Raw genomic sequence first — 72,089 nt, 5'->3', positions numbered from 1 at the left:
GTGTCAATGGACATGGGTTCAGACCCCAGTTCTGCTACCTGCCAGCTCTGTGACCTTGTTCAAATGATTTCACTATTCCCCGCCTCAGTTTTCTCATCTGTTAGAGTAAAAACTTGATGTTCTTTAAAGACCCTTCTAGGACTAGGGTCCTTTGGCCTATTTCTGGGCCTTTGTGAATTCCATCAGTAATAAAGAGTAAGCAAAGCCATAACCCCAGGTTATCTCCCCATTTTGGTTCATTCCACTTACATTTTAAATCCCAGTAGTCATTGGACCCCTTGTTCTTTACCCACACATTTATCCTGCATTTATACTGAGTACTTTCTTTGACCAAGGCTATATGCCAGAAGCAGAGGAAGATATAAAGATAAATAAAACTCAGTCTCTGCCTTTATGGAGAATTTTACTCTTTTAGAGAGGATAAAATATATTCACAAAGACCCATAATATAAGGTAGAGCATGAGTTGTGTACTGGAGAAAGTACAACAAATCCTTGTGAGGTCAGGGGAAAGAGGGATCAATTCTGGACAAAGGGAAATCAGGGAAGACTTTCTGGAGGTGTTGGCATTTTAGTGTTCTGTTGATGTCCTCTGTATCTATAGTGCCACAGACCCCCAGAGCATAGCATTCAGGTTATTTTCATGCTCTGCCATCTCTCTGCACTCAGCCCCAGACCACGCACTCCAGCTCTGGAGTGTACATATACTGAGAAAATCGACACTATCATTCATGGAGATGGCAGCTCAATCAATCATTCTGTGGTGATATTCACCACTCCTATGACTTCTCAGACCAAAACACCTCTTCCTGGCCAACATTCTCTTGCACATGTGTTTTTTTCCTCCTATTAGAATGTAAACTCCTTCAAGTCAGGAATTGTTTTGCTTATATATTTGTATAGTGAGACAGTTAAGTGGTTGTAATGGCTAGAACCCTGGAGCTGGGGTAAAAAAGGTTCAACTTCAAATCCTTTCTCAGACACTTACTAGTTGTATGATCCTGGTTAAGTCACCTAACCTCTTAGAATCTCAGTTTCCTTATCCATAAAATGGAGATGATTCCTAAAGGATACAAGCATGTCTCCCCTTTACTCAGTAAACTCCAATTTATCACCTCCAGGATCAAATACAAAATCCTGTGCTTAGCATCCAAAGCCCTGCACAACCCAGGCCCCTTCTACCTTTCTAGTCTTCTGGAATCTTATCCCCGACACCTGCACTACAATCCAGTGACCCTGACTCCTGGATGTTCCATGAACAAGACCCTCCACCTCTCAACTTTGGCTATTTTCTCTCTGTTTCCTCCATGCCTGGAATGCTCTCCCTTTCCCCACTTCCTGGCTTCTCTGACTTCCTCCAAGTCCCAGATAAGATCCCATCTTCTACAAGAATCCTTTCCCAGCTCTTCCTAATTCTAGCGCTTTCCCTCTGTTAATTATGTCCCTTTTATCCTGCACCTTGCTGGTTTATATATGTTTGTTTGCATGTTGGCCGCCCTATTAGGTTGTGAGCTCCTTAAGGGAGGGCACTGTCTTTTACCTTTTTTTGTATCCCCAGTACTTAGTGCAGAGCTTGGCACACAGTAGGCACTGAATAAATCTTTAATGACCAATGAGGACACCTACCTTTACAGGGTGGTTGTATCAAATGAAATAACATCTTTAAAATTCTATACAATCACTAGATATTAATGCCTCTACTGCTTAGCAAAGTGCCTGGGATATAAGTGCTTAATAAATGCTTTTTTTATTCATTCATTCAAAGATGAATAGGACTTCGCTAGGCAGAGAAAGGAAGCAAAGACATAGGGGAAAAGCAAGGAGAAAGAATAGTATGGGCATGAGGAGAAATCTGTTTCAGCTGCAGTGTTTGGCACATAGTAGGCTCTTAATAAATGTCAACAACAATAAATATCTGCTTGATTGAATGAACTTGAATCCTTCAGAGTGTATGTGAAGGGGGAGCACTATATAATAAAGCTGGAAAGGTATATTAGAGGCAAATTGTGTGAGACCTTGAATGCCAAGCTGAGGAGATTGTGTTTTATTATACAACCAGCGGACGAGGAGACTCTGAAGGTTTTTGAATATGGAAGTTACATGATATGAGTTGCACATTAGGAAGATTTATCTGGCAGCTGTTTGTTGAATAGATTAAAGGAAAGTGAGAGAGATTGGAGGCAGGGAGACTGGTAGGAGGCTACTGAATTCATCCAGGCAAGAAGTAATGAGGACCTGAATTATGTTGGTGGCAATGGAACTAGGAAGGTGGGTGGTAGGTAAGATAGGAGAAATATTGTGGAGGGAGAATTGATGGGACTTGATGTCAGATCCACTCTCAGGGGTGAAGGAGATGGATGTGTCAAAGATGACTCTGAGGTTTTGAGCATGGGTACCTGGAAGAATGATGGTGTCATTAACAGAAATGGAGAAGTCAGAAGGAATAATGGGCTTTGGGGGATAACCAGGCCACGCTGCTGGCACAGGTACAACAAATCAACAGAAACCCTACTGGCTGGGCCAGTGGCAGTGACTGCCAGGGGGTTAGTTGTGCTCTGGGCATGTAAATCTAGCCACTAGCAGCAAAAGACCCTCTATCCAGATGCTACTAGGAAGTTAGCCAAACGCCTTGAGCTCTCTGACTCTCAGCTTCCTATCTATAAAATGAGAGAGAAGTCTAGATGGACACCGAGCTCTTTCCTATCTCTAGATCCATGAGCCCATGACTGACTCTTTGTCTTAAGGCCATTCTAGCCCTCTGGACCTCTCTTACTGAACACTGACTCTGTTTAGCCCCTCAGTCCCCACATTTTTCATCCTTATGGATCCCTGGGTATATTTCATATCCTGTAAAGACTCTCCTTTGACACTCAGCCAACACTCTCCAAGCTGTCACGCGACATTTTGGCAATTCTACTAGTCTGCCACAGAGAAAAAAGGAAGAGTTCCACTTGGGCCATGTTAGACTCAAAATGCCAACAATAAACTGATGAAAAGATCTAGTACTCAGCTGGAAGTATGCATCTAGATGTCCATGTAGAAATAGACTTGGGATTCATATCCATAGAAATTACAAACAGAAGAGAAGAGAATCCAAAGACAGAGACCATATAAAAGTAAATTTAGGGGAAAGCAGCAGAAATAGGAGACAGGAAAAAATATTAAAAAGAAGATATGGTGAGAGAAGGAGGAAAACCAGGATAATGAAATGCAATAGAAACCGAAGGAGAGGAATGTTTTCAGGATGAAGGAGTGGTCAACAATTTTGAGGATAAAAATAAGTGAAGGGTGCTAAATTCAGTGGCTGGGAATCATGTGTGTCCTTTAAGAGATCAAGACATTCAAAGTCCAGTCAATGTGGGAATTCGAAGCCAGACTACAACAAATAAAGGAGTGACTGGGGAGGAGGGTTGGAAAATGGAGGCATTTTATCACACAGGCCTTCTTGAAATGAAAATCTATCATTACATATTTTGAATCCTTTCATGTTCTTCTATGCATGACATGCTTTTTTTTCTTTTCTTACTTTGCATTGAAGTTACTGTATTTAAGTTTACATTTTTTTTCTTTTCTCTATTCTGTATTTGTGTTCTGATGTTTGAGTCTAAAATTAATTTAAAAAAAATAAGGAGAAAAGGGGGCAGCTAGGTGGCACAGTGGATAGATCACTGTTCAGATATGACCTCAGATACTTACTAGCTGTGTGACCTTGGGCAAATCATTTAACCTTTTCTAACCTCAGTTTCCTCAACTGTAAAAGAGATATGATAACAGCATCCACTCTTAGAGTTGTGAGAATCAAGTGAGATATATTTGTAAAGTGCTTAGCACAGAGTCTCGTATGGACGCTAAATAAATGTTTGTTACCTTTTCCACTTCCCCTTTCCAACCACAGTGTAGGAAGGGTGTTAATAAGGTAGAGAAAGCCAGAGGAGGGCAATGATAGGTGCTTGATAGGATCCTAGATCCTAGATCTACAGCTGGGCCATCAAGTACAATCTTATCTTACAGATGAGGAAACTGAGGCAGACAAGGGTTAAAAAACTTGTCCAGGGTTGCGCAGTTGCTGTCTGATCCAGGATCCAAATTGACATGTTTCCGATTCTAACTCCAGCCCTCTCTCCCACTACACCACCTGGATCCCTCTAATAAATCTTTGCTGAATGTTGAAGGAATGACTGGCCCTTAAACCATTCTAATACCTAATTGTGGGCTTTCTAGGCACAGGGCAGATAGGTATGGAGACGTGTGAGAAGGCAGGGTGAATTCTTGCCTTTCACTCCCCTCCAACCACCCTATGTGAGGGAATCTATTTTCCACCTACACTCCTGGCAAGCCCTTCAGGCTCCTCCTAAAGGTTTTTTTTTCCCTGGGTCTTTGCAGACACAGCATGGCTTCCAAGTTTCTTATGTGACAGTTCCCAAGTCTTCAGAGACTCTAAACTTAGCTGCTACATGTGGGAAGCCCAGCAGCTCCCAAAGATGCCCACCATGTACAGGACAGCTAATGAGGAGTAAAACAGCAAGAAACACAATGGAATTATTCCCAGTTTAAAAGGAGACATCTGAAGGGCCCAGAAAAAAGTTGGGCTTTTCAATAAGGATGATTATTCACATAAAAGCTTGTGCCTTAAAAAGAAGGGCTTCAGAATCAAAACTGGAAGAAGAGACAAAACCTGGTCTTCTAAAATGAATTCAGGCAAGTAGGCATTTTACAGGAGAATTGGAACCTCATGAAGGATTGGGAGCAACTCAGAGACCCAATGGGAAAAGAGGAAATGAGACAGCTTGGAAGAACCATTAAGCTGCAAACCTAGGCACTCTGCAGGAGCTCAGAGACCCTCTGGTGAGGAAAAAGAAAGCCTCCCATGGAGTCAGGATGAAGAGTTCTTCCTGCTTCAGCACACATTCCCAGCCAGGATAATGAGAGAGACAGGAGCTTCCTGCCAGCTCAATGACTCACAGTCCTTGCCCCTACCTTTGAGGGAAGCAATGAATGTGGAGAGAATGTCTGACCTGCAGCAGGAAGAGAGAAATTTGAATTCATTAATCAAGCAATCAGTAGGCACCTATTAAGGACCTACTATGTATGACAGACACTGTGTTGGATACTGAGGATACAAAGACAAATGAAACAGTCTTTACTCTCAGAAAGCTTACATTCTATAGGGACGGACAACATGTGCACATAAGAGTTTACCCCAAAATAAGTACATATGAAATATATTTTTATATTAATTTAGCTATATTTATGTATTTTAACATTTATTTTTTTTATTTCAAGTTCCAAATTCTCTCCTTCCAGCCCCTTTCCCACCCATCAAGAAAGCAAGCAATATGACACCCATTATACATATGAAGTCATGCAAAATATATTTCCACATTAGCCATGTTGCCAAAAGAAGGCAAGAAAAATAAGGAAAGTGGGGGAAAATGCTTCAGTCTTCACTCAGAGTTCATCAGTTCTCTCTCTTTCTGGAGGGGGATAGTATTTTTCATTATGAGGCCTTAAGAACTGTTATGCATCACTGTATTGATCAGAGTAGCTTAAGTCTTTTATAGTTGATTGTTGTTACAATAGTGCTGTTACTATGTACAATGTTCTCCTGGTTCTGCTCATTTCACTTTGCATCAGTTCATATGAGTCTTTCTAGATTTTTCAGAAGTCATCCCTTGTCATTTCTCATAGCACAATAGTATGTCATCCCAATCATTTACATATTTGTTTTAAGACCAGACTTGTCATTTCATTGGTATAGAAAACTCCCGATGAAGAAATCACATCTACAAACACAGGGCAGCAACTCTCTTATAAATTATCATCTTAGAAAGCTACCTGGAACACTGAGAGTTAAATGGCTTAATAGCCAGTCTGTGTCAGAGGTAGAACTCAATTCAATTTTTCTTGACTCTGAAGTCTTCCCACTATGGGACATTGCTTCCCATGCAAAACATGTACAAGATAAATGTAAGATAATTTTTGTAGGGAGACATTAGTATCTGGGAGGAAGGAGGTGGGATTAGCAAAGGCTTCACATAGGAATTGTGGCCTGAGCTGAACTTTGAAGGAAATGAGAAAATCTAAGAAAAGAGGCAGTAATGAGTTTCAGGCATAGTAGTGGGGGGTGAAGGGATAAGACTCTATTCACTTTTTAGCGATGACAACAGTAAAAGGGAAGCATATACCCCAACGATCCCCCACCCCTTCTCCTACCCTACCCCATCCTCAGGAGAACAGGTTGATTTTCTGTTTTTTTCTATATGTTCCTGGTACTTCCAAGGGGAAGGAAAACACTTTGGGCATTTCTGTTGACCCAAAATGTGGATAAGCAAACTAGAATGTAATTTAGTAACAGGAGATCATAGATTTTAAAGCTGAAATTACCTTCGAGATCATGTCATCTAACTCCCTGGTTTTATGGAAGAGAAAACTAAAGCAAGACTCAGACCATTAAATGATTTGTCCAAGGGCATATCATTAGTAAATGATGTAAGGGGGATTCAAATCCAAGTCTTCTGACTCCAATCTAACAGTTTTCCGACTGTACTATAAGCTAAGGCATTTAAAGGTCGATGTGACCTATGCTGTCAGATGTGGTCACTGAGGTGATTGGTTTTAACTTTTTTTCTTTGTTATAACGAAAGACCTTCTGGGTAGGGAGTAGAAGTGGATATGAGCTATATACAGAAATGTCAGTGACATAAAGCCAAATGCAACAAAAATTTGTATTGGAAAAGAGCCCATTCAACCAAATGGTCAATGGTGAATGATTTAAAGTGGCTCTGACCACCAGGTTCCATTAGCTTCATGTCCTCTGTGCATACAAAGGTGAATTTCCATTTTCATATGTTTTATTTACCTAGCAGAAGCCAGGTGATATCATTAATAGGCCATTGGGTTTAACATCAGGAAGACCTAAATGCAAATCCTCAGACACTTACCAGTTTTGTTATCCAGGGCAAGTCATGTAACCTCTGTCTGCCTCAGTTTCCCAGTTGTAACATGAAGATATTAATAGTATTTCTCTCATAGTGTTATTGTGAGGATCGAGTGATTTGGAAATCTTAAAAGTGTTAGATGATGCTCTATCCAGGATTCATGAGACAACATGGAAAACGAGAGTCACAGGAGCAGAAGAATCTTAGAATCACTGAATCTCATAGCTAGAAAACACTTTAGGGGCCATTAAGTCCAGCCTATTGCTGAAAACGAATCTCGTTTATAATAAGTTTGACAAGGGGGGATCCAATCCCAATCCAGTGAAGAGAAACGAACACCCCCCAGGGCAACTCATTCCATTGTTGAACAGCTATGATTGTGAGTGAGGAAGGGTCTCCTGATATTTAGCCTGGATGACCTTTGGGAGATTTGACACCTTATTCTTCCTTCTTCCCTCTGGGCTCAAGAAAAGCAAACCTCTTGCAAATGAGAGATAAGTCCAATACCCAAGGACAACCCCCAACTCTCCCCTCCACCACTGCCTGCATATATGAACCATATTTTTTTTCCTCTAAGCAAAACAACCCATTTCTTACATGGCATATTCTTACATGGCATGATTTCAAGGACATTCAGTAAGTCAATGGACATTTATTAAAAGGTGGGTGGGTTGCTGTTACCTGTAATGATAGGGGGGATGTAAAAGAAAGGAAAAGGGGGTAAAATAGCAAAAAAAAAAAAAAAAGGGGGAGGATAGTAAAACAAACCTAATAGCCCCTCTCCTCAGGAAGCTCACAGTTGGGGGGAGGGCAGGGAAGAACTTGCCAACAAATATATACAGACTCCATACAGAATAAATTGGAAAGCACAGATAGAAGAAAGGCACTAGAATAAAGGGGAATTGGGAAAGGCTTCCAATAGAAGATAAAATTTTAACAGGGACTTGAAGGGAGCCAGGTAGTGGAGATGAGGAAGGAGAATTGTTTAGTCATTTTCAGTGGCGTCCAACTCTTCATGAGCCCATTTGAGATTTTCTTGGCAAAGATACCGGAGTGGTTTGCCATTTCCTTCTACAGCTCATTTTACAGATGAGGAAATGGGATTAAGTGACTTGTCCATGGTCACACAGCTGGTATGTATCTGAGGCCAGATTTGAACACAGGAAGATGAGTCTTCCTGATTCCCAACCCAGTACTCTATCCCCTGAGCCACCTAGCTGCTCATAGGAAGGGTAGCATTCCATGCATGGAGGAAAGCCAGGAGATATGGCCAGAACTGAAAGATGGAGCATCTTATTCAAAGAATAGTAAAGAGGTTGTCTATTTCATCTTCTTCATGACCTGCTTTAGACTGTCAGTTAGAAGTCTTTCCTAAAACATGTACACAGACCTACATGGGATACTCCAGATGTGGTCTGACTAGGCTAGAAAAGGTGGGGGGGGGTCACTGTAAACTCAGTTGTAGGGATGACCCACACTGATGAGACCTTCACTCCATCGAAGTTCTGAAACACAAGGCATGCCTTCCTCTGTGTTCTGGTTGCAGCTAGGACTCATCTCTTCTGCAGGGCTGAGTCGGTAGCATTCCTGTTCATGCTTCTAAAATAAGGTCTTTCCAAGATGTGCTGAAATTCACCTGCATTGCTGTCTCCCTGTCATAGTTTCTTCCTAGACTGTCTTCAAAATCAAGAAACTTGAAAAGAAGAACCATCTTTTAAAAAGTGAACACATAAGAAATTTTCTTTTTATTTCTTTGTATAATAACCAGGGAGTCTCAAGAATTTCTGTCCTTCATAGAAACTCGAAAATCTCTCTCCTTCCTTCCTTCCTTCCTTCCTCTCTTTCTTTCTTTCTTTCTTTCTTTCTTTCTTTCTTTCTTTCTTTCTTTCTTTCTTTCTTTCTTTCTTTCTTTCTTTCTTCCTTTCTTTCTTTTTTCTCTCTCTCTCTTTCTTTCTCTCTCTCTTTCTTCCTTCCTTTCTCTCTTTTTTCTTTTTCTTCCTTCCTTCCTTTCTTTCTTTTTTTCTCTCTCTTTCTTTCTCTTCCTTTCTTCCTTCCTTCCTTCCTTCCTTCCTTCCTTTCTTTCTTTCTCTCTCTCTTCCTTTCTTTCTCTCTCTCTTTTTCTCTTTCTCCCTCCCTCCATAGACATACACATATATATTGTCAACCATTTACCCAAGGTTTGACCTAAAGAAAGAAACAGAATCAGTTTCCCCCTTTACCAAAGGTTTGACCAAGGAACAAAACAAAGTCAGACTGTGCATGTGCTATAATATGCTTATTTATTCTCATTAAGCCAGAGAATCATGCATGCATGGGAATCAGAAAATAATTTTGAACTCAGAGGTAAACAAGACCCTTTATACCCTTAGAGCAATCTCAACTCAGGATGCCTGTGTTAACCAAAATTATAGTCTCCATATGTGTTAACCATAATATGAAAAAGGAATTTCTTAGTACGATCGATTGTCAATATAATAAGAGAAGTGTCAAAATGTCAACTAAAATTATAAACCCACCATGTCTATGTTTCTTTTATCATTAACACAACATGATATAGACATACATATATATAGCATAACATATGTCCCTAAAATACCCAAATAAAAAAGTCCCGTTATTCAAGATAGTATCTGGTTCAAGGCATCTTGCCCTGGATGGTCAGAAACAGAAGGATGCTCCTGATCAGGTTCATCCAGCCTTGTAGTTGCTGACACAGGAAGGAGCATTTTTAATTCACTCAGAGAACAAAGCAGAGCATGTCTGTTATGCCAGAGCATGCAAGGCATTATGTATGGTAGGTTAAGCTCGGAGTGGGCCAAAAATGTCTTTTTCCTGATTGGCTAATCCAGGTTTTAGGCCTTTCTTGGGTGATGGAGAGCTCAAAATGCTTCACAATATATACATATGTATGTATATATGTATTTATGTGTATATATGTGTGTGTATATTTGCGCCACTCCAACCTGAAAAATTTTCTATACAGTTTATTAAGCATTAAGAGCCTACTGTGTAGAAGACTTTCACAACCTACCTCTTCTGTGGACGTGGGAGGTCTGCAGATGTTTCATATTACACGTTTTCAGACTTTTTTTTCAATGTATTCATGGTTATGTTGAGTTATTTTTCCTTTCTAAAAAATACTATTTGTCATATGGAGTGGCTCTCCAAAAAGGACAGGAGGAAACTTGGGATAATTATGTTGAAATGGAAAATATCAACAAAAACTTATTTTAAGAAAAAAAAAAGAGTCTATTTTGTGGCAAGCACTGTTCTAAGTTCTAGAGATAAATAGATAAAATTTTAATATTCTTTGTCCTCGATGAGCTGACATTCTATTGGGAAGATATCACATGCCCAGAAATGAATAAAAATATTAACAAGAGAAAGTAATATTGATAAAAATAAAGTTAATGAAATATTGACAACATGCACTAATATTAATAATTTAGAGTAATTTGGGGAAACAGTGAGTAGCACTAACCACAAGGATGGGCCTCCTGCCCTCCTAGGATGGGTGGCACCTGAACTGAGCCTTGGAATCCTAAAAGCTGATGATGAGGAAACCACATGAATCTATGAATTTCTCTGCTATTTCTGACTTATCAGCATCTAGGACAAGAGGGGAATGATGTCCCTCCTTGAACCTCATTGTTAAAACCCAACCGATACATTTGGACACCCCTCAAGTGAGTCAACCAAGGAGCATTTATTGAGTACTTACTATAGTATAGGCATTGTGCTAAGCTCTGTGGATACAAGAAAGGCCAAAAAAAAAGGCAAACCATGCCCACAAGAGTAACTCATATACTAATGAAAGATAATATGTAAATAACTATGTAAACACATGTTATGTACAACTAAAATATGGAAAAATCTTAGAGTAAAGGCACTTGGGGGCAGGGCACAGAGCTCTAAAATGTGGCTGAACCAGATTAAAATGTACTTGGGAAAATTTAACAAATAAATGAAAATATGATACAACATAATATTAATTTACTATTTCCTAAATCTCAAGGTGGCACCCCTCCCCCATCCATTTCTATTTTAGTTTGACACCATCGATCTAGTCCAACTACCCACATTTTACAGATGCAGCTGGGCGGCACAGTAAATACAGATTAGAAAGACCTGAGTTCAAATACGACCTCAGACAGTTACTACCTGGGTGACCCTAGGCAAGTCACTTTAACTTTTTCCTAACTCAGTGTTCTCAACTGCAAAATTGGGGCAATAACACCCATCTCCTAGGCTTGTTGTGAGGATCAAATGATAAATTTGTAAGTGTTTAGCACAGTACCTGGCACGTAGTAGGTTCTTAATAAGTTTTGTTCCCTTTACAGATGAGGGAATGTACCCAAGGCCACATTGGTAACAAAGCCAGGATCTGACCCCAGTCCCTTATGGCTCTCCATCCTATGATCCACCTCTCAAAATCTCATTTCCTTCAAAACCCAGCTCAAACATTATCTTCTACATGGGGCCTTTCCTAATTCCACATTCTATGGATGCCTCGGCCCCCTAAGATGTTTTTTGTAATTATTTTGTGCATAAATGAGATATTCTTCTATACAGCAAGTTATGTGACTCCCTCTGGGCCTTAGTCTCCTCATCTGTAAAATGGAAGAGTCAGAGCAGGTGACCCCCAACATCCCCCCCAGCTCTAGGCCTGTGATCCCAGGGGTCTATGTATACATGTCGCCTTCTACTTCATTTTCAACTGTGTTTTCCCGTGCCTAGGGCAGAATAGGCAAGCTTGTTGACTGGCTGATTAAAAGGACAAATGGCCCCCAAATCAAAAGCCTGGAACTCCCCCACCCCTCGCATAGGAGTGGACAAAACCCAAGTTGTGTCACCTTTGGCTCCAAGGTGATTGGTGGCATAAACAATCACTCTTCTCCAACCATCAGTCCAGCACCTGGCTGTTGCCTTTCCATCACTCTCACTAAATCCCTGGCTCAAACAGGATGTGGAAAATAAAAAACAGTGAAGTGAGAACTGTGAAAGGAGACTGAGGCTGGTGAGAAAAAAGACCATTCGGGTCTGACTCACTTCTGTTTACATTTCCATTCCATCTCCATCTTTATTTACCAGCATACCCACCCCCTCTTCTTTCAAGGCAATGCTGAATAAAAGTTTGCTGAAATGAACTGAAGAAACTTCTCAATGTACAACACCATCAATTATCCTTATATCTCAAGACACAAGAAGTGACTAGTAGTAGTTAAAATTTATCTTCTATGGAAATATCCATCAGTATAGTGCCAATACAGAAATTTGCAAGTGAAATGTTCTCAAGAGTATCTATATAATTGGAGGTAACCAGGATCTTAGAGGGGCATCAGGGGATGGTGGTAGAAGGTTGGCCTTGGAGCCAGGAATACCTGAGTTCATGGCCTGTCTCTGACACACATGAGCTATGAAACCATAGGCAAGCCACTCCCACACAAATCTCTAACACTTCAGGTTACAGACGAGTTTTTGAGTGGCACCAGCAAAGGGAATTTCCCCCACTTGGAGTTCCCTATAAATTAAATTCCCAATCTGCACAGAACAAAGAAAGCTCAACATTTTTGGTATTAAGGTTGCAGAATTAGATGAACCCCTTGGAAATGTCCCAAATCCTAGATGGTTGAAAATCAATGTCATATCTAAATTTTATATCTAACTCTTCTCATCTACTACCATGATAAAATCATTTGGAATCAAAGGACCTAGATTCACATCCTATTTCTCTGACTTTAGACAAAGCACATAATCACCTCTCTAGTCTTTATTTTCTCCTTCTGTACAACTGGGGGAAGGGAAGGAAGTTCAACTAGATGACCTTGAATGTCACTTCTAGCTCTAAATCTATGAACCCCAGAGTTGAATCCCTCCTCTACGCTAGGCCTCAACAATCTCTGAAGCCTAAAACCTTGATACCAGTCTACTCTTTTGCTCTGAACAAAACATAGAAACAATGAGAGTTTACTTGGGTCCAAATGTTTCAAGTGCTTCAAGGATACAAGATGATTCTGGAATGGGAATTCTCTTCACCAGTGAAGATAATCATCCCTCCACATCTTAGTATGCATTCTTGGAGCATTGCAAGGGCTGAAAGATCCATCCCCTGTGACCATCCTGGTGATGAAACTCTCCTAAATTAGTTCCACTGATCCTTTTGGATAGTATTAGAAGTCATTCTGACTTGGCAGAGCCCATCAGCCAATTGTACTCTACATAAATAACCTTCAAGAATCTAGATCCTATCTATATCACAATGAATTATTAGAGCAGGGGGTACAGGTCCTAATGAGAAGAATCTCAGTCAGCAGATGCTGATGGATTCCACTCTGGGAACTCTTTGCACAGATGAAATCACACGTCTGGACAAAAAAGTTAGAGTGTCATAGGACACAGAACTGAAGACAAACCTAGAGAACGTTTGGTCTAACTCCATTCAATTCATTTAATAGAAAAAGGACGGTACAGCCCAGAGCACCGATTCTGGAGTCCGAGGACTCGAGTTCAAATTCACTTCTGATGTTTACTTGTCTAAGTGACCTTGGGCAAGTGATTTATTAACTCCCTGGTCTTCCATTTCCTCATTTGTAAAATGAAGGTGTTGGACAAGAGGGTCTGTGGGGCCCCCTATTGCTCCATGAGTTTATAATGTCCTCAATTTAATGATGAAACAATAACAATAAAAATAATGTCTATTTCCAAAATGTTTTATGAGGGTCCCTGAGGTCCCCTCTAGCTGTATGAGTCTATAATGTCCCTAATTTAATAATGAAATAATAACAATATTGGGGCGGCCAGGTAGCACAGCAAGTAAGAGCACCGGCTCCAGTGTTGGGATGACCTGGGGATCGAATCTGGGCTCAGACACTTAGCACCCACCCAGAAACACCTGGCCATGTAACCTTGAGCAAGTTACTTAACCCCAATTGCTTAGGCACGGCCAGGTGGCTCAGCGAGTAAGAGCACTGGCTCCAGTGTTGGGATGACCTGGGGACCAAATCTGGGCTCAGATACTCAGCACCACACCCAGAAATAACTGGCCATGTAACCTTGAGCAAGTTACTTAACGCTGATTGCTTTAAAAAAATAATAACAACAAAAATAATTTATATTTGTATAATGCTTTAAGATATGAAATGAACTGTCCTCACCATAACCCTATGAGAGAGGTCAAAGAAAAATTATTGTTGACCCTACTGGTGATGAAGTAGTAAATAGACTTAACAGGAATCTTGAACCTTCCTAGTCTATGCATCTGTGGAGAATTTTTCAGTGTATTTCAGTGTGACCTTGAGTAAATGGAGGAATACCTACACTGGACTGTCCTCTACCCATCCAATACAAGAAGGAATCATCAAATCACCAAATTTAGATGTTGGAAGGGACCTCAGAGACCTACTCTAGCCCATAAACAGGAATAGTTTCTATAACATCCCCTAATAGTAATCATTCAGCTCTTATTTGATGACTTTCAGAAGCCCTCACTTTTATACACAGCTTTCTTTTGGGGGTAAGGTTTTCCTTCCTTCAAACCTAAATGTGTTTCTTTGTAACTTGTGTCACTGACCCTGGTTGTGCCCAAACACATCTAATCTCTCTTCTACAATCATTTCTTTCAAGTAATTAAAGACAACAATCATGTCCCTGTTGAGTTTCCTCTAACCATCCTCAAGTAGTCTTGTATAGCATGAACTTAGGACCATTCCCTACCTTGTTTTTCCTCTCTGGACATGCTTAAGCTTATCTTCCTTTTCCTACAAAGTGTTGCCCAGAACTGTACATGATACTTGTGTTGTTGGTTACATTTACATTGAAGTGTCTCTGTGTATATTGTTTTCCTGGTTCTGTTGACTTAAACTGCATCAATTCAAATAAGTCTTCTGATGCTTCTCTGCCTCCATCATATTCATTGGATCTTCTGACAGAGTCGTGATCCATTATGTTCATAATACTACAACTTGTTTAACCATGCCCCCAATAAAAGGTGCCAACTTTGCTTCCAATTCTTTGCAAAGTGTTGCTAGAAATAATTTGGTGTAAATGGGGCTAGTCTTTTTTTTGTCATTGACCTTCTTGGGGTATGTGCCTAGCAAGGGAATCTCTGGGTCACAAGGTGTGGACATTTTAGTCACTCTTTTTGACTAATTCCAAATTGCTTTAGAGAATGCTTATACCAATTCATGGTGTATCAATGTACATGTATCTGCCTTTTCACTACCTCTCCAACATGGACTATTCCATTCTATTGGCATCTACCAATTTTATGTCACCTCTTTCAAGGGAGTTCATTAAGTAATATACTGCAGCATCCTTACACTGACCATTTTTCTTTCCGCCACCTGAAATTTTGAAATATTTACACATATTATTTGGGACAAGGCAGGGTGAGGGATTCAAGACCTGTGATTATATTGGGGTAGAAAGCTCCCAGTGGGAACTTGCCTCTACCAATACCAATCTACAAATAGGCAGATGAAATTCCGTTTTATACTGATAGTAACAATCCAAAGCATTTTTACAACATCACAACTTATACTCTTAGAGGGATACATTGGCTGGTGAGAATTTGTGACTTAGATTATATAGTCAGAGTGTATTATGTGAAAGGATTTGAACCCAGGTAATCCTGACTCAGAGGTAAGCCCTCTACCTACTATGGAAAACTGCCTCTCTATATATACATATGTACATACACACACACACACACACCCATACATACAATATAAAATTCAAGCCTCCATCAGTGTTATGGATACATGCTTATATAGTAGTCAATGATAATCTAACCAAATTAATTTCTTCAACATATGGACAGCACATGGACTTTCTTTCGGGAAAAGAAAGTACATTTAAGCAGAGTTTGTTATTTTTTTTCATATCTCTTACTGGGGACATTAGGTGCTATACAGATATGTAAGGCATATGTTTGTTAGCCTCAGGAGTAGCAAAGCAAAAACAAATATAATTTATCACTTTGTCAAGCGTAATGACCAGAATTTTAATGTGCCATCAACCTCAGATGAGGACATGAGCCACTGCTTGGCTAATAATCTTTAGATGGGTAACAGAAAGAGCAGTGCTGAAACAGAATGCCTATTCTGTTGGTCATTAGGCAGCGTCAGCTTTCAAGTGGGTCCTTTGTGTAGTACTCATTGTGTACCAGGCATTGTGTTAAGTGCTGGGGATGTACTGAAAGGCGAACACACTATTGCTGCCCTCTAAGAGCTCCCCTTCTGATGGAGGAGACGATAGGTGAACAACTGTGTATGTCGAAGATGTAAATGGTGCAGATGGGGGGAGAGGAGTGGGGGGGGGGGGGGGCAAGGAAGGAAGAAATCATCTCTGAGTGAAGGCTCTAAAAGAAAGTGAAAACAGAGAAGAGCTCAAGCAGGAGGTGCAATTGGAGCCAGGGCTATATGTATCCTGTTGTGAGTGCCAACACTCCCTGACTGATGATGCTCTTCTGGTAAGAGTCTTTGGACAAATATCAGACACACACACACACACACACACACACACACACACACACACACATGACTGTTTTTTGCAGGACCCATAATTTCTCTTCAGCTTTTCTTGGGGTAGCTAGATGGTACAGAGAAAGCAGTGGGCCTGGAGTTAGGAAGACATGAGTTCAAATGTGACCTCAGACATATACTAGCTGTGTGACCCTGGGAAAGTTGTTTGCCTCAGTTTCAACCTCTGTAAAATGAGGAGATGACATACCACTTCAGTGTATCTGCCAAAGAAAATCCCAAATGGAGTCACAAAGAGTTGGATGTGGCTGAAAATGACTGAACAACTTTTCTTATTCTACTTTCTTTGCCCTCGTCAAATTATGATCTGGATACAGCTCTGGGCCGAGGATCAAACCAGTCTTCCTGCCTCAAATTTCTCTCTCTCTAATCCATTTTCCACAGAACTTCCAAATGAATAGTTCTAAAGCCTAGGTCTTACCATGCATTACCCCTGCTCACGAAGCTTCCATGATTCCCTCTGGCTTCTAGGGTAAATACAAACCTCTGGGTCGGATACTTAAATCCCTCCACAGCCTGGCTCCAATCTGATTGGATGGCTACTCCCTCCAAACCCGCCCAGGCCTCTTTCCACTCTTCACACAAGAGCTTCCATTTTCCTTCTCTGTGCCTTCATAAAATGCGTTCCCCCGGCTTGGTGTATGGTCTACCATCGCCTCTGCTTCCTAGGATCCCTAGCTTCCTTCCTTCCTCTGGCCAACTCCTACCCATGTGAGACCCTTTCCTTCCCCCTCCAAAATTCCTTTGTATTAACTCCAGACCCACATTCCTGATTCCCCCAGACACTTATGGTATCCCTCCCTCACCACCTTGAATTCAACCATGCTGCACTTATTCCATATATGTGCATGTGCTGTCCCCCCAATGGAATGCAAATTACTTGTGAGCAGGGAGTGTTTCCTCTTTGCCTCCCCAATATCTAATGCAATGTGCATGGTAGGGACTTAAAAAATTATTGTGGGCTGCTTTGCTTTTGATTGATTAATATGTACATATGTTATTTCCCCAAAAAAGGAATATAAGCTTCTTAAAGACAGGGACTATTTTATCTCTGTTTTTGAATCCCTGATACCAAACATGAAGCCTTGTACATAGTACATACTAGACTCTTGTGGTAGGTGTTATATATTGAATGACTGGCATGCACATGCGTGTGCACACACATGTAGCTATACAGACATGGAAAGTTCAGCAAAGCATCTGTTTTCACAAAAGGCCACAAATAAATCTCAACTGGAATGCAACATTCAGAATCCTCCCTGTTTTCATTAGCCATGGCACAGCCACAGCCAAGAGAGAAAAGACAGCTGCCAAATGACCGGGTCTCACAGCCAATGGGAGATCATTGAGCAAATGTCAGACACAGAAGAGAAAAGAGTAGAGAACATTTGACAGTATTATTCCAAAAGGAGAAATCAGAAAGCCAAGTAAGCAATTCTTGACCTTTCAGAAGCAATTGGGAGGAAAATACATAGAAACAATTCTGTGACCTTAATGAGAGAACACTGTGAGAAGTGTAATGGGCTATTTGTGCCCATCTCAAGAGAATCAGATAATCTAAGCCCATTCCGGACCATTCTCCAGAGAGGCAGAGAAGGGACACTATGGTTCAGGCCTGTGGGACTTAGGAAAAACAAAGCGATGCAGAGGAAGCAGTGAGAAGTCTGTCTCCATCACCCAGCCTAAAAACCGCCAGGGAGTGCATGAACTGAAATCATTGTGGTTCAGTCGTTTTCCAGAAAATAAAGAAATGTTTGGTGATTCTAAAAACTAACCTGGTTTTTGATATGTCACTAAAATTGAATTTTTTTAATTTCCTTTTTTCTCAAGCAATTAGTTCACTAAAGTTACTAAATGATTCATTGTAGAGGCTGAAGGCTGGAGAAGGCTGACAATGAGGCCTCTCCAAAAGGAAGCTGAGGTACCCAGAGGCCAAGGGGCTCCCCTATCACACTCAAGCACAAACTGGATGGCCATGTGTCAATTTTATGATAGACATATCTTTTTTTTTTTAATTCAGTTACAGACTGGACTGGGTGGCCTCCAAAGCCTCTTTCAATTCTGTGATTATGAAGTCTCCACTTATACCTGCAAAATGAAGGATGGGTTTGCAGGCGACATGATAGTGGTCTTTAAGCATTTGAAGGAATTAGAGGATTATGCATATGGAACCAGAAGGGATCTCAGAGGTCCTTTAGTCAACCCCATCATTTTAGAGGGACAACTAGGTGGTCCGGTGGGTAGAGTGCCAGGCCTGGAATCAGGAACATCTGAGTTCAAATCCAGACTCAGACACTTACTAGCTGGGTGACCCTGGGCAAGTCACTTCACCCTGTTTGCCTCAGTTTCCTCATCTGTAAAAATGAGCTGGAGAAGGAAATGCCAAACCACTCCAGTATCTTTGCCAAGAAAACTCCAAATGGGGTCACGAAGAGTGAGACACAACCAAAACTACTAAGCAACAACAATCAATTATTTCACAAAGGGTCTAAAGGACTTTCTCTAGGTCACAAATCAGCATCAGAGCTAGGATTTGAACCCAGAACTTGATTCCGGAACCAGGTTCTTCCTCCTCCATTGCACTGTCTCCCACCTAGGGGGAGAATGTCACTTGCAAGAGAGACTAGACATGCTCTACTTGGCTCCCACAGGAAAGGACCAACAGTCAAAAAGGCAGAAGCTACAAATGTACCCAAAAGAATAATAATAACAGGAGATTTTTAATGCTTTATTCTTTACTTACTTCATTCCTTTTGAATTTCACAACAGCCCTGAGAGGGAGAGAGAGGAACCATGATCACTTCCTATCGGAGTCCTATCTAAAGGGCTTCCTCGGGGCAGGATGGGTTCCGCCTTCAGGAAGGTCTTCCAGCTAGAGAATTCTGGGCTTCTGTGAAGGGGGCAGGCACCAGTGGTGGAAGGACAGAGGCATGCCCCCGTCTTTGGAGAATTACTGTTGCTCCATGGTCTCTTTCATCATCAACTTCACAAGTGTTTAGTATGCCTACAGTATCCATATTCTTATCTGCTACACTGTCACAATGGCTTTCTTGGGGCCATTACAGTCTACCCCGTCAATGATCCGTGGATACTGTTTATAGGGTCGAATACACTTGCAAACAAAGATTTTTTTCCCTTCTATTCCATTACTTATTCCTCATTAGACCTTTTCCTTTTTTTCCCCCTATTGATATAGTGATCAGCCCTTTCTCTTCCCCTGGAAAATACTTGGGCGTGAAATATCCCTGCCCCGCCCCGTTCCTGAACTATTGGAAGCTCCCTAAGGGGCAGAGACATTTCACATTTTTCTGCATCTCCCTGATGCTTTGCACATAGTAGGAGCTTATTCAAAGTTTGTTAAATTTGGATCCTAGGACCACAGGTTTAGAATTGCAAGTGACCTTAAAGACCATCTCCCTTTACAGATGAAGTGAAGTGATTTACCCTCGATCCCACAGGTAATCATCATCATTTGATCCCATGGTCAGGGCTCTTTCCACAACGGCACAGTAAATCAAATTGAACTGCATCCAACAAAAGGAATTCTCAAAACTCAAAGACTACTGACTAAGCCACTCTGTCAAAGAAGAGCTTCCCACTGGACCCTGAGTGTTTCCTTTAACTCAGACAACTGAACATCACTATCACAGTCTAATACATAATATACATAATACATAAACAAATACATAAATAAAAGACAATTTAGGACAAGTTTCAGGGGGTTCTTCTTTTACTATTCATCGTTTAAGGAACTGATGTTGTAACTTACATGTACCTTAATTGTAGGATTTGGATGCTTTTGAAAATGGTTTTGGACACAATGTTGGGTTTAAAAAAATCCTAACATCCTCTGCTGATGCTTCACTGTGGCTTATAGATAACCCTGGAGTCTCAAAGATCATGACAGTAGAAAGATCCCACCAAATCAGAAATAATTTGAGTAGAGATGTGGCAATGAACTTCATATGTGGCAAGAGACGATATCTGCATTTGGAGACACTCATAACCAGGTTGGCTACAGAGGGATTGACTCACAAAGACCATCCTCTAAGACATAGAGAGATTGTGATTTTCAAAAGTTTTAAACATAGGAAGAAAATAGAATCCTGCCTGTGCTGAAAGACCTGAGCATTTTTATTTGACTTGCCTAACAGATGGAAAGACTTGTCTAATACGGAGGAGAGACAAGAAGGGATCACTAGGTACCTAGCAAACTGAAAATATCTTTGGCCACCTGTGGTATGCCAAGATTAGAACCCACAGATGCTGGATGCACAAAGGAAGAAACATGTAAGTAAATTTGAAGGCGGGGAGGATCCTCCAGGGAAGAAAAGGTGAATTTTCTCCTTCTGAGCAATTCTACCCTTATTGATTTTTTTTAAAGACATCTACCTCCACACACGCAAGCCCCTGTTTCATGCATCCCTCCGGACCATGACTGAAGAGCTCTCGATGCAATTCCCATCTCAACGACCACTTTGCCATCTGATCCTGGGCAAGCTGCCAAGATTCTCTGAAGGTCCTCTGCTCCTCTCTCTTTATAATGGGGAGCTTTATACCATTCCATTCAGTCAACCCACCAAATATATTGAGGAGTTTTTGTTTTTGTTTTTTTAACTGTGCTGAAAGTGGTCCCCAAGCAGTTGAGTGAGAAGCCTTCTTGGTAATGTTCAGACTGCTTATGCTATTAACTTCTCTTTACTTTGGTAGACAGCCACCACCTTTCTAACCTTTTCCCCTCACTTCCACTCTCCTATCACTCTGGGATTTTACCCATAATACTCTTTGACTCTGGAAGATTTCAAGGGATCTAGAAAAGGAAAAACAGCCCCTGATCTCCTTAAGGTTGGAGATCTCTGGTCTACTCTGTGCCTAGCTCTGTGCTTAATGTACTAAAGAGTATAAAAGGAGCATAAGATAAAGTAGCTGTCCTCAGGACCCTTATAACCTATTACCTTCAATCAATCAATCAAATAAGAATGTATTAAGCTTACTAGCTGTGTGATCCTAGGCAAGTCATTTAACCCCAATTGCCTTGCCAAAAAAAAAAAGAAAAATAATAATTTATGAAGCACCTACTGTGTTCCCAGTCCTCACTGTGCGAAGTATTCAGGATACAAAGACAAAACTCAGCCATTCTATGTCCTTGAAGAGCTTATTATATTCTACTGGGGGGAAAACAACACACAATAACAATAATTAACATTTCTATAGAGTTGTAAGGTTTGCAAAGCACTTTACATATGTGATCAAATGAGATAAAATATATGGTATAGGTACTATTATTATCCTCAAGCCCTTCCCAGAAAAGTTGCTTTTAAAAAAAAGGAAATAAAATTACTTTAACGACAACAGGTAAAGGAGTCCATTTTATACAAGCCCAGAGAAAGTTGACAACTAGAGATGGGGGAAAAGTAACCATTAATATTCTGGCTAAGATGGGACTCCCAAGGCTATGTGCTAAATTAGCCATCAGACACTCCACAGAAGACTAGCAGACTCTGGAGGTGTTAGAAACATGAATTTGGAAATACCAGCTTATGTAAAAGGTCTTACCCATGATCCCTCCCCCCAAGTTGTTAGGGCCCTCTCTTGGCCCTGCCATATTATCTTGTATTGACTTGTTATGTATTTTCTGATTGCTTTTCTCTTTCCAATTTGCCTCCCCAGTAGAATGGAAGTTTGAGTGCAAGGATGATTCTTGTTTTGGCAAGAACTTAGTGCCTAGTGAGTCCTTAATAGATCCTTTGCTGAATAAAATCCAGGCTAACAGACAAAGTCATAGAGATTTCAGATGAGGAAAAATAGCTAAGTTGGAGAATCCAGTCAGTTCATTTTATGCTGTCCACTCACAAGATGCAAAACAGTTTATTATAGGGTATCAGGGGGCAGAAGCATAGAGAGAGAGACTATCAAAAGATGGAGTATTGTTCCTGAAAATTCTGGTGTTCAATGTTTAGAGAGAGATACTAGAAGTATATATATATAATGAGAAGGGACCTTTAAAAAAGGTCAACTCCTCCAACTCTTGTATCTTATAGATGAGGAAAGAGAGGCATAGAAAAGTTGGGTGACTTTCCAAGGTCATACAGCCATCTGGCAGAACCAGAACTGTCACTATAGCCTTGTGACCCTAAGGACAGCATTCTTTTCAATGTACCACACTATTTACCCATCCTGTAAATATAGCAAGAATCAAGCTGTTAGTTGAATTTGAATCAAAATGTTTAAGGAGTGGGACAGCTAGATGGTACAGCGAACAGAGCATTGGCCCTAGAGTCAGGAGGACCTGAGTTAAAATCTGACCTCGGAGACTTAACACTTACTAGCCATGTGACCTTGGGCAAGTCACTTAACCCCAACTGCCCTGTGCCCTCCCCCCTCCAAAAAGCAAGAAAAGAAAATAAAAATGTTTAAGGAGTCCCCTTACCTTTTCCTAGCCATAAGAAGAAGGTCTCCTCCCTCTTTAGGCAAGCTAGGGCTACCCCAGGCAATGTTTATACCAGAGAAGGTGACAAGGGGTTGGAGGAAAGGAAGAGAGAAGAGGAGTCATAGTATTATAGATTTAGAGCTGGAAATGACCCCTGAGGTCATTGAGTCCAACCCTCTTTATTTTGCAGAGGAAGGAAGGAGAAAAAAAGACCTTTGAAAATAAAATGAATACTAAATCCCTATAATCTTTGTATTGCAGTATTTATTTTTTAAATGACTTCTTTGACCTAGAGTAGAGAAAGCTTTTCAGGTGACCTCAGAGAAACTCAGGAATTTTAAGTCAACCTCAAGTGCCGTACAATGAAGTCAAGCTGAGATCCAGCAGAGGAAGGAGCCCAGCCAGAGTCATTCTCATTAAGGCAGGACAGAAACTGTGGAATGCAAACCACCTTATTTCACACTGAACAGCCCAACATGTGGAATCATTCGAACACAGTGACCAAAGGGCAAATGACATTTAGATGAACGCGAACAGTTGCTATTGACTCCAATGGCACATGCTGATGTGTAGCCAAGGACAGGATTTGGCCTGTGGGCTGGGGAAGGAAACTCTGGGAATCCATTTAAAATGTAACCAGATGTTTTCACTCTGAGAATAAAGGGAGGAAGGCTGAAAGACACATTTGTGTATTAGTGGTATGAGACTGGGATACTGTCAACTCAAATGTAGCCTGTCACAGTCAGCCCCTGGGGTTTCTTCTGGGATTCTCTCATCCTTTTTATTTCATTTAAGCGATGTTTAGTAACTATAACACTGAGTGAGTGTGTGTGTGTGAGCATGCACGCGTGTGTGTTTTTAACAAAATTGTCTTTTGCAAGGTTACCTTCAACATGAAACCATTTTTACGTATTTACAATTGTGTGTGGCCTCACTATAAAGAAAGTAGATATGGTTTCAATTCAACAAAGATTCAAGAAGCAGCTACTCTGAGCAAGGTGCTATGTGTTCCATGTGCTGGACATAAAGGCAAAGACCACAGAGTTTCTGCTTTCAAGGGGTTTGTGTCCTGCTGGCCCTGAAGGAGCCTCTGGTCCCAGCTGTGCACACCCACAAATAATAATAGTAGCAAGACTTAGTCAAAAAGCTTAAGAACTTCCGGGGTGCCAAGCACCACACTAAGTACTAGGGATACAGAGAGGCAAAAAGGAACTCCCATTCTAATGGAAGTGACAACAAGCAAGTAACTATGCACACACACACGCACACACACACACGCATGCACACGCACACACACACACACACACGCTGTACTGGTGTTCAGCTGTGTCCAACTATCTGTGACCCCATTTGGGATTTTCTTGTCAGAGATACTAGAGTGATTTGCCATTTCCTTCTCCAGCTCATTTTCTGGATGATAAAACTGAGGCAAACAAGTTAAGTGACTTGCCCAGGGTCACACAGCTAATAAACATCTGAGTCCAGATTTGAACTCACGAAGATGAGTCATCCAGATACCAAGTCCAGTGCTCTATTGACTGTGCCACCTAGGTGCCCAGACACACTGTCCATGGAGGTAACCAGGAGGGAGGCACTAACCATGGAAGTGGGGGTGGTCCAGTAAAGGCTTCCTGCAAAAGATGGGATTTGAGCTGAATCCTGAAGAGAGCCAGGGAAGCCAGGAGGTGGAGTTGAAGAAGGAGAGCATGCCCAGGAAAGGGTACAGCTAATGAAGAGGCCCAGAGTCAGGAGAAGAAGAATGGTGCAGAGGGAATCGTGTAGCTCCACAGGAGAGCATGTGAACAGGTTTAAAGACTAAGGAAAGTGGGAGGTAGGATGGGGCCAGGTGTGAAAGGTTTTAAAAGCCAAAGGGAGGGGTTTGTCCTTGATCTTGGAGGAAACAGGGAGCCAGTGAAGTTTATTGAAGGGTGTAGGGAACAGGGGAGGGGATATGTTTAAATCTGGGCTTTTTGAAAAAGGTCTGCACCAGTGGGGCAGCTATGTGAGGGTAGAGAATGAGACCCATGACTGACATATCATGAAGATAGGTAGCTCACTGCTATACTGAACATTGCACTGGACTTGGAGTCAGAAATACCCAAGTTCAAATCCTGCCTCAGACATTTGCTAGCTGTGTGACCCTGGCCAAGGTGCTTAACCCAACTTGCCTCAGTTTCCTCATCTGTAAAATGGGCTGGAGAAGGAAATGGCAAGTCACTGCAGCATCTCTGCCAAGAAAACCCAAACGGAGTCACAAAGAGTCAGACACAACTGAAACAACCAAACAACAACGTCATGAGCCAGATGAAGACACAGGAAAGGAGACAGAGAAGGAGCCGTCATACAGGAGAGAGGGGTGTCATGAAAACCTAGGGAGGAAAGGGTTTACAGAATGCGGTGACCAGCAGCACCCTGTGCTGTTGAGGGGTCAAGAAGGGCGGGGATTAAGAGGACTCCATTTCCTAAGCACTTCAGACGCATTATCTTATTTAAGCCTGACAATAGAGCCATGAAGCATGTCCTACAGGAATTATTATTGTCATTTTGTGGATGAGGAAATGGATAATCAGGGAAGTTAAACTACCTGCCTGTGACTAGTGCCAGAGACAGGATTCTTTCCCCCATCAGCCCCAGTAAATTGTGCCCTACACTATGCTGCACATGATACCAATATGACTGATTGACAAGTTAAAAATTCCACCAACCCACCAGTTTCTTGGTCTAAAAGATGCCAGTAGTCATGTCTGACGGATTCCCCTCCCCCTTTTGATTGAAATGGTTATTTTGACATCTTGATGGCACATTCTAAATGCTTCAGATTGGATGACAGAAGGGCCAAGTGCTAAATTATGGAACTTATTAGCAGTGACCTAAATGCTTACCCTGGAAAATCTACTACCCTTTTATATTCCTGGGATGAAGACTTATGGACAAATGTCAGCCTGTAGAATAAGTCCTAAGAAGAGGAAATGAATAAGGACTTCTTAGAATAATGTTCAACCGAATACCCAGAAGCCAAGCACATTCGAAAGGCGTATCGTGTCAGCTTTGAAAATGGAATAGCTCTACCAGACAACTGCTCCCCCTCACGCTGCATTCAATTAAATAAACATTACATTAGAGGTTACTTTGTACGAAGCACTGTGCTACGTACTAAAGATACAATAGGAGAGTGGTACAACTCCAAGGGTACAGGCTCTGGAGCCAGATTCAAATTCCAGCATTGATGAGTGTCCCTTGTGTGAGGCTGGGAAGATTCCTTAGTTTCCCTAAGCCTCAGTTTACCCTTTCTGTAAAATGGAAGGGAGGGGGCCTAGATGACTGATTTTTTTTTTCCATTTCTAAATCTAGGATCTTGTTATTAACAATAGAACGGAAGCTGCTTGAGGGTAGAGTAGGGACTCTCATTTTTTCCTCTGTGTCCCAGTGTCTAACAAAGAGTAATTATAATAGTAGATGGTATTTATATGAGCCCTTTAAGTTTTTCAAAGAACTTTACATACTTGATCATTTGATACCAACAACCCTATGATATATGTCCTATGATTATCCCCATTTTATATGTGAGGAAACTAGAACAAGGTTAAGTGACTTCTCCAGGGTCCCATAGTTAATAAGGGACTGGGGCAGGATTTGAAATCAGATTTTCCTGACTCTCAGTCCAGTATTCTTTCCCCTACTCTACCTAACTGCCTGAATGTTACTTTGACAAGTGTTTTTCACTCATGTCCAACTATCTGTGACCCCATTTTGGGGATTTTTGGTAAAGATATGGGAGTGGTTTGCTATTTCCTTCTCCAGCTCATTTTACAGATGAGGAAACTAAGGTAAAGAGGGTTAAGTGACTTGCCCAGGGTCACACAGCTAGTGAGTCTCTGAGGCTAGATTTGAACTCGGATCTTCCTGACTGCAGGCCCTACACTCTATCCACTGTGACAACAGATGCTTAATAAATAGTTTGCTGAAAGATACCAAATAATCTCTACCTTCAGGGAGCTTACATTCTATTGGGTGGGATTTAATTTAGCCAGATGAGTAAATTCAAGGCAATTTTAAGAGGGAGAAACCATTAATAACTTGGAGAGAGGAATCAGAGAAGGGTTCCTAAAGGGAAAAGTGCTGGAGCCTATCTTGCAACCTGGTGCTATGGAGAGAGCAATATGGTCACAGTGGAAAGAGAACTACACTCAGGGATTCAGAAGACCTGGGTTCGAATTGTCTCTAAAGTTTACTACTTGTGTGACCTTGGACAAGTCACTTAACCCCAGTTTACTTATCTATAAAATGGAGGTGTTGGACTAGATGACCTCTGAAGTCCTTTCTTGCTCTAGACCTGTGAGACACTGGGAGAGAAAGATTTAAGAGAGTCTGAATTGCTTACACCAATGCAGGGATACAAGAGATGAAGTGTGGAATTTGGGGAACCACGAGCAATCCATCTCATCTGTTGCCTTTGGTCCTGTTCTGTGCCCTTTCAGAAAACAACATATTAAAAAGCAGGCCCTCCAACAAAGGCTGAAGCCCTTTGCTCTAGGAAATACATTCAGTCATTCTTTGAGCCAGTAAGCAGCCTCTAATGGAGCCCATGTGCAGCTTTTGTGCTCAGATGACAAGCATCCTTCTCCTTGGGCTCCCTTGCTTTTTGTTTCCTGGGTCTTCTTTAAAATCTCAGTGGGTTATCTTGAGAGGTCCCTTTGAGCAATTGCCCTCTTTTTTCTGCCATCTCTTGCCTGGCAATTCCCCTCCCATTTTTTTAAATGCAGCAACACCATCTACCCCCCCCCATCCCCAACACCACCCTCATCCTGCCACTAATTACAGAGCAAAATAAATCTTTCCCATCTGGAGATTGGCATTTCCAGGGTATGTTCCTTGAAAAATATCGTTCACCATCGGCGATGAGTGATTGAACACTAAGGGAAATTGGAGCCCGGATGCTTTTCAAATGCTCAAGTGTCTGTTCTCCTGGCTGTCTCGGGGAGCCAGTTAACCCCCTCCACTGCTCAGCCCTGCCTTATTCATCAGACCAGCGAGGAAACGTGCAGTCTGAGGAGCAGGGAGCCAACTAGTAGCACAAGTATCATCACTGACCCCTGGTTTACTAAGTCCATCAACTACAACAAACACATACAAATAGTATGGACAAAGAAATGGGACTTTGCAAGGAAGCCCTTCTGTTCCAGGGAGAAAGACAAGATTGAAATATAGATCAATACAGCAAAAATTCATTAATTATCTACTATATGCAAAGAGCTGTGTTAGGGATTGGGGATACAAAACCAAAACAAAACAGTGCCTGCCCTCCAAGAGTTTACCTTCTCTTGCACATAGGCAAGAAAATATAAAGTGTATCAAAGTGACACTGTAATGGAAGGGGTTCCCCCTTTCAGCTGATGTAATCATGGAAGGTCCAGAATGTAATGACAAGGAATTAATGAAGTGTTTGACTGAGTGAAGAGAAGAATCTCTATCCTGATTCCTTTATGAGCTACATTTCATAAATACTTCTCTTATTGAGTCAAGAAGGGAACAACATGATTTGCTTAGAAAACAAATTAGCCATGATTCTGGGGGCTTAAAATAGCTAAGCCCTGCTAAGCTCTTTGCAGTCAAAACTCAGAGCACTTGAGATCCCTGAAGTGTGGGGGAAGGGATTTTTCTCTGTCTCCCTCTCACCCCCCCACCCTATGGGCCATGGCTTTTAGCAGGTCAGAGGAAGATACTCTCATCTAGCAGTTTAAGGATAGGAGAGATTTTAAGCCGGGAGATTACTCCAGAAGAGATCTTAGACAAAAAGAGACAAGAGAGATTTCCTCTTCTCAACCCACATCTGTTGGCCATGCCCCTTTGAATCAAAGCTACTTGACCAATAGAAAGATTTTGCATCAAGTAGGCAGCACAGATGTCATCCAAACAAATGTGAATAGAGGGAGACAGTTCCCCAAAGGAGGAAGCAGGTGTGGAGAGGAAAAGACCCTCACAACCCAGTATGAAGAACCTCAGGCCCTACAGTACTGGGAATTGTTACCTTTGTCACACATGTGTCTTACACATAATCCTTTGTACCATTGTACTCAAAGTTTGATCCCATTTGGAAAACACTATCCGTGCTTATATGGTGAATGTTTTGTAACTACTGTTACGCTATTTGAGTAAATGTCTTTGATAAGAGCTAATAGTCTACTGGCTGATTACTAAGGGGAAGCACACCATTAGGGGCTTATGAACTATACTAAGTGTGAGTTGGGAGGCTGGGTGAAGCAATCTAGAGTAGATATTATAATATAAATTAGTTTCAAAGGGAGAGAGTGCCAATGATTGGGTGGAACAGAAAAGATCTCATACAGGAGGGAGCACCTTAGGTTGTACTTTTCAAAACGCTAAGGCTTAAACAAGGTGAAGATTAAGAAGGGAGATCCAGGCAGGTAGAACAACTATGCAAAGGTACAGAGGTAGGAAACACAATGCCATATTTGGGGGAAGTAATTTATTTTGGTTATAATGTAATATGCATGAAGACCATGTATATGAACCAAGAATCAAAGCTCTTCATTTCAAAGGAACCTTAGAAGTCATCTCTCTTCTTTGTAGAAATCATAAAGTCACATCTAAAAGAGGTAAGGGATTTCAGAGGCTATAGAGTCCAAAATCCTAACTTTACAGATGATGAAATTGAGGCCCAGAGAGACTGGATTGCCCAAAATCACATAGATATTAAGTGCCAGGAACAGAATTCGAATTCATATCTTCTGATTTTAAAGCCAGTGCTCTTTCTGCTATATCATGCTGAGATCACATCTTGCAAGTCCCTATTTCCATTGGAACTTACCATCCTCTCCTATATACACACACACATACACACACACACACACACACACACACACACACACACACACTGAATCAAGAGCCAAAATACATTGTGTTATATCATAATAAAGCTAGGCTTTTATATTGACTTCCAACAGAATTAAGCATAAATAATAAAGAATAAAATCCAGCAGCCAACACTTTAGCCACTATTTCCCAGAGCTCTGATATCCCAAACAAGTCCTCTCTCCTTGTAGCCCCTCAAAAAAACAACATACCTTCAATCTACCAGGAAAAAGACCCACTATTTTACTACCTCCCAATTAATTATCCCTTCTCTCCAACACTAAGGGAAGAGGATTACCTCAGTCATTCACTTGAGTTAGAAGGGAACTTTGGTATAACTCTTGGAAGTACTGATCCTTTAAGTAGACATTGGTGATAATCACAGAAATACTGGTCTCTTCCCCATAGCTGTTCTCCAAGATTACTCTCCTGGTAGTATTGAAAAACTATGACAAAAAGGATCAAAACATTGAGCCAGAAGAAGTCAATGAAGTCAAAGCTCCTGCATCAAAAGCTTCCAAGAAAAATATGAGTTGGTTACAGGCCATGGAGGAACTCAAGAAGGATTTTGAAGATCAAGCAAGAGAAACTCGGGAAAATTGGGAAGAGAAATGAGAATGATGCAAGAAAACCATGAAAAGTGAGTCAACAGCCTGCTAAAGGAGACCCAAAAATACTGAAGAAAATAACACCTTAAAAAATAGACTAACTCAAATGGCAAAGAGGCCCAAAGAGCCAATGAGGAGAAGAATGCCTTAAAAAGTCAAATTACTCAAGTGGAAAAGGAATCTCAAAAACTCACTGAAGAGAATAATTCCTTCAAAATTAGATTAGAGAAAATAACTTTATGAGAAATTAAGATACTACAAAACAGATCCAAATAAATTAAAAAATAGAAGGCAATGTGAAATATCTCTTTGGAAAAACCACTGACTAGAAAATAGATACAGGAGAGATAATTTAAAAATTATTGGACTACCTGAAAGCCATGATCAAAAAAAGAGCCTAGAAACCATCCTTCAAGAAATTCTCTAGGAAAATTTCCCTGATATTCTAGAACCAGAGGGCAAAATAAAAATTGAAAGAATTCACCTATCACCTCTTGAAAAAGATCCCAAAAAGAAAACTCTTAGGAATATCATAGCCAAATTCCAGAGTTCCCAGGTCAAGAAGAAAATACAGCAAGTAGTCAGGAAGAAATAATTTGAGTATTGTGGAAACACAATCAGGATAACACAAGACCTAGTAGCTTCTACATTAAGGAATAGAAGGGCTTGGAATATGATATTCCAGAGGTCAAAGGAGCTAGGATTAAAACCAAGAATCACCTACCCAGCAAAACAGAGTATAATGCTTCAGGGTAAAATATGGTCATTCAATGAAATAGAGGACTTTCAAGTGTTCTTGATGAAAAAATCAAAGCTGACAGAAAATTTGACTTTCAAATACAAGAAGCAAGAGAAGTATGAGAAGGTAAACCAGAAAAAGAAATCATAAGGAACTTATTAGAGTTGATCTATTTACATTCCTATATGGAAAAAAGATCATTGTAACTCATGAGACTTTCCTCAGTATAAGGATAGTTGAAGGGAAAATATATGTATGTATAGAAAGGTGTATGTTTATATAAATACATATGTGAGTATGTGTATATGTGTGTTCATGTATACATAGACCTAGGGCACAGGATCAGTTGAATATGAAGGGATGATATCTAAAAAATGAAATTAAGAGGTGAGAAAGGAATATAATGAGAGGAGAAAAGGAGACATAGAATAGGGTAAATTATCTCATATAAAAGAGGCAAGAGAAAACTATTAAAATGGAGGGGAAGAGCAGGAAGGTAAAAGGGAATGGGTCAACCTTACTCACATTGGATTTGGCTTAAGGTGGGAATAACATAAACACTCAATTGGGTATTTTACCCTACAGGAAAGTAGGGGGCAAGGGGATAAGAGGGGGGATGAAAGAAGGGAGGGAAGATTAGGGGAGAGGGTAGTTAGAAGCACATACGTTTGAAAAGTGGCAGGGTCAAAGTAGAAAATAGAATAAGTGGGGGACGGGATATGATGGGGGGAAATATAATTAGTGTTTTACAATGTAACTACTATAGAAATGTTTTGTGTAAGCACACACATACAGCCTATATTGAATTGCTTATCTTCCCAGTGGGGGTGAGTGAGGAGGGAAAAAAGGGAAGAATCTGGAAATCAAAGTTTTAATAATGAATGTTTAAAAAAAATTGTTCTTTACATGCAACTGGGAAATAAAATATACAGGCACTGGGGTATAGAAATCCATCTTGCCCTAACAGAAAGTGAGAGGGGATATGGGGGAGGATATAAGAGAGAGCAGATTGGGGGAAGGGGTATTCAGTAGGCTTGCTATCTTGGGATGGGGGTAGGGGAAAGAAGGTGAGAAAATTCATAAATCAAAATTTTGTGGAAATGAATATTGAAAACTAAAAATAAATTTAAAAGAAAAACTTTCAAACAAAAAAAAAACAAAATAAAGCTACAAAACCTTCATCCATTTTCAAGGGGAAAAAATTGTTCGATGCTTCAGGATACTTTGTTAAACAGTATATTTAACATAAGTTTTTAATACATTTGTCAAAAATCATGATTCAAAAAGAAATAAAAGAAAAACTATGATAGAAAAGGAAAGAGAGAGGGGGAAAATTATACTGTTGGACTACTACACAAGTTTCTGGGGAATGTAGTTCCCAAGGAGAACATGGTATTGAGTCTCACCACGAACATTCCAACTAAATTCAAAAGGTATTTACTGAATCCCCACTACATTTACTAAATAAGTGCTATTTGATGAATCGGTTGTGGCTTTAATCTTAGCCGATTAATTGAGAGATATGTGGAAATTGTAGTAATTAATTAAAACCTATGCAAACATACTCCAGGATTACCCTAGAGCTCAGGATAATAAGATTAAAAATAGAAATGAACCAAGTTGAAGTCAGACATGACCAACAAGTGAGTTTGGTCCACCCCATGACCTAACTAAAGCTATGAAAAGTTTCCTTGCAAAAAGGCAACTACCTGTTAGATAAACGAATTAGATCTGAATAATATACATTACTGATACTTTGTATGTGGATGGATTCATATCAATGTTAATCTTTGCATAAACTCCTGGTCTCTTCAGTAATATGCCACAGTCTCCTTCTTCAAAAACATTTTTACCATATTCTTGTGAAAAGGGAAGATGGAGAATAGGATTTGTCATTCCTATGGCATTGAAAGACATGGGGAAGTCACATGATCTGCCTGCTGTCATCGAAGTGAGGACCACTTTTCACAGCAGTCTAGATCACTTTGACAATGTGTTGTTATTGTTGTTTTTAAGATAGCAAAATAACCTTTCTACATGTACCACAAATGTGTCCAAATAATTCACTAAATGGCACCCATAGTCACATGAATCCAGAGCTGCAAAGAACAGATGAGGAAACTAAGTCAGAGAAAGGTGGTGATTTAACTAAGGTCTGATGGGGAACAAGTAGCCAAACCATGAATTAACTGCAGGTCTACTAACTGACTCCAGAGCTCATGCTCATAGCTGTAAATCAGTCAGTCAGTCAACAAGCATTTAAACTTTTTCTATGTATCAGGCCCTGTGCTCATCTATAAAAAAGGACAGAAACAGGCCCCATCCTCAAAGCACTTTTGTTCTAATGAGGCAATAACAAGCAAACGTCTAGGAACATAGAAGATATAGACAGACTGGAGGGTAAGGCACCTGAGAAGGCAATGTGCTAGCAGCTGAGGAGACTGGGAAAAGCCAGACAGATAGGAGACCTTAACTCCTAGAGTTCTCTCCCTCCTCCTCTCTGCCTTTTGAAAAGATGAGTGGATTTGTCTTTGCTTGACTACCTATATTTGTTAGAGGATACGGATTTTATTTTAAGGGGAGGGAGAATTATGGAAGAGATTGGGTAGTGATACGGTGGGAAAAAAGAAGAAATGAAAAGAGTGTTAATGAGACCTCTAAAAATGCAAAGAAGACTGGGGGAAAACAGATGTTCAAAAGAGATCACAGGCAGGGAAGTGTTAGAACTACCACGTTAAATTTAATATATACCTTTTTTCAAAAAAAAAAAGTTGCATATCACAGCGATACATAGTTTCTTTATATAAGGAAATGTTCATTTTTGCTGCTGTGTGTCAAGTTCATAAAAATAAAAGAGAAAAAAAGATGCCATTTTAAATACAAAAAGGAGACAATTTCTTGCTAATTTTCTGACTTCTAGTTTCTGAAAAAGGAGTTTTGGTAACTTTTAAAAAATGGTTTCCATGTAACTCATTCAACTTCATTCAATTTTTCTCCTAACTGCTCATTCCCCTTAGATGAGGACCCACATATGTTGTCTGATTCAACCTCACCAGTTTTAGAAATTGATTTTTCCAGTAAATAAACCATTGTGCCATGCCTACCCACCACCTTGACACAGTTTTTCATTAAACTAAATTTAATATGCAATCATGGTAAGAAAACATGTTCAGGAGTAACCAGTGGTTGGCTTCCCATATTTCACTTTCCTGGAAGCAATTCATTCCTCTGAGGCCAGCATTTCTGAGTAGAGAGGGTTTTCTATTTCCTCTCTCTGCTGGCACATTCACAAATAAAGCAACAATACTGGAAATACCCAAATTGCAATTCTACTAGGAGAGCAATCACTTTGTTTTCCTCTATTGAATATTGCCAATTTATGTTGTAGATAGCATGTTTGTACAAGGTATTTTCAAGTTGTCACCCCATTACATTTAAGAGCAGGGATTGTTTGGCCTTTCTTAACACAGTGCCTGGCACATAACGTGTTCTTAAGAAATGTTTCTTGACCATAGCAAAAATGCTTTTCATACTTCATGCTTTCCAAGAGAAGCTTCATGTTTTGAACACAGTTTAGTGCCCTCTCATAGGAGATTCCGTCCTTTAGAGATAAACTTTCAGCTTGATTTATTTTTATATTAAAATCCCCCCCCAAAAGGTCATTTAGGTCAGCTTGAGTTATAAATGAGGGTCTCAGAATAGGAATACGACTTCATATGGGAGATCACTTTGCTGGCCTCATAATTGTCATATTGTCTTATGGTTTGACTCAGAATCATAATGTCCATTTTCTCCATCTAAATTCCAAGTTTTGGGTTATTCAGGGACAGATAGACAGTTCTTCACTACAGATATTATGGCCAGTATTTAGACTTGGAGGTAAAAATCTCTGATATCTTCATTAAACAAAAGTTGTAATCAGTAGAATGTTTTTTTTAATTCTCTCTATATCATAGGAACCACAAACAGTAGGTGAGAAAAACAATCTGGTGCCTGGCACGTAGTAGGTGTTTTTTCAATGTTTATTGACTGATGAGAAACATATTCGAGTCATTCAGTAGTCTAACAAAAGTGATACAAGCAAGGGTGTGGCGGTAAATGTTTAACCACTGGCTCTCTGGGTTTGAATTTAATCTGTGTTATTAACATTTTCTCATTGCTTTCCTTAGTCTTAGACAAACAGCAGAACAGTAAATAAGGCCTGGATTTGTAGTTTTTGCTGTATTCTAAGGTGTAAATACTCAGATTGCAAATTTAACAATTAGAAGAGCTGGTACCAGTAAACCCCTAGATACAGGGCAGTTACAAGGCCTGAACCATATTCTGCTCCCCTGTTCTACAACCAAAATGGAATTTATTTGCTTTTCTTCACTGGAGGAGTAGAGTTTCATCTCTGAGACATAAAACATAGCTCACCTCACAGGTAACAAATACTGCTTAAACTTAGGAGTCATTACTATGAATTTATGTAATGTACCCCAAGATCTACAAAGTACAAAACCCTTGAGAAAACAGAAATGAAACCTAGCACATAACTGAGAGAAAACTACAGACTCAGTTTCCCTGTGTGACCACACATGCATGAACATTTCCCAGCCTGCCTTGTCACATGGTACATAATTTAGAATTCTATGTGGCATAAAAAGTAAGCCACTCAATGTCTCCTCTCTGACCCCCCTCTCTCCTACCCCAAGCAAGCCAAGCCACATTTTATTATCATCTCATATCGCACAGTTAAGATAAAAATTAATATCACCTACTTGTGGTGAGTGAGAGATCCCATTTGAATTTTTTAATTCAGAATCCAAAAATACATATAAAATAACACCAACTACTTGCTAAATAACAGAATGGAGGCCAGGGATTGTTCAGACTAAATAAAGTCTATCAAAAAGACCTGTACTGTCCTGGGTCTGTAATAATGATAAGGGCATGATGCAGTGCAGCTGACCCTGCAGGGACAGGGAGGAGATAGATAAAATTCTGCTATAGGAAGTCCCCACCCCAACATCCCCTGCAGTCCTTCCTGGCCAATGGGAATCTAATGACTGTCCTCTGTGCTCCCTTAGTTAAATTTTGCACTCTGTCCCTGTTGGCAAACTTCTTGGGGGTATGGGCATGTAAAACAAGAGGAAGGAACAAGTTCCTAATGATCTCAGCACCTCCAGGTGCAGCATTTACCGCCTGCCTGACTGTTCTGGGAGCAATTTCTTTTCCATCAGGGTATGCCTATGACAAAAAGGGGAAAGGCCCTGTCAGTGAACAACATTGAGGCATTTGATGTTTGCTTTGTCTAAAGGCCAAAAATGGATGTGACTTGAGCACTTTTTTATAAAAGGAGATAACTGGAATATTAAGGTAAGTCCGGGCAGAATGTGTAACACAAGAAGGGTCTAATACTTGCATACTGATACTTAGAATACCTGCGCTAACGAGCTAGATCACAATGCTGCCCGTTGTATTGGTTTTTCTCTTACTTGGGAGCCTCCTTTATGAATTTGTGATTTCCAGGATCACTATGGCAACGAGCCTGGGAGATGCTGTGAGAGGAGGCACCAAGGGTTGGCCCCAAGCTGAGCCTGGTCAATGGTGCTCACATATGATTTAGTTGGTGAGATGGCTGCTCCCCCGAGGCAAGCAGCCACCTCCTCACAAAGGACTTGGCCCCTTCCTGCTACCAAATAAATGCAGGAGATCAGGCCATTCCTCCTGCAGGATGAATCTTAGGACAGTCTTACCCATATCCCAAAGGGATGAGAAATAAGATGAAAGAGCTCACTCGTTAATAATAATTGGTATTTTCATCATGTTCTAAAATTTGTAAAACACTTGAAGCACATTATGTGATTGTGGCCTTTAAGCAACCCTGAGGGAGTTATTGCAGGAATGATTTCCATTTTACAGATAAGGAACCTGAGGTTCAGAGGGGCTAGCAACACTACAGGTCTTCTTGATAGAGTTTATTTAGTCTGAACAACCCTTGGCCTCCATTCTGTTATTTAGCAATTAGTTGCTAAATTTGCTTTTGTTGACACCACTAGAACGTATCAAGGCAGGATTTGAACTCAGGTCTTCTGTCTGACTCCATCACTCTACCCACTATACCAAATTGTCTTTCATAATAATGAGGATATTTTTGGAACCAGTATTGTAATTTTTCTACATAGGAAGTCCCCAGCAAGGAAATTACCTACACCAGGGCATATTGGCCTCTGCTGTACAATTTCTAATCTTAAAGAGTTACCTGAAGCACTGAGAGGTTAAGTGATCTCACACACCTAGCATGTTTCAAAGGCTGGATTTGAACCCAGGCCTTGCTTGATCGTGGGCCAACTCTGTGTACACATTGGCTACACCTCCTATTTTATGCAGGTCTGTGATCTTTACAAATCACTTCCTGTTTTTAGGAAGGAAGAAGAAAATTAGCCAACATTAAAAGCAGAAGGATAATCAATGGGCAATCCATTGGTAGCCTCTCTATAACAAGAGAACATAAGGAAAGCATGGGGTTTGCCTTCCTTTGATAAATCTATGGGAAACTTCGGACAAGGATTTGCAGAGGATTGGTAGGCACTGGGTGAGTTCTGTTTTGTCTCTCTGACCAATGACCTTATGTGATCTATGAGTATTGGTATTTTTTTTTTCTCTTTGAAGCCTCAAAACAACCATTTGATATTATTATCCCCATTTAATATAAGAGGAAACTGAGGCTCTGAAAAGTTAGTGATTGCCTCAAGATCATACAACTAGTAAATGTGAAAGTTGGGATTTGAACCTGGGTCTTCCAGAGCCCAATTTCAACATTCTCTAATTTGCTATATTGTCTCTACTGCAAAGTTATTGTCTTCACTACTGTTTATTGACTGGTTGTTAGATTGATGACACAAATAGCATCTCTATTAGGCAATAACTGGTCAGCACTTGGAGTTACTTTAGGTTCCTGAAGATAATAAAATGGCAATTCTTCTCAATTACTCTGTAATATAAGTGCTTTGTTAAGTTGCATTAACTTCCATGATTGTTCCAAATTAGTAAGGATTTGAATTACTTTGAAATTTTGCAAAAAATTCAATGACTGCAATTTTTAAAATCAGCTGTTTTTCATTGCCAAAATCATACAAATATTATTTGATCATTCATCCTCTCTGGTCTGTTATGGGAATGGGAATCTGAAGACCTTCCCTGCACCTTGGCCCTTTGATAGGCTTAAGTGACTCTGAGAACCTTCCCTGATTTGAAAATATACTCTGCCCCCCTAAAAGGCTGAATGTGGTCACATGGAGCCTGTGGCAGGAGGCTTGTTTTTCAAGAACACCTACACCTTGTTACTTTGTGATTGGGCAGTGGGTCAAGAGGGCTGTGACATTCTCTGAGCCAGGAGAAGGCTATATGTACCCTAATGTGAGGTTTTGCTTTGGGGCTCACTTTGGAAAGAGTTGTGTGATTTGGCCATGTGAGACTCTGGGCAGCCATTGAGCCCCCAGATGTTGGTGCTTCCCTCTCTGGTCACTAACTAGGTATGGATGTAATGGTCAGACAGTTGGAAGCCCTGTCTGCTGATCTGTTTACTGAATAGTGTTATTTTCTGCTTGTAACTTCTGTTTTGTATTCTCTGAAATGTAGTTAGGGTGTTGACTTTTCCCCCTGAACTAGGTAAGTGCTTAATTAAAGTAAGATTATTAACCCATTTTGAGTTGCTTTCCTTTAGAAAAGCAGATCTAAGAACCTGTTTTAGCAGCCATCCTGGGTATGCTTAGGTGCTTGCTGCTACATGGTCTTACATGTATTTGGAAATCCAAAGCCACTGCTCATTTGGAATTTGGAAAGCCTTATCTAATGAGTGAGACTTATAGTTATTTCATAGAGCATATACCGCGTTTCCCCGATAATAAGACACTGTCTTATTAATTTTTTTGGAAAGAAAAACACCAGAGGGCTTATTTTCAGGGGAGGGCTTATATTGTCCTGCCTCAGCTCTCTCCACTGCTCTCAATGGCGCCAGCAAGCAAATCACTGGGGAAGAACAGGATGACGCGCTTACTGCTGCAGCTCTGATTGGATGCAGCTCGGAGCGCGGCGTGCGTTTCACCCGGGGGGGACGGTGCATACAGAGGGTACCGTAATGTAGCGTGTAGCACAGGGGATCACCTTCACTACAGTAGCAATCTCAATAGGGCTTATTTTCGGGGGAGGGCTTATTTTAGAGGTATCTTACACAGTAAGGGGAGGGCTTATTTTCGGGATAGGTCTTATTATTGGGGAAACACGGTAATAAAGTTGGAAAGGACCTTATCTAGTTCAGTTCCTTTACTTTACATTTGAGGAAATAAACGAGGCCTAGACTAGAGGTTACGTGACTTTCCCACGATCACCAAGCTAGTAAGTGGCAGAGAGAAGATTCCCTGACTCCAAAAGTCAATGTTCCTTCCAAAATGACTGATTTATGGTTATGTTCTTAGAACCAAAAAAATGCAATCAAGTTGATGGAAAAAATCAATTGATTTAATTTGAGAAACATTCATCAAGTGCCTAGGAGCTACAGATAGAAAGACAAAAACAGAACAATTCCTGACCTTTTACATGCACACAGAGATAGTCAATACAAAGTTTAGGGAGTGTGGAAAGAATCAGTCTGGGAATCAGGAAAGGTTTTGGTAAGGGTCGTCACAAGTTGAGATTTGAAGGGAGGTAGGTATTTCATGAGACAGAGGTCCAAGCATCAGGGACAGTAATACAGAGGTGGGAGAATCCTAAGTGTGGAGCATTCTGGATGGGCCACAGAGTACCTGAGCAGGAGCATGAAATAAATCCAGAAAGATAGGCTGGAGCCAGACTGGGTGGTTTGGCTTGAAATGCCAAACAGAGGAGTTTGTATAGAGATATATAGATAAAAAGCTTTGCAAACCTTAAGGTGCCTTATAAATACAATTTGGTTATTTTGAGTCAATGGAAAATTTCCTACTGATTGCTTAGCATCAGAGAGACAAAAGAATTGTGCTATTAAAATGTTCAACTTTTGAAATGCATAGTGTTCAACTGACAACTCATAGTGACATCAGTACAAAAATAAAGTCATTGTCCCTGAAAAAGATCAAAATCCCTTTGAAAAGGCACATAATTGAGGGGAAGGAGGGCTAAAGGTTAGTAATTGGGCGATTTGGTTTTCATCTTGAGAAATCTAGTTGCTGTGTAAAATGATTTAGTTGTAGACGCCTACCTTGGATGGTGTATTTCACTAATTACTGGTAAACTTTTATTTTTGGACTTCAGGACTGTGTTGAAAATCCTATAGAGAATAAGTCAACCTTTCTCTGTTTCTTTTCTTTATGGGGTTAGACTCTTTGGGATTTGTTTTCTTGCTATTTTCATTGCTTAACAGAGCTGTCTACAATACTACTCCCTGAGTGTGGGGGTTGGGGGGGGGGGGAGGTGAGATGCCCCTGATGCCTGCTGGGCTTCAGATTTCCAGTGGCCAAGTGGACTAAAGAAAATAGTAACACATTTTCTATTGGAGCAGGCAAAAGAAAAACCTGTTACTAAGACAAGTTCTGTCCCTGAGAATTTCATAAATGCATAGGGAAGATGAAATAAGTTTTGAAAAGTAACAGCTATGGGGATTTTTCCCCCTTGTTTACAATGGGCTTTGGGCATAACCATTTATTTCATTTGCATAATGAACTTCCAATATGGAAACTCCCTCCATTCTATAACTTTGAGAGTTGCCTGGGCAGCACTGAGAATTTGAATGACTCGCCTCTAATCTCATAAATAATAAGTATCAGAGGAAGGATTTCTTGATTCCAAAGCCAGAACTCTATCTACTATGCAACTCTGACATTCAACTATTATGCCAATGTAAGATTTATAATAAAATGGAAAAAGGTCAGAATGGTGGTGATTTTTGTACTATTTTTAAAGAAAACAATTATAATGCAACATAAATTACATTCAATAAAGGGCCATGGAAACATGCATTAAAATTTAGTTGGAAATGAAATAATCCTAAAGAATAAGTGGGTCAAAGAATAAATCTTAGAAACAATAAATAATTTTATTAAAGAGAATGACAACCATGAGACAACATACCAAAATTTATGGGATGCAGCCAAAGCAGTACTTAGAGGAAAATTTATATCTCTAAATGCTTGCATTAATAAAATAGAAAATGAGCAGATCAATGAATTGGGCATGCAACTAAAAAAAACTAGAAAAAGAACAAATTAAAAATCCCCAATTAGATGCCAAATTGAAAATCCTGAAAAGGAAAGGAGAGATTTTAAAAATCGAAAGTAAACAATCCATTGAGCTAATAAATTAAACTAAAAGCTGGTTTTTGGGGGGGAGAGGGGGGATAAAATAGATAAGCCATTGGTTAATTTCATTTTTAAAAGGAAAAAACAGGGGCAGCCAGATGGTGCAGTGAGTAAGAGTGCCAGTCCTGGCATTGGGAGACCTGGGATTGGTTCTGGCCTCAGATACTTGGCACCCACACAAAATAACTGGCCATGTAACCTTGAGCAAGTTACTTAACCCCAATTGCTTTAAAAAAAAAAAAAAGGAAAAATCAAATTACCAGCATAAAAAATGAAAAGGGTGAACTCACCACAAATGAAGATGAAATTAAAGCAATTATTAGGAGTTTTTTGCCCAATTATATGCCAATAAATCTGTTAATCTAAGTAAAATAGGTCAATATTTACAAAAATGTAAATTGCTTAGATTAACATGAAAAGAAATAGTATACTTAAATAAACCCATCTTAGAAAAAGAAATTGAACAAGTCATCAATGAGTTCCCTAAGAAAAAAAAATCCCCAGGACCAGATGGATTCACAAGTAAATTAATTCTATAAAGCATGTAAAGATGATTAAGTTCAATACTATATAAAGGAATCCTATCAAATTCCTTTTACAACACAAATATGGTTCTGATACCTAAAAGGAAAATAAATCAAAAACAGAGAAAGAAAGCTATAGACAATTTTCCTTAAGGAATATTGTTGCAAAAAATTAAGTAAAATATTGGCAAGTAGATTATCATAATATATCACAAAAATCATACATTACAAACAGGTGGGATTTATACTAGGAATGTAGAATTGATTCAATATTAAGAAAATTATCAGCCACAATTGACTATTTCAATAACAAAATCAACAAACATCATATGGTTACATCAAGATGCAGAAAAATCTTTTGACAAAACACAATACTCATTCCATTATTAAAAACTCCAAAAAGCATAGTAATAAATAGAGCTTTCCTTAAAATAAGTAATGTTTATCTAAAACTATCAGCAAGCATTATCTGTAGTGTGAATAAGCTAGAAACCTTCTCAATAAGATCAGGGGTGAAGCAAAGATGCTCATTATCACCACTATTGTTTAAGATTTTTCTAGAAATGCTTCAATAGCAATAAGAGAAGAAAAAGAAATAGAAGAAATTAGAATTGGCAATGAGCAAACAAAACTATCATTCTGGGGCAGCCAGGTAGCACAGCGAGTAAGAGCACCGGCTCCAGTGTTGAGAAGACCTGGAGATCGAATCCCGGGCTCAGACACTTAGCACCCACCCAGAAACACCTGGCCGTGTAACCTTGAGCAAGTTACTTAACCCCAATTGCTTAGGGGCAGCCAGGTGGCTCAGTGAGTAAGAGCACTGGCTCCAGTGTCGGGATGACCTGGATCAAATCCGGGCTCAGATACTCAGCACCACACCCAGAAATAACTGGCTGTGTAACCTTGAGCAAGTTACTTAACCCCGATTGCTTAAAAAAAAAAAAACTATCATTCTTTATAGATGATATGATGATATTCTTATAGAATCCTAGAGAATCAACGAAAAAACTTGTTGAAATAATTGACAACTTTAGCAAAGTTGCAAGACATAAAATAAACCCACAAAAATCACCAGCATTTCAATATACTGCCGACAAAATCCAGGAGCAAGAGATAGAAAGAGATTCTATTTTAAAGAATTGCACACAAAATAAAATACTTGAAATTCTACTTGCTAAGACAAACCCCGGAACTATATAAAAACAATTCACACAAAGTCAGATCTAACAATTAGAGAAATATTAATCGTTCATGGATGGACCAGACCAATATGATAATAATAATAATAATAATTAAATTACTTATTTAATGTCTTACCAATCAAATTAGCAAACAAGTATTTTATAGAACAAGAAAAAAATAATAGCAAAGTTGATCTGGAAGAAGAAAAATTCAAGAAAATATCAAGGGAATCAATAGGGAAAATGTGAAGGAAGGTGACTAAGCCATACCATATCTCAAGCTGCATTACAAAGCAGTAATCATCAAAATAATTGGGCACTGTAACAGTGCTATGGATTGGGGATATATATTAAGTACACAATACACAGTAGTAAATAACCATAGTAATCTAATGTTTGATAAACCCAAAGACCCATGGCTTTTGTAACAAGAACTCACTACTTGACAAAAACTGCTGGGAAAAGTAAAAAACAGCTTAACAGAAACTAGGTATAGACTAACATCTACCCAGTATATTCCAAGATAAGGTCAAAATGGGTACTTGATACCATAAACAAATTAGAGCAACATGGAATAGTTTGCCTGTCATATCTATGGATAAGGGAAGAATTTATGATCAGAGAAAAGACAGAGAGCATCATGAGATATAAAATGCATAATTTCAATTACATTAAATTAAAAGGGTTTTGCATAAACAAAACCAATGCAGCCAAAGTTAAAAGGAAGGCAGAAAACTGGTAGGCAGGGGGAATAATTTACAGCAAGTTTCTCTGATAAAAGCTTCATATTTCAAATATATAGAGAACTAAGTCAAATTTATAATAATATGAGTCATTCCCCAATTGAATATCCCAAAGAGATTTTTTAAAAACACAAAAGGAAAAGGACCTATTTTGTACAAAAATATTTATTGCAGCTCTTTTTTTGTGGTGGCAAAGAATTAGAAATTGAAGGGATGTCCATCAATTAGGGAATGGCTGAACAAAATGTGATATGTGATTGTGATAGAATGCTATTGTGCTATACAAAATAAGCTGGATGATTTCAGAAAAATCTGGAAAGACTTACATGAACTGGTGCAAAGTAAGTAAGCAGAACCTTATACACAGTAATAGCAATATTGTACAATGATCAAGTGTGGATGACCTAGCTATTTTCAGTACTAAAGATCTAAGACAATTCCAAAGGACTTATGGTGAAAAAAAAATGCTATCTACCTCCAGAGAAAGAACATGTATAGTGTGAATGCAGATTGAAGTCTGCTATATTTTTTTTTACTTTATTTTTTTTGGGGGGGGAGGGTGGTCTGTTTTTTCTTTCACAACAAGACTAATATGGAAATATGTTTTATACGAGTGCACATGTATAACCTATATTAAATTGTTTACCTTCTAGGGAAGGGAAAAGGGGACAGAGAGAAGGAGAGAATTTGGAACTCAAAATTTTAAGACAAATGTTAAAAATCATTTGCATGTAACTGGAAAAATATTTTTAAAAAGGAAAAAAATCTGTTCCCATACAATACTTGTACTCATGACAATTCTTATCTATTCATTAAAGCAAGTTCTCTAGAACTCCACTAAGCAATACTTTGACAGTCTAGTTCTAGCTATGCTATAGACTTAAAAGTATCATGACTGAATTTCCATTTTTAAAAATTTCTAGCTCAGACATTCTAATCATTCCAGGGGGACTGACTTTCTTAGCTTCTCTGCTCTGAATTGTCTATGTCTACACCTACAAACTGCTTAATTCCCATGACTGACAAGCTTTTCTTAATTTACACAGCAAAATATAATGGTTCTGAATACTCAAAGCAATAAGCTATCCTTTGAGAATTATTTAAAACAAAATAAAATGAAGAAGAGAGCACAAGGCAACTGAGGGGAGAATCAGAAACAATTAGTTTACTAATAATGTACTAGGCGGGCCTACACAGCACAGTGATATTGACTGGGGCTGGGGGGAGTGAATTAAAATCTTGACACAGCCTTAGAGATAAGGAATATTAATTAGAGCCAGTGACAGCAGAGTACCAAGTATAACTAAATTTTGAATTATTAGTTGCTACTGAAGATTACATTTTAAATGAAAACTTTGGAGGCATAGAAAGAATAGATTCATTAAAAAAAATACAAATTTAAGGCAGGTAGCTATCACTGGGCCTGGAATGTCTTCTCTCTCTGGGGTAGCCTGTTGCAAAACATCCCATTTGTAATTGGACACATGATTAGCAATGTAACAATAACCCAGTAGTAACCCAAGTCCACAAGTAGAGATAATCACCAATTCTTCAAACCATCACATGGCACAGGAATCTCTCTGTAGGCTGATGTGGCAGAAGGAAAGAGTATTTATCAAACGCTCAGTTAATAACAACTATGGGGTGTATGGGGCATTCAGGGAGGACTGGCACTCCTGGTGTGAGGGCTTGTTGAGCTCTTTTCAGGGCTGTTCATCCACCCTTGGTGTCCACCCGATTCATTCTCTGGTTCCAAGAAGCTAAAGCATTCACAGGGGCCACACCCCAGTAAAACTGTCTCAACAGACAAGCTCAACCAGGTTGAAGGTGACTGATAGGCCTCGAGTCATCAGTGAGCTAGGGGAATGTCTACCCAAGTGTGGAAAAACTTCTCCCAGTGGAACGGGCAAATGAAAACAAATTGTTCCAATTTCCATAAAGACAAATCAAACAGGTACTGTGGAGTTGGTCAGACACTGAAGATGCCAAGGTCATTCACTGCATCCCAGGCCACGGCCAGTTGTCTTGACTTTTGTCTTGCCACTGGATTTCAATGACTCTGGAAGAGAGAGTGAGGCTGGCAACTCTGTGCAACCTTAAATCTGATTCATACACAAGTCAAGATGTCACCCCATGATGTCACTGCTCCTCTTCAAAAATGAAGGATGGATGGAAGGATGGGCATATAAAGAAACAAATCAAATAAAAAATAAAATACAGCAAGTCCCAAAAATCTTAGTGCAGTTTTACATTTTTAAATGTAATAGGTCCTAATGCTGTAAAAAGTCCATTGAATCTTTCTTTGGTCACTCAGAAGGCATTTCAGAACAGTGGAGGATCTCGGGACCAAGTCATGAGCAGCAATTTCCACTGTAGTCAGACATTCAAAAGTGCCAACAAATAGCTTTTGCTACATTATCTGAATTGTATGAACTGAAATGATTTCCAATTACTTCGAGATATGGAATGCAGTTCAAACAGTCAGCATGGCATAGACCCGGAAACAAGAAGCCTTGAGATCAAATCCTACCTCTGATCGTTATCAGCCACATAAGCTCGGCCAAGTCTCTTAATGTGTTTGACATATTTGACTGTGAGCTCACTGAGGGCAGGGGTCACCTTTTGACTTTCTTTGCATCCTTCTGAGCTTAGCACAGGGCCTGGGACATAGTAGGCACCTAATATTTCCTGACAGACATCTGTCTAAGACTGAGTCATAGATGGTCTGTGATCTACATTGGCAAAAAGAATTCTAACACTGAAGAAAATGTAGACCTTTAGTTAATAAAGTATAGAATTCAAAAATTTAACAAATATCTGTTCAGTGTCTGATGTGGGCAAGGCACACAGCCAGGTGGTAGGTATGCAAAGATAATAATCAACCCTATCCTCAACCTGAAGGAGCCCATAGTCTAATAGCCTTTGATAAGTATGCAAATAAACATTCTCCTGGGTGGAGGGGATTGATTAGGATAAAAGAGATATCTACTCAGGGCAGTTTGAGGTGGAAGAGGTCCCTCTTAGCTAAGGGAATGAGGGCCTGCAATGTGAAGGAGGAAGCATCTGAAGAAATGGACTTGGAGAAAGAGATTCTGATAGGCAAAAATAAGGAGGGATCTGGTTCAAGGCATGGGGGCCAGCTAGCAGGTTTAAACAAAATTAGATAACTCCATGAAAAGTGAGGGTGACAGGATCAGAGATTCAGATTTGAAAGGGACCTTAGAGGCCTTTAAGTCCAATGCCTTCATTTTTACAGTTGAGGAAACCGAGTGACTTATGCAAGGTCACAGTGTCTGAGGCAGGTTTGGAATTAATAGATAATCTACTTAACATTGGAAGGAGTCCTGGGGCAGAGCCCTACTGAGCCCTATCATGAGAAACAAGCAGAACTTGGAATGGGGCATCTCCCATGGACTTTAGATACCCCCTTCCTCTAATCTGCTTTCTGGTTTTTCTCAGGTATTGATAATCAAATCAACTTGACCTTTGCCCCTGTGCAGGCAAGCTTTGACAGTTCCCTCCTCTGTGGTAATTTAGACTTGTAGACTTCCTAGATCAAGGCTTCCTTCCCCTACATCGCTCCCTGATTCATCATACCCAGACACATCAGCCCATTATATTTGGTGCCTCTTACCTCAATCTTCTGAACATTTCCATGTTTCCCTCTGGAACTCCTGTTCTATGGCTTATAAATCATATCAAACTTGTGCCCTCTTATAAGAAAATTTTGTATCTAAATTTTGTATTGCTAATATGTATACATGCACACTATATTTCACTGAATAGACAGACTATAAACCTTTGGAGATCAAGGACAGAGCCTACCCCACCCATGGAATTGAATTATGTTAACAATCCACATTGACTTGTACATGGAATGGGTAAAGGGATTCAATGCCTTTGGACTTATTTCATTGAGTCCTCTCATTTTACTGATGAGGAAACTGAGACTCAGAGAGATGATGACATTAAGCCATGGTCATACACCAAGTGCACGACAGCACCAGCATTAGAATCCAGTCCTCCTGACCCTCGCCCATGGCTCTTTCCCCTACATCCCACAGCCAGCCAAACTGTGGTGCCTTGTGCCAAAGCAACTGACACAATGGAAGAAAAATGTCCCTCTCTCTCAGGGCCAATCAGCTGAGTCCTTTGGACATAGGCTCCAATCTAGCACAACTGGTTCTGTTGCCCGCGTTTTCATCTCTCTTCATCAAATGCTATGGCAGCAGCCACTTCATTTTTTCATTTGTTATCGTAATGGGATGAGGATTTGCTGTGTCATGTCACAGAGGGCACTGGGCACCATCTTTTATTCTTATAAGACTAAGCTTTAATGGGATTATACAATTCAGTTCTCCAAACACCGAGCCTGCCAAATCATTCAGTAAACGCTAAGAAAATTGTCTTAACTAACACAGTGCGAGTCAATGGCTCAGTTTAATACATCATAAAAGAAATTTTTATAAAAGAAAGAAAATGCATAAAAGAACAATTTGAATTTGGGGAAAATCCAGCCTTCTCCTGAGTTGAGGTTTCAGAATTCGAAGCTCTCCTCTCCACTCTTGTCTGGGAAGAGAGAGAGGTGAGAACTACCCCCTAAGTTCTGCTGATACAATTGGACTTCTCAGTGGATACCCCTGGGATTTGTTTTCTTCTGTAGGGAAGGAAGGGAACAGAAGGAATATCTGCATGAGTCTGTCCTTCACCACCTAGGGGTAGCTCTAAAGTACAACTAGCTAGGAAGCATGGAATCTTGGGGTTGGAATGGCCAAGAGCTAAGTAGGGAGAGATCATTGAATCCAAGCTTTCTTAATCTTTTTATGTGATACAGACCCCTTTGGCTACCTTTTTAAGAATAATGTATTTTTTAATGCATAAATAAAATAATATGCATATAATAATATAAATAAATAAAACACATAGGATTATAATTATACTGAAATTAAATTGTAATTTTTTCCACACCAATTCATCAATCCCCTGAATCTAGTCAATGGACTCCAGGTTAAGAAGTCCTGACTAATCCAACCTCTGTCATTTATAGAGGAGAAAACAGTTCCAGAGATTTTTAAGTGACTTGCCCAAGGTCAATAGTATCAGAGGTGGCATTCAAAGCCTGGTCCTTTGCTTACAAAGCCAATCTGGGGTACTCACAAAGTGACTCGATCCATTGAACAACACAGCCCACCCAGAAAGGACCCTGGCTTTGTAATGAGAAAGGCCCGAATTGTTGTGAATCAACAGCACAATTAGGAATCAACAATATAATTAATCGGTCAGGAAGGTTAGAAGGAGCCCAGGATACATTCAACATGAACTGCATTGACAGTGCCAGAGTGCCCAAGGCCATGGAAGAGATAGACAGTCCTGCTGGACTAGCTGGAAACGCACAGGACTGACCCAGGTTAGATATTTAAATCTCTGTCCAAAATGTTAAGGTTCCTCCCTAGTCAGAGGTTCTATGTGCGACTGGGTCTCTGGGTCTTGATTTTTATTAATAACATTTAAATTCTTAAAATAGGAGAGACAGAGGCAGAAAGACACAGGGACAGTCACAGAAACACAGAGACACAGTAAGAGATGCCCATGAAGCAGGACCATGAGCCCCTGGGCTAAAATGATGGGGCTCTCCAGGGAACTTTTTGACCTATAGGTATACTATTGAAACCACATAGCAAGGATAATGGGAATCCCGACTGTAAACCAGCTTCCCCTATTAAGTATCAGGTACTAGACCTTGCTGGCTTATTTGTCCCCATCCCATTGCACACTCTTCCCTATATATAGTATGGTGATTAAAGAACCAAAAAAAAAAAAACTTAAATAAGCAAAAATTTTATTATCAATCAATTAACCTTTACTGGCCATCTACTACATGGGAGTAGTGCAAAGTGCTGGGACACTGAGACAAAAATGAAACAGTCCCTGCCCTCAAGGAGCTTACATTCTAAGGAATTGGCCTAGAAAGGAAGTGTATCATTACCAAGCCCTCCCAATGGCCATGGTCCAGACAAGCCACTGCCTCCTCTCAGTCCTACCATGTATGGAATGTGAAGGATAGAAGGGCTTGGCACTCTATGGTCCATGGGGTCACAAAGAGTCAGACACAAGGCAAGAACTGGACAACAGTAACAAAATCCAGTCTCCCTCTTCAATTCTCCTCTTCCCACCCTTAAACATTTACAAGATGCAGAAGAATGAAAGTTCACTGGCATAACAGATCCCCACCCATCTCCATGAGTTATATGCAGGGAGAACCATAGGTCACTCCTAGGACTTTCTAGGAAAGCAGGTGAACACTAGAGGGGCTGTGACCTATATGACTTGGACACGAGGTGATCCCTGGCGTTCTTCAGCATGCTTTCATCCTCTTTATTGGAGAGCCAGAGGAGCTTGGTTTCTCCCTGCCTCCTCCCACTCTCCTCGTCTCTCTTATAGCTGCCAGCTCAAAGATGAGGGAGGAAATGAAGACCCTCAGCATCTCCAAGTCATGGCTAGAGGGGGCAGAGCCAGGCAGGATCCTTCTGCAGTCACTTGGCTGCCCCTTCATCTTTGTTCCCATCTTAAGCTTGAGCTTGTCTTGCCTCTGTATCATAGGTCAGTCCCTCCAATTAAGGTTTGCAATTAAGGCTGTAGGACCATAGACTGCACTTTGCTTTGGCTGGGAAATATCCTACAAACACAGCCATGGGGAAAATAAACACCCAGAGAATCCAGAAATGTGTCCAAGACAGCACACTCTTTGTTCAAGGAGGTAGGTAAGATCTGTGGTCTCTTCACTAGTGCTTCCTATCCAGCACCTCCATAACAGAGGAAGCAGTCCTCAGCAGCCAAAAGGTCCCATGTGGTCTTGTCCACATGGACAAGTAATTGAGCTCTCCATTAGATTTCTGTTTGGGAAAAAGTAAGTCCAAGGGATACTGGGCACTCTAATGAGGGGGTTCCTTTCCTTTTAACTATTTGTATGACCTGAGTCTTCATCCTAGTCTGGCACGAACTACTATGTTAACCTCTCTGAGCCTGGGTTTCTTCATCTATGAAATGAGGACAAGCATGTTTCCATGATTTGGCGTGGAGAAACTATGATAACAGCACTTTGGGAATGTTGTGCTTTTAAAATAAGTGTGAATTATTGTCCTTTGTTATAGGTGGTGCAGTGGTTAGAGTGCTGAATATGAAGTCAAAAAGATTCATCTCCCTGGGTCCAAATCTGGCCTCAAACACTTCCTAGCTGTGTGACCCTAGGCAGGTCACTTATCCCAGTTTGCCTCAGTTTCCTCATCTGTAAAATGAGCTAGAGGAGGAAATGGCAAAGCCATTCCAGCATCTCTGCCAAGAAAACCCCAAATGGGGTCATGGATAGTCAGACCCAACTGAACAAGTCCATTATTGTTGTTATTGTTATTAGTCCTGAATTCTAGGCCAGGTCCAAGACAGACTGCGTGGAGAGAGCAGATCCTTTGGTAAAAGGCTGTCTGTTAATCTGTTTATCCATGGGCAAGGGAGTGGGAGCCAGGGAGCTTGGTCGGATGACTAAAGGCCAGAAACTAATGAAAACTTGGCTGCAGATTGTGCCAGTGAGCTAATGTCTGATGGATTATTTCTGAGGTCATCATGGTCTGTGCTGTAGAAAATCCCCATTGAAGGAAGCAAGCAGCAATCACCTTCAAAGCAGCTCACTCTACTTTGAACATAGTCTTAACACAAATTTTAGATCAAGAGCTGCCAGAGACCTCAGAGGCCGTCTAGTACCATCGGCAGTAAATATTTGAGGCAAAATTGGAACCCAGACCCTGTGACTCAGAACCAGCACTCATTTTGTAAGGGTCTTATTGTCAGAAAGTTCTTTCTACTCAATTGAAATCTGCCTTTCTATGATCTTCCTCCATTGGTTCTGGTTCTGTCTCCGGGAGCCCAGCCAATTAGACCTACTGCCTTTTCCACCTGAAAGCCCCTATGGTGTGCCCCTTAGTTCCATGTCTTCCTGAGAGGTCTGATGGTTAGAGAGGAACACTCTGACTGCCATGGCCAGGATCAATTCCTGGTCAACAGAGGATACTTTTCAAGAGGTAGTGTAATGTACAGAGCCCTGGAGTCAGTAAGACCAGTGTTCATCCACTTCAGACACTAGGTATGATCCCCAGACTGGACTCCAGTCTGCTTATCTGAAAAATGGGGACACGGAGGAGGAAAGGGCTGGACTCATTGACTTCCAAGATCCCTTCCAGCTCAAAATCCATGATCCAGTAATTCTCAGCTGATCTCCATGTAATATATTATGTTCATGGTGTGGGTATGCCATAAGAGCAAGATCCATGAACTAGAAACTAGAAAATGGAAGCTTAAATCTTGGGTCTGCTATGTTCTAGTCTGTGGGAATTTGGAAAAGCAAGTTAACGCCCATGACAATGATGATGATGATGATGATGATGATGATGACGATGATGATGATGATGACGATGATGATGATGATGATGATGATGACAATGATGATGATGATGATGATGATGATGATGATGACGATGATGATGATGATGATGGTGATGATGATGATGATGATGATGATGATGATGATGACAGCAAGCATTTCCATAGCTCCTACAGAGTGTCAAGTGCCTTACAAATAGTATTACATTTAATCCTCCCAACAGCTCTGGGAGGTAGGCGCTATTATTATTATTATTCTCATTCTACAGTTAAGGAAACTCAGACAAACAGAGGTTAAGTGCCTTGCCCAGGGTCACACAGCTAGTAAATATCTGAGGCTGGATTTGAAGGCAGATCTCCATGACTCAAGGCTGAGCATTCTATTCACCAAACTACCAGCTGCTTCTCCTCCATCAAAGACAAAATCAGTCCCATATCTCTTGAGGCCATTACAAGGAACAAATGAAATATGCATCTAGACAGGGTGTGCAGTGAATAAAGAATGGGTCATGGACATAGGAAGATCTGAGTTCAAATCCAGCCTCAGACACTTATTAGCTGTGTGACCCTGAACAAGTCACCTAACCTCTGTTTGCCTTGGTTTACTTATCTGTAAAAGAAGGATAATAGCACCTATATCTGAGAATTGTTCTGCAGATAAAATGAGTTCTTTTTGTGAAGTACTTTGCAAACTTTAAAACACTATATAAAAGCTAGATTATTATTAATAAAGTATTTTATAAAAATCCTTCCTAGGGACATTTGCATTTAAAGATGCCACTTAGTGAAGCGATGTCTTAACCTATAAAAGAATGAGTGTTTAATGGTACAGTTTCAGACTCTAGGATCATAAGAATCTAGGAGATACCTTATCCAGTAAGGAAAATGGGCTCGGGGGCATGGGGTTCTCCATGAAACCCCTCAAATAATACTAATAAAACTAGACTTATTCCTTCCTAGACTATCTTTCTCTTATCCAAGGATAGTATGGCACCTCTGGAAAGCAATTCAGATCTTCTTGTGGGGCTCAGGTGCTGTCTTCCTTGAGCTTATGGGAAGATAGCTTGTCACTTTATTAATTATGTAGCCTTCCTACATAATTATTCATGCACTCCCTGAGTTGCCCACTGATGGCATTTTGATTGAGCTACATGTCCAATACCCTCAGCAATTTCTCTTGCACGTGGATGGAATAGCCTTCCTAAAAGCCTGTAATGTCCTCACTGACCATCAGAAGGCTCCACCTAGTCACCCAGACCACTGCCCTTCCACCCTGTCCCAAGCTTGGGGCTTCTAAAGTGATGCTAAGTGATTTGGATGATGTCATTCATCACATCACAGGTGATTTCAATGCCCTTTGGTAGGGTTTAGAAATAATTTAAATGATAAAACACATTACTCAAAGTATTAAAATATAAGATATGTGACCCATGAACTCCCACCCAATCCAGGCTCCCTCTTCTCAGTTCATGACCTATCACATTCATGAATTCAATATAACAGTGTACTGTGAACCCATAGTTCAATATTGCACAAGTCAAAAAGAAATAACTCAGGTGTTCCTACAGGAGGGGGCTTTATCTCCAGCCTTCTTAACCTCCTTCCACCTGCTCTCCTAGATCTTTGGATGTTGCTAATAGTAAAGATAATATTAGCTAACATTTATATAGCACTTTAAGGTTTGCAAAGTGCTTTACAAATATTATTACAGTAGATATTTACAACCACCCTGGGAAGCATGTGCCATTATTATCCTCATTTTACAAATGAAGAAACCAAGACTGATAAGTGACTTACCCCAGGATCACACAGTCAGTAAGTGTCACGGGGCAGATTTGAACTCAAGTCTCTCTGAAATTCTGAGTCCCAATTCTTCTATCTATTCTGCCTCCTCTGTACATCCCCAGTCATATACACCTGTAGAATGTGGGGGGGGGGATCATGGAAGGAGTATCCATACTCCACCTAAGGATCGTGGACTATAAATTTTAAAAAGCAGGGTAAAGAGCGATGAAAATCAGTCTCCTTGTCATAACTCACTAGCCCACTGTGATTCAAGATGTGTGGCTGTCTAAGCTCTTGGAATCCTCTCTCCGCATGGCTCCCTCTTGTGTCTCTCTTTCAGGATCAGTATCTTTGCTTCAGCACTGGTCTCTGGTCAACTTGCCCATCCTTCACTCATCGTTCCCTTTTTTCTCTGGCCACAACTTCTCCCATCTTCCACTTGGAAGCCCAGAAGTTGGTAACCAAGGGCAGCAGAAGGAAGAGGGAAAATCAACTCTGGACACTGCAGTGTACAAAGAACATCCCCTTCTATCCTTTTGTGGGACTTCTTCCTTGTTGTAATGTTCTTGAGATCCACAGGATCATTGGAAACCTCTCTCTTTCTCTCTCTCCATCATCATCATCATCACCATCATCATCATCACCTGGGCAGCAAACAATAGTTACAAGAGACAAGGCAAAGCAGGGGCACAGGTTATATTCATAAAATTGGAAGTAAAGGGGCAGCCAGGTGGCTCAGCGAGTAAGAGCACTGGCTCCAGTGTCGGGATGACCTGGATCAAATCCGGGCTCAGATACTCAGCACCACACCCAGAAATAACTGGCCATGTAACCTTGAGCAAGTTACTTAACCCCAATTGCTTAGGGGTGGCCAGGTGGCTCAGCAAGTAAGAGCACCGGCTCCAGTGTTGGGATGACCTGGATCAAATCCAGGCTCAGATACTCAGCACCACACCCAGAAATAACTGGCCGTGTAACCTTGAGCAAGTTACTTAACCCCAATTGCTTTAAAAAAAATTGGAAATGAATCAGAAAGGATTTTAAATATCCTTTTATGGGTGAGAAAGCTGAGACCTACAGATGTTAAGTGACTTGCTCAAGGTCACACTGCCAGTAAATAGCATAGCCAGGTGTCAACCCAACCTCAGGTGCAGTATATGCTTTTTCCAGTACTTTCTGAAGTGCTTTTACTTTATTTTCTTTTTTTTGAGGCAACTGGAATTAAATGACTTGTCCAGGGTCACACAGTGTCTGAGGCCAGATTTGACCTTAGGTCCTTCTGACTCCCAGGCTGGTGCTCTTTGCCACCTAGCTGCCCCAAGCTGCAGTGCTTTTCAAGCCCTCGGCATGCCTAGGGTCACCTCCCCTTTTCAGACTGAGATTAAGATAGCAAGTTATTTCCTTTGTCTCTCCAGACCACAGCTGACTACTAGCCCATGCATTCAACGGGAGTGTGAAACTTATTATTTATAAATGCTGTAATTGTGAGCTTCAATGAAACCTAAATTGATTACTATATGCTTTTGTTCTCCAATAAACCAAAAACACTTGCACAAAGGCAGCACACAGCTTACTTAAAAATCAATACCTTTTAAAAGAGCTGTCAGGCCAGTCCCCAGCTCCCATGCCAACAAAACCCACCACAATCCCCTATGGCCCTGGTGGCTGCAGGATCAGGTCTTGGAAGTGGAACAGGAAACAGAAGAAACACATACAACTTCTTGAATTATCCCATTCCCTTCTGCACCAGGCAACATGAAAGTCAAAACTTAATCGGTATCTTTTAAAGGCTGCAGAAATAGATGGCTGGGCTCTGTTTGCTGGCAAACACTGTCCAGAACACATGCACCTCCTGCTGCTAGAGAGTTACAAAGGTAAGTATTATCCCTCAGTGATTTGATTTAAATGTATTTGGGTGGGTTGTTTTTTTCATAAGGAGCCCATCTCCCAGAACTAGCTCATCTTTGGTAAAAGGAGAGCACAGCAAAAGAAGTGATTTCTTGCACAGGACAGACCTCATTCCTAGGCCTCAATTATTTTTTAATCTTAAACCTTAGGAAGGAAATTACTTTTTTCAAACTGGGTTCCACAGTCGTTGCCTAGCTCCGGCTTGACTTTAGATGGGAGGTACTTTACATGAAGTGAAGGCTATTTACTACAGCCAACTGATCCAAGAGTGACATGAGAGTTTAGCTGTGTGCCTAGGTAAATAATTGGAGAGGACTTAAAAAAAAAAAAAGTGAATGCAGAAGAGGAGAGATGGACAGTCCTGGAGTCAAGGGTTAAGACTTCCTTAAACATGTAGTGTCTGTGAGACCCTTGGCAAATTTCTAAGATTATAAGGAACAGATGAGTTGCCCCTCTCCAGGGATGGAGGGAGATTCTTCACTGGGAGTTCCCGATAATGACGATATCTCAAATCTGCATCAAAAACGTACAAACTAGATGGGCCTCATTTTAAAATATAGCTCAGTCATGGCCCCACCCACAACCTCTCCTTTCTTTCTGGGCTGGACTGACTTGTTCACTCTGTCTGAACTCATGCATGCATGTTGAGATGGCTTTCCAGATGGTCGGCCATGCTGCTACAAATCATTATTAGACTCCTGTAAGTAACTCTTGTGGAGGGTGAGCTACATGTATACTCACAGTGGTAGACTCTGATCCCTCACCGATGTGCTCCATGTAAAGAAATCAGACAAGATGGCAGCATTAACCTTTCATCTGCCCCCTTCATTGTGCTGTATTGGGAATGCAAATTTAAAGATCTTCCCTGCCCCTAGGCTAAAGTGCACCTGGAGCCTGGGGTGGGAGGCTTGTTTTTCAGTAGATACTTCTTGATTGGCCAGTGGGTCAATAAGGTTGTTACATTCTCTGAGCCAGGAGAAGGCTATATAATAAGCCCTGATGTGTAGCTTTGTTTTGGGGCTCACTTTGAGAAGTGTTCTGTGATTTGATCAGATGAAATTCTGGGAAGCCGTTGTCCAGAGGCCCCCCCACCCCCACCCCGGGCTTCGAAACCCAGATGTTGTTTGGTATGGATGTAATGGTTGGACAGTTTGGAAATCTGTCTACTTGATCTGTTTCTGTCTTGATAATTCTGTCTGTATATTCTGAAGTTTGGGGTGCTGACCTCTTTCCCCTGAACTAGGTAAATAATACATGTTTGACTGATTAAAGTAAGCTTGTTAACCCATTTTGAGTTGCTTTCCTTTATCAAAGCAGATCCAAGAACCTGTGTGAGCAGCCACCCTGGGCACGCTGGGGTGCTTGCTGATACAAAATGGCATCACGAACAGGATCTGCAGAGTAAAAGGAAAGTATGGGGGCTGGGATAATTGTTTGCTTCCCAGTTGTGGTAGCTGTGACTCTGTGGAGCCATGGAGCAGGAGAGAAGAATGGCCTGCATGCAGACTTTGCTGAGCTGAGAGCAGGAATGGTGAGCTGCCTGCATCGGGACCTGGGCAGAAGCCAGGAGTGGCTGCCACCTGCGGGAGGAGAAGGAACCCAGGAGTTCAGAATTCAGCCACAGGAAAAGATAAGAACTGAGCAGCAAAGCAGGGGCACTGAATGTGTTTCCTTGCTGCATCCCACAGTTTAGGACCCAGGATCATATACTTAGAACTGGAAGGAAATCCAGGGTCCAATATATCCCCCACCTTGTTTTTTTTAAGAGATTATGAAATTGAGGTTCAGAGATATTAGATGATGTAACCAAGTTTGTCCAGTTAGAAAGTGTCTGAGGTAGAATTTGAAATTTGGTCTTCCTGCCTCTGGATTTGGTGCTCTGCCCACTAGTCTCTATCTTCCCCTTCTCCAAGTTTCTTTGTCTTTACTTACCGTACTACTGTTAATTCTCTTAAGCAATCACGTTTATAAACTAAGAATAAGCCTTGACTCTTCCCTCTCCATCAATTTTCCCCTACATCCAATCAGTTTCCAGTCTTAATGTCCCTGTGATCTGACTTCTGCCTTCCTCTGTACTCAGATACGAACCCAATGCTTTATTCTGATCTTTCCAAAACATGTATTACCATACCCTTGCATTCCTACCTGGTCTTAAATTAATTACATGTTGCTTTTCCCTCATTTTTGGATGTATGTGTGTATACGTGTGTGCACATGAATGGGTATTTAGGGCCTCTAGGCATCCATTGGCTACTGGCCCCATGCTAGCCTGGATCACAGATTTCTACATATTTTCTGGTTTTTGTGTTCCCAGCTTCTGATGTCTTTATACACTTCATGGCTGGCCACAGCTTTGTCCAGACTTCGAGGAGAAATGTCTAGGGATTTCAAATAAGAAAAACCACTGACTCCTTCCTTCTGCTCTATTATAGTTAATATGAAAAGCAGACTATACCCTTGTCTCTTTAATATTTGGTATCAGCATTCTCACACCATGCAATCTATTTTCAAACTTGGCTGAAGAGTATCACAAATAAATATCTATTTATTTCCTCCAAAGGAGGTTTGGACAGGAGATATGCCAAGAGATTGTGTATGCGTCCTCTGAGCTCTGACATAAAATCACTTATACACACTCTCTGTCCCTTTGGTTTTTGGTCCAATTTCACCCACTTAAGTGTTCACTGTTTGATGATGCAGAGACTAGTGGGGGCTCAAAGTTGTACCTTTCAGATATTTCACATCTGTCAGGGCTTGTCATCTATGTCCTCTGAGACTGAAAGTCACTCTGTGGAGACTGACTGTCTAACCCAATATGCATCCAATCTTGCTGACTGGAAGCTCAGGCTATGGAGGGCAGAGGGGAAGAACTGAGCAAGACTGGGTTAGGGAGGAGCCAGGGTTCGGCAGGGATCTATTCTGTAGGTGCAAAGACCAAATGATACATCCTCATTCTTCTCGACTTCTATACAGGTCAAGGCCAGCTGTTAGATTGTGAGCCCCTTGACAACAGGGACTCTTCTTTTGCCTTTTTTGTTTCCCCAGGGCTTAGCACAATACCTGACATATAGTAGATACTTAATATTTATTGACTGACCGACTATATGACTTGGGATGCCATTGACCACCTACTCTCCCGGACACTCTCTCTTCCCTCAGCTTTTCTTCCCTGGTTTTCTTTCTTCTTACCTACCTGACCACTCTTTCTCATTCCCCTTTTGATGGGTCATCATTTATGTCCTGCTCCCTAACTGTCCATCAAAAGACTGTCCTGGGACGTCTTCTCTTGACTCTGTGTTCTCTATACCCTCTCTCAATGGTCTCAATGATCTCAATGGTTCTCATGGGTTCATGATCATTTCTATGCAAATCGCTCCACGATCCTGCCCTAATGTCTTTAGATATTAGGACATGAGGACCACATCCTCAACTGCCTGGTGGAGATCTTCAGCTCGATTCCTGTAGACTTCTCCAATTCAAGATGTCTAAAACAGAATTCACTGGATTTCCACCTCCATTACAAACCTATCCACCCTCCAAGTTTCCTCATGTCTGTTCAGGATACCGCTTCTTTCTAGTCACCCAAGTTCATAAGCTCAGTCATCCTCATTGGGGATCCTCTTTTCTGTCCTTCACCCTGCTCACGTGCAAGCAGTTCCCAAGTCTCATCATGTATACCTCTGTGAAATTTCTCGCATCTGCTTTCTTCTCTCCACTCACTCTACCACCACCATAGCCTAAGCCTTCATTATTGCTTGCCTAGACTGTTGTAATCTCCTCCTAATTGGTCTCCCAGCTTCTAGCCTCTCCCTTCTCTGATCCATCCTCCAGGCAGCTGCCATAATAATCTTCCAAAGACACACATCTCACCAAGTCACTCCTGCTCAAAAAACTTCTGGGGTTCCCCACTGCTTCTAACATAGAATACAATTTCTGCAGCCTGGTATGCAATACCCTTCAACAATATGACTCCAACTAACTTTCTAGCTTTATCTCAATGCACTCCCCATAATGAATTCTTCACTGCAGGCAAACGACTGCTTCTAACTCTTCCCCAAACTGGATCTTCCAGTTCCTTTCACGGTCATTGACACAAACCATTCCCTTTCCAGGAAGGCACTCCCTCTTCATCCCTGCCTCCCAGAATGCCTCTCTTCTTTCAAGGCTCAGCTCTGTTGCTAAGTCTTCCATGAGACCTCTTCTGATTTCCCAGTGATTAGTGCTTTCTCCCTCTTCAATTTTCCTTATATTCTACTTAATTGGCATATGTTGAGTTCTACCCCTTCCCATTATGTAAGATCTTTGGAGGCCGGAGACGTTTTTCATTTTATCTTTGTATTTCTAGCTCATGGTACAATGCCTGGCACATAGTGGGCCTTTAATATTTGTTGAATTTAATTGAATCACTGACTCTTGTTGTAATATTAGAACAGACATACTATAGCAAAAAAAATCTGCCTCCAAAATACAAAAAAAAAACATATAGTCAGGAATTAAATAGATTTAATTAAAGGGCATTTTACCAGGGTGGAGGGGGTGTTTCCAAAAGATACCTTAGCAACCCTTTAAAAAACACAAGTTACCTACAAGAGATACCTAGAATTGTTTTCTATTAGAACAATATTTTGAACAAGATAATAATGCCAGCTTCTGTGATCACCGCAGAGTTAACTGGCAAGTTGCGGTTTTATTTAAGTGGTTAACATTTGGGCTGATACTAATGGAGCAGGATAAAAGAGAGATGTAATGACCTGGGTAGGCAGTGATTCACGTTGCAAATATTAATTAATAAGTGGGAAACTCTATGTAATATATACTGAAATAAGAGGAGTCCGTTGACTAAAGCCAGTGGCAGAGGGGAGCTGAAAATTCTGCAAAGGGATTGCTTCCTTTCAGATTCTCCACCCTCGCCTCCAGAGCTTGGCCAAATGCTGTGCCCTCTTTTGTCCCCACTAACCCTTCTCCAGGCTGAGCTACCCTAAAGGTTCAGGCATTCCCCACAGGCCATTTCACGACAGTGAAGGCCAAATTACTGGACGTTAGTCATCATATAAAAATAAAAGACTATTAAGCAAAGGCATCAGGAAGGGCAGACCCTGAAGTCAGGAGAGCTAGATTCAAACTCTGTTGGAGAGAAGACTCTAAAATTATGTGCTGCTGCCTTGCCTTGGCAAAGGGAGCTTCCTCATCTGAGAATTCCCTGTACCAATGAAATCACAGGTCTGGTCTCTCCCCATCTCCCCAAGATGGCAGTGGGGAGACCCTGTGTAACTGAGTTGTTTCAGGCACTACCACTGATCAATGGTGTGACCCAGGACAAGTCATGTGATCTCTCTGTGCCTCAGTTTCTTTCCCTCTAAAGTGGGGAGGTAGCACTAGGTCACCTCTGAGTTCCCCTACAGTCCCCCTACAGCTCTAATATTCTACACCTCAAGGTATACCTATCAAATGCATTCCAGCTTCATAAAATTTCCATGTTTCTTTAGTTTGTACCTCTCTAATACACTCACCAGAAAGAGCTAGGATGATAAAGCAGAGAATCATGCCGGGAACCAGGAATTCTGGGCTTCTAATTCTTCCCCAATACATACTAGCTGTGTGACCCAGGGCAAGTCACTTAATCTTTCAGTGAGTGACCAGGCAGCTCTTGAAGACTATACATTGCAGAGGAGTTGGCAGTCTACATTGGTAGAGGAGTTTCCTCATTAAAAACTCCTTATTCCAATTAATTCACAGGTGAAGACCATTAAAAAATTCACATATAGATATGTCTTGGGGGTGGGCTAAACCCATAATTTCTTTAGTATTGGGCAGCTAGGTGGCACAGTGGACAGAATGCCTGGTCTGAAGTCAGGAAGACCTGAGTTCAAATCCAGCCTCAGACAGTAGTTGTGTGATCTTGAGCAAACTCACTTAACCTCTGCCTGACTCAGTTTCCTCATCTATAAAATGGGGATAATAATAGCATCTCCCTCTCACAGTTGTTACAAGATTCAAAAGAGATAATAATTGAAAAGCACTTAGCATAGTTCCTGGCACATGCTAAGGACTATATAAATGTTAGCTATTATTATTTAAATTTGTGGGGAACTACCACTGTGAAAATTCCTCGCAAGAATGTACACCAGCAACTTATATCTCATTTACAGTTTTAGAAAGTTGCCTGGTAGCACTGGGAAGTAAATTTCTTTGAAGTTGTTGAGCCAATCAGTGAGTCAACAGCATCTATTAAGCTCTTAGAAAGTAAGAGTCACTGTGGCAATAAGTATCAGAGTTAGCAGTTGAACCCAGGTCCTGTGGACTCTAAGGCTGCCTCTTCTTCATATGATATTGTCCATATTCAAGTTCTCGGTGTTTTGAACTGATGCTGAGTGAAGTGAGCAGAACCAGGAGAACACTGTATACAGTAACAGCAACCTTGTTCAATGACTGACTTCGATGGACTTAGCTCCTCCCAGCAATGCGATGATCCAAGACAATTCCAAAAGACTTATGATGGACAATGCCATCCACATCCAGAAAAAGAACTATGGAATCTACAGATCGAAGCAGACTATTTTCTCTTTTTTCCCATTTTTTTCTTCTCATGGTTTTTCCCTTTTGTTCTGATTCTTCTTTCACAATATGACTAATGTGGAAATATATTTAATGTAATTGTACATGTATAGGCTACGTCAGAGTACACGCTGTCTTGGAGAGGGGGAAGAGGGGAATTTAGAACTCAAAAACTTATAAAAAGTGAATATTGAAAACTAAAAATAAATAAATGGATAGAGTTATGCATGCTTGTTTCTTACTCCGCTACTAGAATGCAAATGCCATAACAAACACATCCCATCTGCTCTTTGTAGCTTTGCTTTGAACCAACAAGTAGCCGCCTGAGTAGAAAGCAGGCGTTTGAAATGGGATATCACTTATAAAATTCCAGGTTTTCTATGGAACCAATTGAGCTACTCCTTATGTTTTATTTTCTTCCCCTCCCTTATTACTGGTAATATTCTAAATATGATGTTTGCAACACCCCCCCCCCCTCGATTTTAGCAGAATAAAGCTGCAAGCTATTGGAAAACAACTGTATGCCCTCGATCCGTTTCATCTACTCACAGAGAAGGAACATTTGGGGGGTGGGATATATAAATAATTATTTGAAAGGAGCCACTGCTTTCCTAGAGCCTTTTGTGTTTTATCTGCTACTGAAAAACTAAAACATCACATGGCTCACTTGGTTCTCTCACATGCCAAGGGAAGCCACTTCACAAGAGTGTTTGTGCCAAATGATGCTGGCAGGTTGGGGGGTTTCTGCTGGATTTAGTCATTTCACTTGATACTTTGAGAGGGCTGCATGTGGAGGGATTGGCTGCCCTATGCTGTGTCACTGGAGTTGGGAATGCATCTATTTAAGCAAATTCTCATTCTCTTCTGTGCATGTTCAGCACAGATGCAGCATCGCACTGGTTTAAAAAGATCTGGCTTCTTAAATCACAGAGGTTAACACAATCATGAAAGGGAAATGTGTCGTACCGAGGTAGAGGACATCCATTCCCAGGGAGCACATTTCTTGTCTGTTACATATTGTGCCTATGTAAACCCATTCAGTGGGTTTTGACAAACAATACTTTTGTAAGATCAATCAATCAACAAGCATTTTTCAAGAACTTACTATGACTTTTCATTTTCAAGAACTTACTATAACAAGGCACTATGTTAGCTGCTGGCAATGTACAGGCAGCAATGAGAAAGTCCCTGCTCTCAGGAAACTTACATTCTGTTTTATTGTTGTCATTCAGTCATTTCATTTGTGTCCATCTTTTCATGATAGTATTTGAATTGTTTTCTTGACAAAGATACTTGAGTGGTTTGCCATTTACTTCTCCAGCTCATTTTATAGAAGAGGAAACTGAGGCAAACAGTATTAAGTGACTTGCCCAGGGTCACACAGCTAGTAAGCGTCTGAGGCTAGATTCGAACTCCTGAACGGGTTCTTTGTGCACTGTGGTGCCACTTAGATGCCTTACATTCTATAGTATTTAACTGAACAGAAAATATATGCAAAACAAGCAGAGACTTTAGGGAGAGGGTTACTGTTACTGGGTAAACCAGGAATGGTCTGTTGAAGTAGGTGACATTCAAATAGAGCCTCGAAGAGAGAGCTAGGATTTCAAAGAGGAAGAACATTCAAGGCATGGGGTTTGGTCAGTGCAAAGGAACATTTGGGAAGCTGTAAGAAGTCCAATTTGGCTGGATCAAAGACTACATAATGAGGATTAAAGACAGACTGGATCAAAAGTACAAAGGGCTTTAAATGACAAAGGAGAGGGTGTATTTTATCTTGGAAGCTATAAGGGGATAGAGGCAGTTTTTGAGTGACATGACAGGTCCTGGGCATTGAGAATAAACACCAGATTGGCAGTTGAGTGGGGAATGGATTGGAGGAGGGAGAGGCTGGAAGAGGGAGAGGCTGGAGGCAGATAGGCCAGGATGAATCCCCAAGGCTTTTGCTCTCCCTGATGGGATTCACCTTGGCTGAGCTAGTTCTGGTCAGGAAGGTTAACATCTATCTATATCCCCTCACAAGTAAATCAGCATCTGTGCTCCACTGAGTTCCCCTTCACTATGGTCTCCCAAGTTTTCAGGAGCTTCAACGGCATTCATGCAGTTGACATTTCAAAAGACAGAGAGTGTCGGGAGATTCTACTACAGAAATTAGCCTTGGAAGGCACAATAATTATGAGTGACCTCCTAGGATCCTTTTTTTATGCAGTAAATAAAATAAATCCCAGGGCACAGAAGATCAGTTAATTACTAATCAAAGTTTTGGGCAGATGTTTCCTATTAAGGGATTTTTATGTGTTTGTTTTGTTGAGGAAATCACACCAAGGTTTCTCTGTCCCTGGTCCCAATGTTAGATGTTAAAATGAGAACATTTGTGGTTTCTCAAGAGTATAGACCTTTTGCAAAGACATTTTGTTGTAGTTGAATGTTATGGAACAGAAGGAAACATTTTCTGAAGAAAAAAATTCCAAGCTTGTGTTTCCAGGGGATTTCATTTTAAACTTACTTTACCATTCAAAAGACAGTGTATAATAGTGGCTAGAATGCTGGACCTGGAATGAGGTTGACCTGAATTCAAATCCTGACTCAACTGCCTTGAGCTTCAGTTTGCTAAACTGAATTTTTATAAACGGTTTCTCAGATAAAGGTGTCACCTCTTAACTATATAAAGAACTTTGTCAAATCTAAGGAATACAAGTCATTCCCCAGTTGATAAATGGTCAAAGGATATGAACAGGCAGTTTTCTGATGATGAAATCAAAACAACTTATAGTCACTCTATTTCACAGATTGATGACACTTGCTATTTAACAACACATACATTAGTAAGTAACTTGAAGCTTGCTAAACTGCTTTCTAAAGTACCCCTCTGATGATCTCAATTCCATACTGAGGAATAGTCCCTGACTCCCTATTGTCCTTAATAGAAAATACTAACTCTTCAGCTTGTCATTCAAAATCCTTCAAAATCTGACTCCAGCCTTGAGAAACAACATGTCACAGTGGGAAAACCAGTGGGCTTGGAGTCAAAGAGTCTAGGTTCAACTCTTGTTTCTTTCACCTATTACCCATGGGTCCTTAGACAAATCAAGTCACTTCTCTGGGACTCAGTTTTCTCATTTCTAAAAATATGCTGGATATCATGGACCCCAAGGTCCCTTCCAGCTGTAAAGCTAAAATTCATGAACAGCTGTGCAAGGTAATTACTTTAGATAATGTATATGCATTGTATAGGGAAGAAAACAGAGGCTCAGATAAAGGAAATGCTTAGCCATGCTCATGAAATGACTGAGTGTCAAAGTAGAGATTCTAACTCAAATGTCTCCTGATTCCAGGTTGAATACATTATTATAGTTTTGTTTTGGTTTTTTTGGACCATACCTGTGACTTCATCAATGAAAATCTTCCTCTACCAATGGTAACTGACATCTACTCTCTAAAGTATAGTTTTAGAAAGGTGCCCGTGAAACAAAGGGTTAAATTATTTGTCCAAGGCCCCATATTTAGGATGTGATAGAGGCAAGTCTTCTGGACTCCAAGGCCAGCTCTCTATCCATGAAGCCACACTGTAGTACACATTGATAAACCTTAGAGTTCTACAGAAATGTCATGTGATTTTTGGATACACTCTCATATAGCCAAATGGCTCCATGAGCTCATTAATTTTGAAATTCCTTTCAATGATCCCAAAACAAACCCAGGAACTATATGAACAAAATTATTTTTTAAATTTATGCAAATAAAATCAGATTTAAATAATGGACAAATATTAGTTGTTCATGGGTAGGCAGGACCAATATAATAAAAATGACAATCTTACCTGAACTAATTTATATATTCAATACCATCCCAATTAAATTACAAAAAAAAACCACCCAATTTTACTGTTAGAAAAAATAATAACAAAATTCAATTAGGAAGAACAAAAGGTCAAGATATCAAAGGAACTAATAAAAATGTAAATGAAGGAGATTCAGCAGTACCAAGCATTAAACTATATTATAAAGCAGTAATTATCAAAATGATGCAGTACTGGCTAAGAAATAGAAAGTTAAATCAGTGGAACAGAGTAGATATACAATTTACAACAGCAAATAGCTGTAGTAACCTCGTCTTTGACAAATGTAAAGATAAGAATTCATTGCTTGGTTAAAAATTGTTGGGAAAGCTGGAAAGCAGTCTGGCAAAAATTGGGCATAAACCAATATCTTATACTATTTACCAAGATGAGGTCAAAATGGATGCATGACCTAGATATAAAGAGATATTTCAAGAAAATTTGAAAAACATGGTACATATTACCTATCAGACTTATGGGCAGGTAAAAAAAAAGATAGAAAACAGTGTAAAATGGATAACTTTGATTACATTAAGTTGAAAAGGTTTTGTACAAATAAAATAAATGTAGCCAAGATCAGAAGGAAAGCAGAAAACTAGGGAGGAAATTTTTATAGACAGTTTCTCAGATAAAGGTGTCATCTCTTAACTATATAAAGAACTTTATCAAATCTAAGAATACAAGGCATTCCCTAGTTGAGAAATGGTAAAAGGATATGAACAGGCAGTTTTCTGATGAAGGAATCAAAACAACTTATAGTCATATGAAAAAAAATCTTTAAATCATTATTGATTAGAGAAATTAAAATTAAAACAACCATGAGATATAGTTTTACACCTATCAGATTAGCTAAAATGTTTGGAGGGGAAAGTGACAAATATTGGAGGAGATATGGAAAAAGTGGGACACTAATTCACCATTGGTGGAACTCTGAACTGATCTATTTTGGAGAACAATCTGGAACTATGCCCAAAGAGTTATTAAATTGTCTATACTCTTTGACTCAACAATACCACTACTAGGTCTGTTTCCAAAGATGATTAGGAGAAAAGTAAAAGAACCTACATGTTCTAAAATGTTTATAGCCACTCTCTTTGTGGTGGCAAAAATACTGGAAATAGAGATGATACCCATCAATTGGGGAATGACTGAACAATATGTGGTATATGATTGTGATGGAATTCTACTGTGCTATAAGAAATGATGAGCTCAATGATCCTAGAAAAACATGGATGAGGCAGCACAGTGGATAGAATCCTGGAGTCAAGAGGACCTGTGTTCAAATTCAGCCTCAGACACTTATTAGCTGAACATAAATAAATAAAATATATTTTTTATTCCAATCACAATCTATTCATTCTAAGCTATTCTATCCAATTCCTGTCCATTTTTTCCCATAAATTTGCCACAGGCATCCACCCAACATGCCCTAGTCCTTCCTTGTAGGAAGGACTTCTCTTGGCTCAGGCAGGGTTACCAGTGGAGCACTCTACCTGTCCACCTGTCATCCCTCACTCTCACCCCATCACCATTTCATCTTTCTGTCCTATCATACAACTCCCTGATGACATCTTTTATTCCCGTTCCAAGTCCTTCATCCTGCAGCCTGCTTACACCCACAACACACCCCTCCATTGCCCTGTGGGACAGTCAAATAAAAGACACCTGGAGGGGCCACCTCCAGACAAGACTAACCTTAAATCAAGGCGCACCAAGCTATTTATTTACTCTCCCAGGATGAGTAATGATATGTGCCAAGAATGTCATTGAAAAAGCTGATTTCATTTTGTATTACCTGAGTATCTTCAGGAGACAGTCAAAGAGGATGTTAAAGAAATATTGGGGGATGGGACATTGTTGATAGGTCTAACAATCTATTCTGGATCTGTCCTATTTTTAGTGCCGTCTAACATTAGGGATTCTGGCTATAACATGACAAACAATTCCAGGTTTTAGAAACCCTTGGTAACGTATAACTAAACAGCAGTGTATGCATATAAATTTAACTATATCTAGTTTATTTCTTCTTCTGGAACCAAATATGTGATTTTGTTGGCCCATTCCAGGACCATCCCAGAGAGAAAAGTCCCTCTACTAATGCAGGTTGGCACCTGTTCTGTGACTTAGAGTCTTAGAGAGCTGTTTGCAGGAAACTGAGAGGTTAAGTGACTTTCCCTGAGTCCCATGGCAGGTATGTGGCAAGATGCAGGACACAGACTGAGAGTCTTTCTGACTCCCAGGCCATCCTCTCACCAACACCCCACACCTCTTCTTTCTACATCTCCATATGTTTATATGTCCTAATACACATCTATATACATATAGACTCATGGACATATATGTATATTTATATATGTTTCATAGCATAGTAGAGCTCTGAGCTTGGAATCAGAAAGTTTGTTATTGTTCAGTCCCTTCAGTCATGTCCAACTCTTCATGACCCCATTTGGGGTTTCCTTGGCAAAGATACTGAAAGGGGTTTGCCATTTCCTTCTATAAATCATTTTACAGATGAGGAAACGAAGGCAAACAGGGTAAAGTGACTTGCTCAGGGTCACACAGCTGGTAAGTGACTGAGACCAAATTTGAACTGAGGTCTTCCTGACTCCACGTCTGTGTCTCTGTGCACTATAGCGCCACCTAACTGTTTAATCAGAAAGACCTAGATTCAAATCCCACCTCTGACATTTACTAGTTCTGTAACCTTGGCAGGGGTGTGCTGGTAAACATTTCACAACACTCTGAAAATTCATGAAGTCCTTTTCATTTTAATCTTCTTTATTAGCATTTCCCCACCACTTTCTTAAGTCTAAATAATCAACAAAAGAGTAAATCAATAGCTCAAATAGAGTATTTGCTAATATCTGAGGTGTAAATGCTTACCCTGAAAATTTAACATTTGGCTTTCCAGCATTCCCTTTGACACCGGGTAAGTCACTAAATCTCTGTGTGTCACCCACTGAACCATAGACCATTGAGATCAGCTGGTGGGGAGGGAGCTTTTAGGTAAGCATAGTAGATACATATACATAAAAGGAGAACAGATAGCCTTTACTACATTACACATCAGGTATCTCAATGGTGGTTTCATCAAAGAATATCTGAACTGGAAGGATGATCAGAGTTCAAGAGACCAACCCAACCTTGGAGAGCCAGGGTGACTTGCTCACACCTACCCAGTTGGTGGTTATGTCTAGGATGGGATTCAAATCCAGGCCTTGAATGACAATCAACCACCTAAAAGGTCTCATGAGGGTAGTATGTTGGGCTAAATCTAATTAGATGAAATTTTGTAACCGTGAATGTCAAGTCTCCACCTTGATTAGACTCAATCTGGAGCATTATATGCAAACCTAAATATCATATTTTAAGAAGGACATTGAAAGGTGGGGAGTGTCTTCTTGTTGTTTGGCCATATCTGACTCTTCATGACTCCACTTTGGGGTTTTCTTCGCAAAGATACTGGGGTGGTTTGCTCCTTCTCCCACTCATTTGATGGATGAGGAAACTGAGGCAAAGAGGGTTAAGTGACTTGCCCAGGATCACACAGCCAGTAGGTGTCTGAGGATAGATTTGAACTCAGGAAGATGAGTCTTCCTGCTTGCCAGCCCAGCACTCTATCCATTGTACCACCTAGCTGCCCCAAAGGGAAAAAGCCTGCAGCACATGGTATTCCCAGGTGGTCTCCCATCCAAGTACTAACCAGGCCCAACCCTGCTCAGCTTCTGAGATCAGACAAGAGTGGCCAGAGCAGGGTAAAGAGGGTGGTGAAAATATCTGGAGAAGATGTATAATGATCAGATGAAGGAACTAGGAATGCTTGCCTGGAGAAGGGAAGACTGAGGCCAGTGGTGCAGGAGGAGAGGGGAAGGATGGAGGTAAGGCACAAGTGTGACAGCCATAGACAAATATTTGATAATCTATTGTGTGGAAAAAAGCTTGTTCTTTCCAGAAAGCACAACAATGAGCCATAAATAGACATTACAGCAAGGCAGATTTAGGCTCTGTCCTGGGCCCTGTTCTCTCTATATTCTCCAGTTTCTCTTATCACTTCCTATGATTTCAGTGATCACCTAGACCGACCACTTCCAAATCCACACAGTTGATGCCCTCCTCACTCCAGAAATCCAGGGCCCCATCACCGTCTGGACAGCTTGTTGGACATTTCATACTGAATGCCCCACAGACTTCTTGCACTTAACGTGTCCAATACAAAACTCCTTATCATTTGTTTTTAATAATAGATTTTCTTCTTTGTTCGTTTTCAACGTTCACTTTTATAAGATTTTGAGTTCCAGATTTTTCTCCTTCCCCTTGCCCCTCCCCAAGGCAGCAAGCAATCTGATACAGTTTGTACATATATAACCATATTGATCCTATTTACATATTAGTCATGTTGTAAAAAAAAAAAAAGAATCAAGACAAAAAAGAAAAAATGAGAGCAAGGAAAAGTGAAAATAGTATGCTTCGATCTGCATTCAGATTTCGTAGTTTTTTCTCTGGGTGTGGATAGCATTTTCCATCATGAATCCTTTGGAACTCTCTTGTAACATTGCATCTCTGAGAAGAGCTAAGTCAATGTCATCGCTGATCATTGAGCAACTTGCTGCTACTGTGTACAACGTTCTGGTTTTGCTCATTTCACTCAGCATCGGTTCATACAAATCTTCCTATAAGTTTTCATGAAATCATCCTGCTTGTCATTTCTTATAGCACAACAATATTCCATCACAATCATATGCCACAGGTTGTTCAGCCTTTCCCCAATTGATGGGCATCTCCTCAATTTCTAGTTCTTTGCCACCAGAAAAAGAGCTGCTACAAATATTTTTGCACATGTGGGTCCATTTCCCTTTTTTATGATCTCTTTGGGATACAGAGCTAGTAGTGGTATTACTGGTTCAAATGGTATGCATAGTTTTTATAGCCCTTTGGTTATACAGAACTCTAAGCCAGTGCTTAATATCTTGTGTCGTGAACCTCTTGGGCAGTCTGATAAAACTTATAGATCCTTTCTGAGAATAATGTTTTAAATGCAAGAAAATTAAAACACATAGGACTACAAAGGAAACCAATTATGTTGAAATACAGCAATCAATTTTTTTAAAATTCAGGACTGGAAATTTTAATTTAATTTTTTATTTTAAAATTAAAATTTTTAATTTAAAATTAAATTTTATTTTTAAATTTAATTTAATTTTTATTTAAAATTTAAATGAAATTATATATAAAATTTCATTTTAAAAATTCAGGATCAGAAGATGTGGGAAAATTGAAACATTGCTGAATTGGTAGTGGAGTTATGAACTATCTAATCATTCTGGAGAGCAATTTGAAACAGTGCCCAAAAAACTATAAAACTGTGCATACCCTTTGACCTGGCAATACCACTTCTAGGTCTGTAACTCAAAGAGATCATACAAATGGGAAACAGACCCACATGTACAAAAATATTTATAGCAACTCTTTGTGGTGGCCAAGAATTGGAAATTGAGGGCATGCCCATCAATTGAAGTATATGAATATAATGAAATGCTTTTGTGCTATAAGAAATCATGAGCAAGGGAACTTTAGAAAAACCTGGAAAGACTTATATGAGCTGATACTGAGTGAAGTGAGCAGAACCAGGAGAACATCGTACACAGAAATAGCAACATTGTGCAATGACCAACTTTGATAGACTTACCTC

The sequence above is a fragment of the Petaurus breviceps genome, unplaced genomic scaffold, assembly GCF_028583685.1.
Source record: "Petaurus breviceps papuanus isolate PSGF00001 unplaced genomic scaffold, PetGlider_PUasm1.0 174, whole genome shotgun sequence".
Classification (NCBI taxonomy): Eukaryota; Metazoa; Chordata; class Mammalia; order Diprotodontia; family Petauridae; genus Petaurus; species Petaurus breviceps.
This window is presented reverse-complemented; position numbering follows the sequence as displayed.